This window comes from Rutidosis leptorrhynchoides, chromosome 9 (genome assembly GCF_046630445.1).
Source record: "Rutidosis leptorrhynchoides isolate AG116_Rl617_1_P2 chromosome 9, CSIRO_AGI_Rlap_v1, whole genome shotgun sequence".
NCBI classification, from domain to species: Eukaryota; Viridiplantae; Streptophyta; class Magnoliopsida; order Asterales; family Asteraceae; genus Rutidosis; species Rutidosis leptorrhynchoides.
Window position 1 is genome coordinate 321,479,172 of NC_092341.1, and position 72,089 is coordinate 321,551,260.

At 35.1% G+C, this 72,089-nt stretch overlaps 4 protein-coding genes and 1 long non-coding RNA gene across 8 annotated transcripts; all 5 read left to right on the forward strand.

Moving 5' to 3' along the window:
• The first annotated feature begins 893 nt into the window (after positions 1 to 893).
• On the forward strand, positions 894 to 3,526 carry LOC139866129 (uncharacterized). Of its 4 annotated transcripts, none has more exons than XR_011765271.1 (5): positions 894 to 1,176; positions 1,265 to 1,609; positions 1,681 to 1,787; positions 1,860 to 1,978; positions 2,633 to 3,526. It is a non-coding gene; the product is annotated as an uncharacterized lncRNA (long non-coding RNA). The 4 variants fall into 4 exon arrangements; XR_011765269.1 differs by having other exon boundaries at positions 1,265 to 1,554; positions 1,644 to 1,787; XR_011765268.1 differs by having other exon boundaries at positions 1,265 to 1,554; positions 1,644 to 1,978.
• Positions 3,527 to 5,667: 2,141 nt separating this feature from the next.
• On the forward strand, positions 5,668 to 7,883 carry LOC139866467 (uncharacterized). The gene is made up of 2 exons (XM_071854702.1): positions 5,668 to 5,916; positions 6,577 to 7,883. Exons 1-2 carry the CDS (start codon positions 5,710 to 5,712, stop codon positions 7,726 to 7,728), a joined length of 1,359 nt encoding a protein of 452 aa, XP_071710803.1. The 5' UTR covers positions 5,668 to 5,709; the 3' UTR covers positions 7,729 to 7,883.
• Positions 7,884 to 23,302: 15,419 nt separating this feature from the next.
• LOC139866886 (GDT1-like protein 3) lies at positions 23,303 to 28,514 on the forward strand. Its single transcript, XM_071855181.1, has 9 exons — positions 23,303 to 23,484; positions 23,559 to 23,630; positions 24,800 to 24,931; positions 25,996 to 26,094; positions 26,304 to 26,376; positions 26,533 to 26,621; positions 27,456 to 27,539; positions 27,980 to 28,039; positions 28,160 to 28,514. Exons 1-9 carry the CDS (start codon positions 23,407 to 23,409, stop codon positions 28,346 to 28,348), a joined length of 876 nt encoding a protein of 291 aa, XP_071711282.1. The 5' UTR covers positions 23,303 to 23,406; the 3' UTR covers positions 28,349 to 28,514.
• A 5,620-nt stretch (positions 28,515 to 34,134) lies between these two features.
• Positions 34,135 to 35,007, forward strand: LOC139867657 (uncharacterized). The gene is made up of 2 exons (XM_071856019.1): positions 34,135 to 34,387; positions 34,500 to 35,007. Exons 1-2 carry the CDS (start codon positions 34,325 to 34,327, stop codon positions 34,806 to 34,808), a joined length of 372 nt encoding a protein of 123 aa, XP_071712120.1. The 5' UTR covers positions 34,135 to 34,324; the 3' UTR covers positions 34,809 to 35,007.
• Positions 35,008 to 42,848: 7,841 nt separating this feature from the next.
• Positions 42,849 to 46,815, forward strand: LOC139866368 (flavin mononucleotide hydrolase 1, chloroplatic). Its single transcript, XM_071854599.1, has 7 exons — positions 42,849 to 43,158; positions 44,665 to 44,740; positions 45,062 to 45,113; positions 45,417 to 45,531; positions 45,693 to 45,763; positions 45,875 to 45,962; positions 46,523 to 46,815. Exons 1-7 carry the CDS (start codon positions 42,914 to 42,916, stop codon positions 46,662 to 46,664), a joined length of 789 nt encoding a protein of 262 aa, XP_071710700.1. The 5' UTR covers positions 42,849 to 42,913; the 3' UTR covers positions 46,665 to 46,815.
• The last annotated feature ends 25,274 nt before the right edge of the window (positions 46,816 to 72,089 follow it).

Here is a 72,089-nt window from a genome sequence, read left to right on the forward strand (position 1 = left end):
AAATTTGTTTTTTAACAACTTCTTCATCTTTTCCTACGTCTCGATTTTTGATTTCCCCGCTAAAGCTCGATTCTTTTTAACATTATCCCACCACAAAGAAGCATGCTTTCTCAACTTTATTGCGACTAACTTGACCTTCAAGTGCTCGGGAACGTCACGCAAGTCAAAGATGCGTTCCACCGTACTTAGCCAGTCAAGAAAATCATCTGGTTGCAAGACACCCGTAAACTCAGGAATCTCAATCTTTACTCCCAAGTTCCGTAGGGGATCATCACGATTACCCCTTTGGAATCCTCTCGGCGCATTGGCGAAAGGATTCGTATCAGACAGATCACTGGAGCGATCAGAATCACTCCCCACAAAGTCATGATCACGATTAAACTCTAGTTCAGCAATTCTTCTATTCAACCGATCAATTTCAGCATCCCTTGGATCATCTTCGTTGCCTCGATGGGCATTTCTACGAAGTGGTACTCGATGGTAACCTCCACGTTGCATTCTTTCGGTTGCAACCTGCGCTCGTGATACCAAATAATCACTTGTACAGTATAATAGAGAAACTAATGTGAACTTTTTATTTGATAAATATAATCCAGGAAAAAACTGATCATCAAACAACCCAAAGGAATGTTTAAATATTAGGAAAACAAGGTAACTTATTAAAGAAATAAATCCACCAGAATAGGAAAAGATTTCTTCCAGAATTTTCTGCCTCTTGATTTTCCTTTGCTGTCCTGGAAAGTCACATTCAATATTTAAGGTCCAACTGACCATCTTCCAGCTGGTAATGCTCTAAAAATTCTTGCAGGCCCAATACCTTCTTGGGCCGACGCTGGTAAACCTTGGCCCACCTTTGATCTGCACCTTTACTAGACGATCCTGCATCAGAGAATACCTGGCCGCGTTAATCATTTTAATTGAAAAGATTGAAAGTGTTAGTAGATTTAATAACCCAAGGGGCATGCCAAATTTTCTGATTAGGGAGTATTAGGTTTCCTTTTTTTTTGTTCATCTGATATGAAGAGTTTGACCAGTTTATGTGAGGTGATTCTGTAGCCACTTCCTTTGAATTCTCTTGATCATGATGATGATGATATTGATCATAGCCAAAGTATGAACCAATCAATCCAATTATTCGCTACTCTTTCTCCTTCTCAGTGTCCAATTCCTAATAAGGTATTATACAAATACTCCATAGTATTTATGATCAAGTTTTGATTATATCGTTTATGAAAGTGAGATTTATTAAACTAATAAAATTTAGATTCAGGTGGCTAATCTAATGGTGAAAAGGGGATTCTTTGAAGCTGTAATGGTGGTTAAATTGGTTTTGGAGTTACTTTTAAGCAGGCTTGGTAGTTACCCTTTTTGTTGCTGGTTCTCTTTGTTTTTCTAAAGAATTGCCATACATAAACAAATTCCAATAATTTCTTTGGATAAAAGGGAAAAAACTGAGCAGACATGGTTATAAAACATAGTTTATTAACACCAATCATGCTCAGATTTATGCTCCTCAAGACTCTCTGCATTTTGGGTTTCTAAGATCGTTTACTGGTAGGTTTGGTGGATCAATATTTGATGTTGAATAATAGTCATTTGAAAATCACGGGTTAGTATTTCTTATATTTTGTTTTGATTTTCAGGTTTAACGAATCTGATGAACGATTACCGTTCTTCTAGGTTTTAAAAATCGATTCTTTGATTTGGGGTAAAGATTAGGGTTTGAGCGATAAACCTTCAACAGTCGCCATCACTAATGTGGCTTATCGTTTTATTTTCTTCATCAGGTAACTTCATATTTGTTTGATTTTTTGTTGTGATATGGTGGTTTTTTGCTGTGAAATGGTGAATTTTTACAGGTTGTATGAAGGATTAATGACTGAATTTTTACTCATAATCTCTGAACTTCAATTTTTCCTGCCGTCGTTCTTCTTCAAGCCTTTCATCGGCAGAACCAGACACCATCGCCGTAAAACAGGTATAATTACCAATTATATTGTAGGGTTAGGTACTTTATTATTGTTACTGCTGTTAGGAACGTTATATTGTGATTAGGTTTATGAAAAACTGGAATTTTTTTAATAAGCTTTAGATTATTTAATTGAACTGGTTTATGAAAAAGTCGAATTTTTTCAATAAGCTTTAGAATATTCAATTGAACACTTACTATTGAAAGTTTGGCTGGTATCTTTGATTGAATTAATGGAAACTTTTATAGCTGGTCATACGACTTTGCTAATGGGTAGTCGTTATTCCATCAAGTATTACCAGTAATTTCGCGAAGCAAAAGAGAAGATATAGTTTGCTCCGCTCTTAATTCGTCCTACTTATGGCGTGAATTTCCTTCAGGTCATTGAAACCTTTGTTTATTTTTTTGCATGGCTTCGGAACAATGTTACTCATTATGGTGATATGAAGTGTATAATTTTCCATGTTACACAATTAAGGGGTTTTATTTTTCATGTTACACAGTTTTCGCACATTAAATTGAATTACTCCGTAAATGTTAGTACAATGCGTATCCTTTCACCAAATGGTAGTTGGGAATGGTGCAGGGAACCTACAGGGCGAGCTAATGTAGAATACCAACATTTTTTAGTTGAGATTACACTTTGTCACAATTTGTCTTCAGGAACAAGAGAAATGGATTTGGACTATAAGTCAAGGTGGACTTTTCAAGACCAAGATGTTAACGCTTTTATTTGATAATCAAGTTTTAAGTGATACTTCAATCAGGTCAGAAACACTTCTCAACAATCTTAATTTCAGAAAATAAGAATTTTTGCTTGGAGAGCAAAGCGTAATAGACTGGCGGTTCAAGCTGAACTTGCCAAATAGGACTGTATTTTAATTTAGTGAGATGCCTCATGTGTGATGATGATGATGTGAAAACGATATAACACTCTCTAACTTTTTGCTATTATGGATGTTTGGAATCGGTTATTCAAGTGGTAAGTTTTAGGTGGGAAAAACTTTGCCAAGCGGCCAAATGGATTGCTGGTTACTTCATGTGGAAGAACAAAAATGAAGTGGTATTTAGCAAGACCCGGTTGAGCGGTTCAACATTACTAAGTGAGATTTAAATTAAGAGTTATGAGTTAGTCAAGAATCGTTCGAAGAAAAATGAATTTTGAATGGCTCGGATGGTTAACAAATTGCATTTCATTCGACAGAGTGCAAATTGACAAAATGGGCATCGGGTACTGATCATATAACTGGGTTTCGAGAAACACTCACACGGGTTGTAATGAATTTGTAATTATCTGTGAGTATAGGTATAACTGTGCATATATGGAAAACTTAGATTCCATTATTATGGTTGCATTTTGTAGATGTTTGTAAATTTAGTTGTTATAATAATATATTTTTCTTGGCCTTTTAAAAACTTTAGTTGTATAATCCCGCGAATTCGCGGGGTTAGAAACCTTCAATCGTCGCCTCCTGTGGCTTATTATTTGTTTTTCTCCTTCAGGTAACTTCATCTTTGTTTTATTTTTTGCTATGATATGGTGGTTTTGTCTTTTAAGTAATGTTTGATGATTTTGTCGCAAAATTGTGGCTATACTTGCATGATATTATTTGGGTTGTATTTTTATTTGTGTGTGTGAGAGTTAGATTCAACTGAAGACGTTTAAGATTTTTTTGATCAGTTGTATATTCTGAGCAAGGTTTACAGTTTTCTACCACAAGTTACAACAATAAAATGATCAAAAATTTTAAATCCTTTCGTGTTTGTCAAGTATTCTTCATATTATGTATAATAATTTGTTTAATTTTTCATCGTCTATTGTTAAAATTTTATATTATTAGCTATATATATATATATATATATATATATATATATATATATATATATGGGGCAAGATCAATGGGGAAGTAACCAATTGGGGGGAAGCAAATTTTTTGTTTTTCCGTTTTTTTGGACTTTTTTTCCGGCATCAAGTTCACACGAAAATATGAATATTTAGAAAAGAAACTTCGTGATGAATGTTATTATTTAGGCGGAAAAACGATCGATAAAAATAACATTCAAGATAATATTGTTCTTGAAGAATGTGAACGTTTTTTCTTCTTCATGTTTTGTGAAGTAAAAATTAGCCCGATTTAGAGTTTAGGGTTTAGGGTTTGGTGTTTTAGGTTTATTCCATAAACCAAAAACACCAAACCCTAAATCCTAAACCCTAAACCCTAAACTCTAAACCGTGCGTGTTAAAAACTCAATCTAAATCCTAAATCAAAACCCTAAATCTCAATCCTAAACTCTAAATTTCTAAACCCTAATATCTAAACCCCATAAACCCTAATATCTAAACCCTAAAATCTAAAGCCTAATATCTAAAACCTCAACATACGCTCGAAAAACACGATAATTGTTATATATTACTTCTTCGAGCGTTTTTCCGCCAAAATAAAAACATTTATCACAAAGTGTCTCTATTAAATGTTTATATTTTCATCCAATCTATAATTTCGTGAACAAAGTTTTTTCAAAAAACGGGAAAAAAAAAAAATTTTGCTTCCCCCCGAATGGTTACTTCCCTCTTGATTCTACCAATATATATATATATATATATATATATATATATATATATATATATATATATATATATATATATATATATATATATATATATAGTGGTAGGATCAAGGGGGAAGTGACCAATCGGGGGGAAGCGGGGGGAAGAAAATTTTTTTTTTTTTCCGTTTTGAAAAAACTTTGTTCACGAACATTATAGATGAGATGAAAATATGAACATTTAGTAGAGACACTTTGTGATAAATGTTTTTATTTTGGCGGGAAAACGCTCGAAGAAGTAATATATAACAATTATCGTGTTTTTCGAGCGTATATTGAAGTTTTAGCTATTGGGGTTTAGATATTAGGGTTTAGATATTAGGGTTTATAGGGTTTCGATATTAGGGTTTAGAAATTTAGGGTTTAGGGTTTAGATTTAGGGTTTAGATTTAGGATTTAGATTGAGTTTTTAGCACGAACGGTCCATAAACCCAAAACACCAAACCCTAAACCCTAAACTCTAAATCGGGCTAAATTTTACTTCACAAAACATGAAAAAAAAACGTTCATATTCTTCACGAACAATATTATCTTGAATGTTATTTTTGTCGATCGTTTTCCCGCCTAAATAATAACATTCATCACGAAGTGTCTCTTCTAAATGTTCATATTTTCGTGTGATCTTGATGCCGGAAAAAAAATTCCAAAAAAACGAAAAAAAAAAAAATTTTGCTTCCCCCACTTCCCCCCGATTGGTTACTTCCCCATTGATCCTGGCCCTATATATTTATATATATATATATATATATATATATATATATATATATATATATATATATATATATATATATATATATATATATATATATATATATCTTTTGTGACAACTAACACTAATACTTCAATTTAATACATTCATTATAAACATTACTCTTGATTAAACATTCATAAAGCCCCGCAAATTCAGCTAGTATAGAATTAAGTTACAAAGTAAACAACGAAAGGGATTACCATTACCGAATAATAACCTCAGAACATTCAGTCCATTAATCTGTTAGTAAACAGGCCCAATGTTTTGTTTGTACCAAGGAGTGAGATCTACATACAGTAGTTTGTTAGAATCATGCCTTTTATCACTCTCCTCACATTCCACATACATCGCATCTGGACATAATTAATTTCTTAAAATTAAAATGCTCATTTCAGCGTGCATCAGGCATTCTCTTCGAATAACAACCACACCACTTTACAAACCCTCACGCTTTAATACTTACATTCCTTCAATTATTTTTAATTTTAATAATAATCTATCTGTATCTACACTTAGGGCATCTTCAATTTCAACTGTTTCTACTGCACACGAACAACCATCAGCTACTGTTATGGCTCAACCGTTACAGGTTTACTTTTAATTAACTTATCAAATTTATCACCAATTAGCTATTGCTATTGCTATTGATTATACGATGCTTGTATCTAGGTTCTTAATTTAGGGTTTTTTATTGAATCGTGTAGTTATTAGGTCTAATTGGGGATATGTGATAAGAATTTGTGGCATCGTTTACAATTCGATAATGGTTGTGCTAATTGCTTTTAATCTATTTTTGTTAGGGTTAAATGTATTTTTTTTTTATTCCAAAATATATATGCTGAAAAATTTCTTACTGTATCGACCAGTATTTTGGTCAAAGTGTCACCATATGAGGTGCCACATCATCAAAACGGATGACATTAAAGATGTCAAATACACACAATATCAGGTTTCAGAAATGTAATACGTATGAGTACAATATATATTTTTTGGCTTAAGTTAGATACACGTAGAAACAATTGTATGTTTTATATGTATTTGATAGCACCTTGTGTTTGTTTAGTCGTGCTAAGCTGGAGTGCCGGACATTGCGATTTCATTAGTTTTTAATTTTTTATATTGTTATTTGATGATTATATATATATGTGGATATGCATCTTGCCAAAATCAAAGGCAGAATTTATTTATTCAAGTATTAGAAACATTAAAAATTGACCGTCTTACCCCTAAACTGATTTTATCATTCCAGGTTGCAAAGCGCTTGGAGAAATTCAAAACTACAATCTTCACACAAATGAGTTCACTCGCTATAGAACACGGAGCAATAAACCTTGGTCAAGGTTTCCCGAATTTCGACGGGCCAGATTTTGTGAAAGAAGCCGCCATTCAAGCCATTAAAGATGGAAAAAATCAATACGCGCGTGGGTATGGGGTACCAGATCTCAACTCAGCCATTGCAGCCCGTTTCCATAAAGACACGGGTCTTACAGTTGACCCGGAAACCGAAATAACCGTCACATCTGGATGCACAGAAGCTATTGCCGCCACAATCTTAGGTTTAATTAATCCCGGTGACGAAGTAATTATTTTCGCCCCTTTTTATGACTCGTACGAAGCCACTTTATCAATGGCTGGTGCAAAAGTTACATCTATTACTCTTCGTCCTCCAAATTTTGCGGTCCCACTTGAAGAACTCAAAACCAAAATCTCAAAGAACACGCGTGCGATTTTAATGAACACGCCACATAACCCAACTGGGAAGATGTTTACCCGTGAAGAACTTGATCAAATAGCATCCTTATGCATCGAGAACGATGTTTTAGTCTTTAGTGATGAAGTTTATGACAAATTAGCGTTCGAAATGGATCATATTTCTGTAGCTTCTCTTCCCGGGATGTATGAGAGAACCGTTACTTTGAACTCGTTAGGAAAAACGTTTTCTTTAACGGGTTGGAAAATCGGGTGGGCCATTGCCCCTAAACACTTGATATGGGGAGTTAAACAAGCTCATTCGTATTTAACATTTGCTACCTCAACCCCAATGCAGCATGCAGCTGTAGCGGCTTTACGGGCCCCAGATTCTTACTACGAGGAGTTAAGGAAAAATTACAAGGCTAAAAAGGACATTTTGGTTGAGGGTTTGAAGGCTGTCGGGTTTACAGTTTACCCGTCAAGTGGGACCTACTTTGTGGTGGTGGATCATGCACTTTTTGGGCTTCCGGATGATGTTTCGTTTTGTGAGTATTTGATTAAGGAAGTTGGTGTTGTCGCGATTCCGACTAGCGTGTTTTATTTAGACCCGAGTGAGGGGAAGAACCTTGTGAGGTTTACGTTTTGTAAAGATGAGGAGACCCTTAGAAGTGCAGTTGCAAGAATGAAGGAACGGTTGGTACGTAAGTAATGCGATTATGCTTATGATGTACTGTCGTTTATGTATTCAAACAACTATTAGGGTTGCTTGGTAGGGATGGCTTCACAACTGCTACTCATTTCTGAGTTTGTGTTTGGTTACATTTGACATTTTATGAAATAAGAGGTGAAGATATCGCCTGGCTATATGGTGGTGGTATTTGGTATTTTTCGCCACGATTTGACGTTTTAGTCACTTAATATTAAGAACATGAAAAACTAAATCAATTAAACAGGTTTGGTTTTGGTTCAGAATAAAAGGGGAGTTTGTAAAAAAGAGAAAAAAAAAAATCTTACTATTATAGAAAAAAAAACTTGCTGGCATAGCCCAATAGTTCATCTCATGTCCTTGAGTTATGGGGTGTTTGATCTTTAGTGATGCCTATGATTTCTTTGAACCAATTGAACACTAATAGTGGTGATAAAGGCTTGATCACATGCCCATTTGGATTGTGGTTTGATGTCCCCTGATTAGCAGTTCGGGTTTCCGCCCGAACGTGTATGTGGGTGACAAATGAGAGTATGCAATTTCTGTTAAAAAAGAAAATGTATACATTCAAGGGTATGATATAAGCTTTCTAATCAATTTTTTTTTTCTTTGAAAAGCAACAAAATTTTATTAACATAACATAAATATATACGAACTACAAGTCTAGACATATCCACCACATATCTATACAATCATATAATCTATACTAACAACTCAAACGGACATATGGACAAGAGGGATCGACTTGAAAAACAAGAAGGGCAAGAGAGGGCCACAGTAACCCAAATCAAACCCATTTAACCCGAGTCTATATATACCCAAATGAGCAACTGATTAATAATATTGTGCATTAGGATAGCATTTACAGCCATACGCAATTAGAGAGTGCCGACACGATTATGAGATAAGACGAAAGGACCTGGATTGATTAACCATTACGACCAAACAAGATTTGCCTTTTTGCATCTCTTATAGATCCATTGAAAACTTTTGATTTGTATGTCGTTGAGGATATTTGAATCATCCCAGTTTGCTTTACGAAATATCTTATTGTTACGACTTTTCCAAAGGTATACACGCAAACGCATTTCGATGCATGCCAAATTCGCCCTACCCATCTGATTTTATATCTTGATATGAGAAAGCTTTCACAATGTTACCGAAAGTAGTATAGTTAAATCCCCATCAAAGAAAGAACATAATCCAAATTGTTTTCAAGAGTTTGCAGTTGATTAAATTGTGTTCGACCGATTCTAGCTCCTCATCACATAAACTGTAGCGATGTGCGTCTAGGTCCAGAGCACATTTATCAAGTTCGACCTTTGCCGGGAGCCTTTGAAGACGCGCACACCAGATACAAGGATTGCAAAGTTGTGAATCGATAACAAAGGTTGTTGTCGTCGTGCGAGTTTGTGTAGGTCAATCAGAGCAGCGAGAGACTTTGTGGTGAAAATTCTGGATGCATCAAGTTTCCAAGAGCATGTATCTAACCTGGTATTAAGCACACCACAAAAATTTAAGTTAGATAAGTCCTCGAGATCACCAAGAGCCCTACTGAAATGTCCCGTTCTTATTGATTAAAAACGTTCCATATTAATTGATTTCGTTGCGAGGTTTTGACCTCTATATGAGACGTTTTTCAAAGACTGCATTCATTTTAAAACAAACCATAACCTTTATTTCATCAATAAAGGTTTAAAAAGCTTTACGTAGATTATCAAATAATGATAATCTAAAATAGCCTGTTTACACACAACCATTACATAATGGTTTACAATACAAATATGTTACAACAAAATAAGTTTCTTGAATGCAGTTTTTACACAATATCATACAAGCATGGACTCCAAATCTAGTCCTTATTTAAGTATGCGACAGCGGAAGCTCTTAATAATCACCTGAGAATAAACATGCTTAAAACGTCAACAAAAATGTTGGTGAGTTATAGGTTTAACCTATATATATCAAATCGTAACAATAGACCACAAGATTTCATATTTCAATACACATCCCATACATAGAGATAAAAATCATTCATATGGTGAACACCTGGTAACCGACATTAACAAGATGCATATATATAAGAATATCCCCATCATTCCGGGACACCCTTCGGATATGATATAAATTTCGAAGTACTAAAGCATCCGGTACTTTGGATGGGGTTTGTTAGGCCCAATAGATCTATCTTTAGGATTCGCGTCAATTAGGGTGTCTGTTCCCTAATTCTTAGATTACCAGACTTAATAAAAAGGGGCATATTCGATTTCGATAATTCAACCATAGAATGTAGTTTCACGTACTTGTGTCTATTTTGTAAATCATTTATAAAACCTGCATGTATTCTCATCCCAAAAATATTAGATTTTAAAAGTGGGACTATAACTCACTTTCACAGATTTTTACTTCGTCGGGAAGTAAGACTTGGCCACTGGTTGATTCACGAACCTATAACAATATATACATATATATCAAAGTATGTTCAAAATATATTTACAACACTTTTAATATATTTTGATGTTTTAAGTTTATTAAGTCAGCTGTCCTCGTTAGTAACCTACAACTAGTTGTCCACAGTTAGATATACAGAAATAAATCGATAAATATTATCTTGAATCAATCCACGACCCAGTGTATACGTATCTCAGTATTGATCACAACTCAAACTATACATATTTTGGAATCAACCTCAACCCTGTATAGCTAACTCCAACATTCACATATAGAGTGTCTATGGTTGTTCCGAAATATATATAGATGTGTCGACATGATAGGTCGAAACATTGTATACGTGTCTATGGTATCTCAAGATTACATAATATACAATACAAGTTGATTAAGTTATGGTTGGAATATATTTGTTACCAATTTTCACGTAGCTAAAATGAGAAAAATTATCCAATCTTGTTTTACCCATAACTTCTTCATTTTAAATCCGTTTTGAGTGAATCAAATTGCTATGGTTTCATATTGAACTCTATTTTATGAATCTAAACAGAAAAAGTATAGGTTTATAGTCGGAAAAATAAGTTACAAGTCGTTTTTGTAAAGGTAGTCATTTCAGTCGAAAGAACGACGTCTAGATGACCATTTTAGAAAACATACTTCCACTTTGAGTTTAACCATAATTTTTGGATATAGTTTCATGTTCATAATAAAAATCATTTTCTCAGAATAACAACTTTTAAATCAAAGTTTATCATAGTTTTTAATTAACTAACCCAAAACAGCCCGCGGTGTTACTACGACGGCGTAAATCCGGTTTTACGGTGTTTTTCGTGTTTCCAGGTTTTAAATCATTAAGTTAGCATATCATATAGATATAGAACATGTGTTTAGTTAATTTTAAAAGTCAAGTTAGAAGGATTAACTTTTCTTTGCGAACAAGTTTAGAATTAACTAAACTATGTTCTAGTGATTACGAGTTTAAACCTTCGAATAAGATAGTTTTATATATATGAATCGAATGATGTTATGAACATCATTACTACCTCAAGTTTAGTAGGTAAACCTACTGGAAGTGACAAGAAATGATCTAGCTTCAAAGGATCTTGGATGGCTTGAAAGTTCTTGAAGTAGGATCATGACACAAAAACAAGTTTAAGTAAGATTTTTACTCGAATTAAGATAGTTTATAGTTATAGAAATTGAATCAAAGTTTGAATATGAATATTACCTTGAATAAGAAAGATAACCTACTGTATATAACAAAGGTTTCTTGATCTTATATGATTACTTGGAATGGATTAGAAAGCTTGGAAGTAAATTAGTAAACTTGAAGGGATTTTTGAAGTGTTCTTGAAGTGTTCTTCCTATGATGATTATAGCTTGATTCTTGAAGTGATTTTTGATGAAGATGATGATTAACTACTGGAAAAATACGTTCATAATAGTGTGTGTGTGTTGAGAGAGAATTAGAAAGAGAATTGGAAGTGAAATGGAGTGAATGATGAGTGGTAATTGGTGAGTGGTGAGTGGGGTTAAAAGGAGTTCTAGTTAGTTGACTAGCTCATGGTAGAAGTTAAAATTGATTAGTCATACATGACATAATCAAGAGTGGAATCCCATGCTAGTTCCTATTGGTATATACCCATAGTAAGTACGTTTTGAAGCTGTGTATAATACGGGTAAGAATACGACTAGAATTCTTGATGAAAGAAAAGAATGGGAAAGTAACTGTAACCATTTTCGTTAAGTATGAGTGTTTTGATATATGTCTTGAAGTCTTCCAAAAGTATTTTAATACATCTAAATACACTACATGTATATACATTTTAACTGAGTCGTTAAGTCATCGTTAGTCGTTACATGTAAGTGTTGTTTTGAAACCTTTAAGTTAACGATCTCAATTAATGTTGTTAACCCATTGTTTATTATATCTAATGAGATGTTAAATTATTATATTATCATGATATTATGATATATTAATATATCTTAATATGATATATATACATTTAAATGTCGTTACAACGATAATCGTTACATATATGTCTCGTTTCGAAATCCTTAAGTTAGTAGTCTTGTTTATATGTATATAACTTATTGTTAATATACTTATGGAGATACTTACTTATCATAATCTCATGTTAACCATATGTATATCCATATATATATCGTCATGTCGTTTTTACAAGTTTTAACGTTCGTGAATCGCCGGTCAACTTGGGTGGTCAATTGTCTATATGAAACATATTTCAATTAATCAAGTCTTAACAAGTTTGATTGCTTAACATGTTGGAAACATTTAATCATGTAAATATCAATCTCAATTAATATATATAAACATGGAAAAGTTTGGGTCACTACAGTACCTACCCGTTAAATAAATTTCGTCCCGAAATTTTAAGCTGTTGAAGGTGTTGACGAATCTTCTGGAAATAGATGCGGGTATTTCTTTTTCATCTGATATTCACGCTCTCAGGTGAACTCGGGTCCTCTACGAGCATTCCATCGAACCTTAACAATTGGTATCTTGTTTTGCTTAAGTCTTTTAACCTCACGATCCATTATTTCGACGGGTTCTTCGATGAATTGAAGTTTTTCGTTGATTTGGATTTCATCTAACGGAATAGTGAGATCTTCTTTAGCAAAACATTTCTTCAAATTCGAGACGTGGAAAGTGTTATGTACAGCCGCGAGTTGTTGAGGTAACTCGAGTCGGTAAGCTACTGGTCCGACACGATCAATAATCTTGAATGGTCCAATATACCTTGGATTTAATTTCCCTCGTTTACCAAATCGAACAACGCCTTTCCAAGGTGCAACTTTAAGCATGACCATCTCTCCAATTTCAAATTCTATATCTTTTCTTTTAATGTCAGCGTAGCTCTTTTGTCGACTTTGGGCGGTTTTCAACCGTTGTTGAATTTGGATGATCTTCTTGGTAGTTTCTTGTATAATCTCCGGACCCGTAATCTGTCTATCCCCCACTTCACTCCAACAAATCGGAGACCTGCACTTTCTACCATAAAGTGCTTCAAACGGCGCCATCTCAATGCTTGAATGGTAGCTGTTGTTGTAGGAAAATTCTGCTAACGGTAGATGTCGATCCCAACTGTTTCCGAAATCAATAACACATGCTCGTAGCATGTCTTCAAGCGTTTGTATCGTCCTTTAGCTCTGCCCATCAGTTTGTGGATGATAGGAAGTATTCATGTCTAGACGAGTTCCTAATGCTTGCTGTAATGTCTGCCAGAATCTTGAAATAAATCTGCCATCCCTATCAGAGATAATAGAGATTGGTCTTCCATGTCTGGAGACGACTTCCTTCAAATACAGTCGTGCTAACTTCTCCATCTTGTCATCTTCTCTTATTGGTAGGAAGTGTGCGGATTTGGTGAGACGATCAACTATTACCCAAATAGTATCAAAACCACTTGCAGTCCTTGGCAATTTAGTGATGAAATCCATGGTAATGTTTTCCCATTTCCATTCCGGGATTTCGGGTTGTTGAAGTAGACCTGATGGTTTCTGATGCTCAGCTTTGACCTTAGAACACGTCAAACATTCTCCTACGTATTTAGCAACATCGGCTTTCATACCCGGCCACCAAAAATGTTTCTTGAGATCCTTGTACATCTTCCCCGTTCCAGGATGTATTGAGTATCTGGTTTTATGAGCTTCTCTAAGTAACATTTCTCTCATATCTCCAAATTTTGGTACCCAAATCCTTTCAGCCCTATACCGGGTTCCGTCTTCCCGAATATTAAGATGCTTCTCCGATCCTTTGGGTATTTCATCCTTTAAATCTCCCTCTTTTAAAACTCCTTGTTGTGCCTCCTTTATTTGAGTAGTAATGTTATTATGAATCATTATATTCATAGATTTTACTCGAATGGGTTCTCTGTCCTTCCTGCTCACGGCATCGGCTACCACATTTGCCTTCCCCGGGTGGTAACGAATCTCAAAGTCGTAATCATTCAATAATTCAATCCACCTACGCTGCCTCATATCCAGTTGTTTCTGATTAAATATGTGTTGAAGACTTTTGTGGTTGGTATATATAATACTTTTGACCCCATATAAGTAGTGCCTCCAAGTCTTTAATGCAAAAACAACCGCGCCTAATTCCAAATCATGTGTCGTATAATTTTGTTCGTGAATCTTCAATTGTCTAGACGCATAAGCAATCACCTTCATTCGTTGCATTAATACACAACCGAGACCTTGCTTTGATGCATCACAATAAATCACAAAATTATCATTCCCTTCAGGCAATGACAATATAGGTGCCGTAGTTAGCTTTTTCTTCAATAACTGAAACGCTTTCTCTTGTTCATCATTCCATTCAAATTTCTTCCCTTTATGCGTTAATGCAGTCAAGGGTTTTGCTATTCTGGAAAAGTCTTGGATGAACCTTCTGTAGTAACCAGCTAGTCCTAAAAACTGGCGTATGTGTTTCGGAGTTTTCGGGGTTTCCCACTTTTCAACAGTTTCTATCTTTGCCGGATCCACCTTAATACCTTCTTTGTTCACTATGTGACCGAGGAATTGAACTTCTTCCAACCAAAATGCACACTTTGAAAACTTAGCGTACAATTCTTCCTTCCTCAATACTTCTAACACCTTTCTCAAATGTTCACCGTGTTCTTGGTCATTCTTTGAGTAAATAAGTATGTCATCAATGAAAACAATGACAAACTTGTCAAGGTATGGTCCACACACTCGGTTCATAAGGTCCATGAACACAGCTGGTGCATTAGTTAAACCAAACGGCATGACCATAAACTCGTAATGACCGTAACGTGTTCTGAAAGCAGTCTTTGGAATATCATCTTCTTTTACCCGCATTTGATGATAACAGAACGTAAGTCAATCTTTGAATAAACAGACGAGCCTTGTAGTTGATCAAATAAGTCGTCGATTCTCGGTAGTGGGTAGCGGTTCTTGATGGTAAGTTTGTTCAACTCTCGGTAGTCGATACACAACCTGAATGTACCATCTTTCTTCTTGACAAACAAAACAGGAGCTCCCCACGGTGATGTGCTTGGTCGAATGAAACCACGCTCTAAAAGTTCTTTTAATTGGCTTTGCAGTTCTTTCATCTCGCTGGGTGCGAGTTTGTAAGGAGCACGAGCTATTGGTGCAGCTCCTGGTATAAGATCTATTTGAAATTCAACGGATCGATGTGGGGGTAATCCCGGTAATTCTTTCGGAAATACATCGGGAAATTCTTTTGCAATGGGAACATCATTGATGCTCTTTTCTTCAGTTTGTACTTTTTCGACGTGTGCTAGAACAGCATAGCAACCTTTTCTTATTAGTTTTTGTGCCTTCAAATTACTAATAAGATGTAGCTTCGTGTTGCCCTTTTCTCCGTACACCATTAAGGGTTTTCCTTTTTCTCGTATAATGCGAATTGCATTTTTGTAACAAACGATCTCTGCTTTCACTTCTTTCAACCAGTCCATACCGATTATCACATCAAAACTCCCTAACTCTACAGGTATCAAATCAATCTTAAATGTTTCGCTAACCAGTTTAATTTCTCGATTCCGACATATATTATCTGCTGAAATTAATTTACCATTTGCTAATTCGAGTAAAAATTTACTATCCAAAGGCGTCAATGGACAACTTAATTTAGCACAAAAATCTCTACTCATATAGCTTCTATCCGCACCCGAATCAAATAAAACGTAAGCAGATTTATTGTCAATAAGAAACGTACCCGTAACAAGCTCCGGGTCTTCCTGTGCCTCTGCCGCATTAATATTGAAAACTCTTCCGCGGCCTTGTCCATTCGTGTTCTCCTGGTTCGGGCAATTGCTAATGATGTGGCCCGGTTTTCCACATTTATAACAAACTACATTGGCATAACTTGCTCCGACACTACTTCCTCCGCCATTACTCGTTCCGACACCATTTGTTCCTTTCGTTCTATTAACCCCTGGTCCGTAGACCTCACACTTCGTAGCGCTATGACCATTTCTTTTACACTTGTTGCAAAATTTGGTGCAGAACCCCGAGTGATACTTTTCACACCTTTGGCATAGCTGCTTCTGATTGTTGTTTTTGTTGCGGTTATTATTGTTGTTAGGATGATTGTTGTAGTTGCTGTTGTTGTTGTTGTTGTTGTTGTTGTTGTTGTTGTTGTTGTTGTTGTTGTTGTTGTTGTTGTTGTTGTTGTTGTTGTTGTTGTTGTTGTTGTTGTTGTTGGGCCGTTTGTTGTAGTTGCGATTGATGTTGCGATTGTTGGGATAATTGTTGCGATTATTGTTGTAATTGCTGTTGTTGTTGTATTGGTGATTCTTATCACTGTTTTCCTCCCACTTTCTTTTGACTTGCTTCACACTGGCCTCTTCAGCAGTCTGTTCTTTAATTCTTTCTTCAATCTGGTTCACTAGTTTGTGAGCCATTCTACATGCCTGTTGTATGGAGGCGGGCTCGTGTGAACTTATATCTTCTTGGATTCTTTCCGGTAATCCTTTCACAAACGCGTCGATCTTCTCTTCCTCATCTTCGAATGCTCCCGGACACAATATGCACAATTCTGTGAATCGTCTTTCGTATGTGGTAATATCAAATCCTTGGGTTCGTAACCCTCTAAGTTCTGTCTTGAGCTTATTGACCTCGGTTCTGGGACGGTACTTCTCGTTCATCAAGTGCTTGAATACTGACCACGGTAGTGCGTACGCATCGTCTTGTCCCACTTGCTCTAGATAGGTATTCCACCATGTTAACGCAGAACCTGTGAAGGTATGCGTAGCGTACTTCACTTTGTCCTCTTCAGTACACTTACTTATGGCAAACACCGATTCGACCTTCTCGGTCCACCGTTTCAATCCGATCGGTCCTTCGGTTCCATCAAATTCCAAAGGTTTGCAGGCAGTGAATTCTTTGTAGGTGCATCCTACACAATTTCCTGTACTGCTAGATCCAAGGTTATTGTTGGTATGTAGCACAGCCTGTACTGCGGCTATGTTTGAAGCTAGAAAAGTACGGAATTCCTCTTCATTCATATTCACGGTGTGTCGAGTAGTCGGTGCCATTTCCTTCAAAATAGTCAAATGGAATAAGTTAATCATACAGAATATTAAGAGTAGTTAATAGTATTTCGTAGCATAATATGAACTCATTTATAAAAGCTTTTTCTTCATATTAGCGTTTTATAAGTTTAAATTCGGGTAGTACCTACCCGTTAAGTTCATACTTAGTAGCTAATATACAATTCAACTACTACAATTCTATATGAAAAACTGATTATAATAATATTTTGCGTTCAAACTTTTACACAATATTTTACAAACTTACAATACCGCTTATTTTACATATAGCATGAAATATAGCACACAATAAATTTGATACAAGATGGTTGTGAAGATAATTCTAGCTAGTACACAAGTCGTTCAGCAAAGGCAATAAAGACACGTAATTCATACGTCCAGAAACAAGTCATGCATTCTGGTTTTACTAGGATTACTTCCCATCCTTGGTCTTGTGGAACATAACCGTTATGGCCGTTGATAAGACAGCGTGTTGTAACGTCGTCAAAGGGACGAGGGTTACGTAATGTCCAACAGTCCCGTAACAATCTAAAAACCTCATTTCTTACCCCAATTACTGACTCCGTCACTTGTGGGAACGTTTTGTTTAATAGTTGTAGCCCGATGTTCTTGTTCTCACTTTGGTGAGAAGCGAACATTACTAATCCGTAAGCATAACATGCTTCTTTATGTTGCATGTTAGCCGCTTTTTCTAAATCACGAAGTCCAATATTCGGATATATTGAGTCAAAATAATTTCTTAACCCATTGCGTAAAATAGCATTTGGGTTCCCCGCAATATATGCGTCAAAGTAAACACATCGTAACTTATGGATTTCCCAATGTGATATCCCCCATCTTTCGAACGAAAGCCTTTTATAAACCAAGGCATTCTTGGAACGTTCTTCGAATGTCTTACAAACTGATCTCGCCTTAAATAGTTGTGCCGAAGAATTCTGACCGACTCTAGACAAGATTTCATCAATCATGTCTCCGGGTAGGTCTCTTAAAATATTGGGTTGTCTATCCATTTTGTGTTTTTATACTGTAAAATAGACAAGAGTTAGATTCATAAAAAAAATACTTATTAATACAAGCAATTTTTACATATATCATAAAGCACAAGCACACTATATTACTTATATTACACCACACGAATACAACTATCTTATTCCGACTCGCTTGTTTCTTCTTCTTCGGTTTTGGTTCGTTTTGCCAAGTTTCTAGGGATATATGATGTTCCCCTAATACGAGCCGTCGTTATCCACATTGGTTTAGAAAAACCAGGTGGTTTAGAGGTTCCCGGGTCATTGTTACAACTTAAGGACTTCGGGGGTTGACGATACATATAAAGTTCATCGGGGTTGGAATTAGATTTCTCTATTTTTATGCCCTTTCCCTTAATATTTTCTTTTGCCTTTTTAAATTCAGTTGGGGTAATTTCTATAACATCATCGGAATTCTCGTCGGAATCCGATTCATCGGAGAATTGGTAATCCTCCCAATATTTTGCTTCCTTGGCGAAAACACCATTGACCATAATTAACCTTGGTCGGTTGGTTGAGGATTTTCTTTTACTTAACCGTTTTATTATTTCCCCCACCGGTTCTATTTCTTCATCCGGTTCCGATTCTTCTTCCGGTTCCGATTCTTCTTCCGGTTCCGACTCTTCTTCCGGTTCCTCTTCGGGAACTTGTGAATCAGTCCACGAATCATTCCAATTTACATTTGACTCTTCATTATTATTAGGTGAGTCAATGGGACTTGTTCTAGAGGTAGACATCTATCACATAATATCAAACGCGTTAAGAGATTAATATATCACATAATATTCACATGTTAAAAATATATAGTTTCCAACAAAATTTGTTAAGCAATCATTTTTCAAGTAAACACGGTCGAAGTCCAGACTCACTAATGCATCATAACAAACTAGATAAGACACACTAATGCAAAATTCTGGTTCTCTAAGACCAACGCTCGGATACCAACTGAAATGGACTCCAAATCTCGTCTTTATTTAAGTATGCGACAGCGGAAGCTCTTAATAATCACCTGAGAATAAACATGCTTAAAACGTCAACAAAAATGTTGGTGAGTTATAGGTTTAACCTATATATATCAAATCGTAACAATAGACCACAAGATTTCATATTTCAATACACATCCCATACATAGAGATAAAAATCATTCATACGGTGAACACCTGGCAACCGACATTAACAAGATGCATATATATAAGAATATCCCCATCATTCCGGGACACCCTTCGGATATGATATAAATTTCGAAGTACTAAAGCATCCGGTACTTTGGATGGGGTTTGTTAGGCCCAATAGATCTATCTTTAGGATTCGCGTCAATTAGGGTGTCTGTTCCCTAATTCTTAGATTACCAGACTTAATAGCATATTCGATTTCAATAATTCAACCATAGAATGTAGTTTCACGTACTTGTGTCTATTTTGTAAATCATTTATAAAACCTGCATGTATTCTCATCCCAAAAATATTAGATTTTAAAAGTGGGACTATAACTCACTTTCACAGATTTTTTACTTCGCCGGGAAGTAAGACTTGGCCACTGGTTGATTCACGAACCTATAACAATATATACATATATATCAAAGTATGTTCAAAATATATTTACAACACTTTTAATATATTTTGATGTTTTAAGTTTATTAAGTCAGCTGTCCTCGTTAGTAACCTACAACTAGTTGTCCACAGTTAGATATACATAAATAAATCGATAAATATTATCTTGAATCAATCCACGACCCAGTGTATACGTATCTCAGTATTGATCACAACTCAAACTATACATATTTTGGAATCAACCTCAACCCTGTATAGCTAACTCCAACATTCACATATAGAGTGTCTATGGTTGTTCCGAAATATATATAGATGTGTCGACATGATAGGTCAAAACATTGTATACGTGTCTATGGTATCTCAAGATTACATAATATACAATACAAGTTGATTAAGTTATGGTTGGAATATATTTGTTACCAATTTTCACGTAGCTAAAATGAGAAAAATTATCCAATCTTGTTTTACCCATAACTTCTTCATTTTAAATCCGTTTTGAGTGAATCAAATTGCTATGGTTTCATATTGAACTCTATTTTATGAATCTAAACAGAAAAAGTATAGGTTTATAGTCGGAAAAATAAGTTACAAGTCGTTTTTGTAAAGGTAGTCATTTCAGTCGAAAGAACGACGTCTAGATGACCATTTTAGAAAACATACTTCCACTTTGAGTTTAACCATAATTTTTGGATATAGTTTCATGTTCATAATAAAAATCATTTTCTCAGAATAACAACTTTTAAATCAAAGTTTATCATAGTTTTTGATTAACTAACCCAAAACAGCCCGCGGTGTTACTACGACGGCGTAAATCCGGTTTTACGGTGTTTTTCGTGTTTTCAGGTTTTAAATCATTAAGTTAGCATATCATATAGATATAGAACATGTGTTTAGTTAATTTTAAAAGTCAAGTTAGAAGAATTAACTTTTGTTTGCGAACAAGTTTAGAATTAACTAAACTATGTTCTAGTGATTACGAGTTTAAACCTTCGAATAAGATAGTTTTATATATATGAATCGAATGATGTTATGAACATAATTACTACCTCAAGTTTAGTAGGTAAACCTACTGGAAGTGACAAGAAATGATCTAGCTTCAAAGGATCTTGGATGGCTTGAAAGTTCTTGAAGTAGGATCATGACACAAAAACAAGTTCAAGTAAGATTTTTACTCGAATTAAGATAGTTTATAGTTATAGAAATTGAATCAAAGTTTGAATATGAATATTACCTTGAATAAGAAAGATAACCTACTGTATATAACAAAGGTTTCTTGATCTTAGATGATTACTTGGAATGGATTAGAAAGCTTGGAAGTAAATTAGTAAACTTGAAGGGATTTTTGAAGTGTTCTTGAAGTGTTCTTCCTATGATGATTATAGCTTGATTCTTGAAGCGATTTTTGATGAAGATGATGATTAACTACTGGAAAAATACGTTCATAATAGTGTGTGTGTGTTGAGAGAGAATTAGAAAGAGAATTGGAAGTGAAATGGAGTGAGTGATGAGTGGTAATTGGTGAGTGGTGAGTGGGGTTAAAAGGAGTTCTAGTTAGTTGACTAGCTCATGGTAGAAGTTAAAATTGATTAGTCATACATGACATAATCAAGAGTGGAATCCCATGCTAGTTCCTATTGGTATATACCCATAGTAAGTACGTTTTGAAGCTGTGTATAATACGGGTAAGAATACGACTAGAATTCTTGATGAAAGAAAAGAATGGGAAAGTAACTGTAATCATTTTCGTTAAGTATGAGTGTTTTGATATATGTCTTGAAGTCTTCCAAAAGTATTTTAATACATCTAAATACACTACATGTATATACATTTTAACTGAGTCGTTAAGTCATCGTTAGTCGTTACATGTAAGTGTTGTTTTGAAACCTTTAAGTTAACGATCTCAATTAATGTTGTTAACCCATTGTTTATTATATCTAATGAGATGTTAAATTATTATATTATCATGATATTATGATATATTAATATATATTAATATGATATATATACATTTAAATGTCGTTACAACGATAATCGTTACATATATGTCTCGTTTCGAAATCCTTAAGTTAGTAGTCTTGTTTATATGTATATAACTTATTGTTAATATACTTATGGAGATACTTACTTATCATAATCTCATGTTAACCATATGTATATCCATATATATATATCGTCATGTCGTTTTTACAAGTTTTAACGTTCGTGAATCGCCGGTCAACTTGGGTGGTCAATTGTCTATATGAAACATATTTCAATTAATCAAGTCTTAACAAGTTTGATTGCTTAACATGTTGGAAACATTTAATCATGTAAATATCAATCTCAATTAATATATATAAACATGGAAAAGTTCGGGTCACTACACCTACCACACGAAGGCCTTAACCAAGATAAATCAAGTGAGCTTTGACCATCCACAGTCTTGATCTTAGAATGGACTGAGCAATTTTTATCACTTTCTAAAGCATAGAGTCGCTTAAATTTTCTTTTAGGACCGTTTCATCAATCCATATATCACACCAGAATTTTGTTTCATTTCCATTGCCCACACATTTCACGAATGAGTTTGAAAAATCAATGGCAAGCGAATCTGTGAACAAAGCAGTCTTAAGGATCCCAAACCAAGTGGTGTTCGATCTACTGTACCTGTCATGAATAGAAGAAGAAAACCCCCTCCCGCCCATAAATACTAGCAATCACTTTAACTCATAAAGTGTTAGTGTCAGATTTAAAGCTTCATAACCATTTATCAAGCAAAACAAGGTTTTTAGCATATAAAGAACCAATATCGAGACCGTGTAATTCATAAGGTAGCAAAGTATGGTCCCATTTAATCCAATGTAACTTTTTACCCGACCCATTACCGCCTAGGATTAATGAACAGCGAAGAGATTCAAGATTTTTAATAATACCTACTGGCGCCCGAAAACGAGAGAAGAAATAGAGAGGAATTATGCCGATCACCGATTTTATAAGTGTTACTCGTCCACCAAATGATAGAGATCGTGCTTTCCATTCCGGTAGTCGTTTTATGATTTTGTCGATGACTGGTTGCCAAAATGAAACGTTTTTCATTTTTACACCCACGAGGAGACCAAGATAAGTAAAAGGAAATTCCTCCATCGAACAACCACATTTAAGAGCTATGAGATTTATCTCTTGATTTGAAACCCCTACACCAAGAATACTACTTTTATGAAAATTTACCTTGAGTCCCGAACTTTCAAACCAATTTTGAACATCTAAAAGATCAATTGGAGAACTAGAACTTACGTTGAGGATTACTTATAATTATTCCTTGTTTACTATAATAACATAGTTTTCCTTTTTAATCTACTTTTAAACTTACAACTTAAGTTGAGGATTACTTATAATTATATCTTGTAGACGTTAAGTTACTAACACCACCGAAAACCACTTTAAAATTTGTTAAACACCACGGACTCTTAAAATCAAAAGAATAATTGTTTGAAAAAATCAATTAATTGCGGTCGATGTGGGACTAATCATTCATTTTTTTATAAAGTAAACAACTACATGTTTTATATATTTTGACTACAAGATCTAAATCGATTATGTTTTACTGATCTCTCTCAAATCATGAATCTACGTGTAGATTTTAGTATTCTTATTCTATGCTTCTTCGTTTTCCTCTTTGCATCTCGCGTTTATGCACAGGTACACTTATCATTCTTATATACATGTATTTATTATTGATTGAATATTTGAATTTATTTATTGTTCAATTGTAGGATGTTGCCGGTGATAATAATGATAATGAAGAGTCAACGGGATCTATTATAGATCTAGGCCGGCGAAGTAAAGTTAGTATACAAAACCCTAACTAGTTTATTTACGTAATGTATTCTGTATTAGTATTAATTGTTAATTATTAATGTTAAGTACTGATATTACAGTATTAAGTGTAAATTTAAAGTAAGAAGGTGTAATTATTAGGTTAATTTAGATTGAATTAAGTCTGAATGCTTGATAATATTTGATGACTTTAATGTATAATTGTTTTGGGATTGTGGTGGTATAATAACTGTGAATTCAAGCTGGTTTATTAACAAATAGTCATAGTTTTGTGAACTGGCTTGATACTGATGGAACTCTGATACATTGGAAACGAGTATGTATCTGTTATACCTTTAAACATGAAATGCAGCTTATATTTTAGCTATAAGAGATGTCCTTATAATCTTAGGTGATGACATTTTGGATATAAGCACATCATTAGGTATGCGTTTTGAGATGCAAAGTTAAGAAGTGACAGACATTGGATACTGCCAACCATCTTGGAAGGAATGATTTTGGGGTCGCCTATTACTTAAATAGCGTTCTGTTTATTTTGTTGATGTGGTTGATTCGTTTACGTGTGCAAAACATTATTGTGTTATATTCTCCTCTTAAATGTCACACACCACCTACACCTCGGTATACTGGTTTAGGAGCTTCAGGATGTTGCATACTTGTAAATCTGTAGCTTAGATAGGGGGATCTGCTCACTAGTACTCCCCTTGATCACAGTAGGCAATATTTGTACACCTTAACCTATTATCTTATTGTGAAAGGGTAACTCGTTCAAAATGAAACACCTCTCAGTATATGATAATATCACTATAGAGAAGGTGACAAAAAACTGGTTTTTGTCTTCTTCATGGCACTCAGTATATGATAATATCACTATAGAGAAGGTGACAAAAAACTGGTTTTTGTCTTCTTCATGGCACCTCGGAGTGTTTTCGTAATGATGGGCTGTATGTAATTATATTTGGTGAGTTATTTTTGTTCTCTGTTTTAAGTAGAGCATAACACTATTTAAATCATTAAATTGATGATCTTAGCCTATTTTAATTCGATTGTCATATCTTACTTTTAATGTTGACTTAATTTTAATATTTAGTTATATGCTAGTCTATGTTGCACATTGAGTAATATGCTAATTCAACTTACTTGATACTTCTTTATGGGTACTTTATCCTTTGAACAGGTAGTTGTGGATACACTTAAGAAGAATGTTTTAGGTGACAATATTGACCCAAAGGCTGTACTCAATCTGGATTCTGGTCTTGGAGTTGTTGATGCATTCTTTGCTAGTTTGTCCATGATCCTTGTCAGTGAGGTGTGTGCTTTTCAACCATGTATTTCACAGCCAAGATTTACTACTTCTGATAAATGTTGGAGATTATCATTGTACAAGACACACATATACTCAAGGTTGCAAAATACATGAGACGGGGTCGAGATGGTCGGGTCCTAAAAAGTTCGAGACGGGGGTCGAGACGGACGTTGACCAAAGTTGACTTTTAAATATATAAGTATATAAATGTATATATGTGTACATATTTTAAAGCCAAAAACTTTAATTGACTAATTTGGACCCATAATTGCTATCACCGTTAATATAATACATAAAAATTCAAACTAAAATATGACAAATTTGACTGATTTTACCGACTTTCTGGCTTTTCCGAATTTTGAGAGACTTTGACCTGATTTTTTTCAACTTTGACCCTAATTTTGACCGTTGACGGTCATATTAGACGGTTTTCTTCGAGACGGGACGGGCTAGTCACCAAACCATCGCAACGGGCGTCGCAATGGCTCGAGACGGGGTGTTTTGCAGCAGTGCATATACTACATGCTCTGTCAAAATTTATTCATTATTATGAAAATTTAAATGATAATTTTGTTCTTTCTACACCCGTTTCTCCCAAGAGAGTTCAACCCAAAACCAAATATTAATGGACCAGAGTGATACTTTTGACATGGATGTTTCGATTGGTTTGCTTATAAGAGGATCAAGTTGGGTATCCAGTATCTCTAATGTGTCAAGCGGGTTCAATAATTGGAGGCTTACTGGATCAGTTGATTATTTTATTCAAGTAAATAGATTATCTTTCAAATGATTCGTCTTTGTAATCATGTACACCAACAAACTTTCAAAAGTTCAAATTATTTTTTTATGAATAAGTGTTGTGGATAGCATAACCCACCTCTTTGTGCCGATGTCTCTTGGTTGTTAACAGCTGGAGGGATATACTAACCCTGCACTACTCACTATTGCCAATTCATCTACTGTAGATTTACGACTTGTGTGATATACGTTTTGTAATTAATCATTCTTATTTTATGAATGGTTCTTCAAGAAACTTAATCTAATGCTCTGTTTAATTATTTATATAGATTGGAGATGAGACTTTTATTATAGCTGCTCTTATGGCAATGAGACATCCAAAGTCAATTGTTTTGTCTGGTGCACTCAGTGCATTGTTTATAATGACGGTATGTAGTCACTTCGTGTTTTTGATTGTATATCTTGATACTCTTCCTGAAAATTATGTTTCTTCCTGAGTGTTAACTAAAATAATGAAAAAGCAGTTACATTGAGCCTGATGCAAGCTGCTTTTGTGTCGCCTTTTCAATGCATCACGCGTTATGATCTTTTTAGATATATATTAACCTTGTTGACATATAGTTTGGTTTAAATGCAGATACTTTCTACGGGACTTGGTAGAATTGTTCCGAATTTAATATCCAGAAAGCATACAAACAGTGCTGCAACAGGCACATATTTAACCTTCTCTGCTTAATAAATGATTATTAGACAATACTTGTCAATAGCACATGTGTCTGTATGACTCTCACATTAGAGCCTTGTTGTAATTTGTTAAACTGAATATTGACAGACATCTAAATCCAAATTGTTGGTGTATAATACAGTTCTGTATGCCTTCTTCGGGTTGCGATTGCTCTATATTGCTTGGCGATCATCAGATTCAAAAGCTTCTCAGAAGAAAGAAATAGAAGAGGTATAAAAATCGCTAATCGGAGATTAATTGGGCGGAACCTTATAAAGATTAATCTTGAAAATTGGGGATTAATCGGATTTGGACTTTTTATACATCTAAATAATAAATTTAAAAGTATATTTTTTGATATTGGAAGAAAACCATAAACATAAACTATAACATAATTATCTAGAAAGATCCACATAATCACTCAATTGTCCAACTTTGACCAACTTTGACTTTGACCAACTTTGACTTTGACCGGTTTTAACCCACTAAATCCGATTTTGACCCATTGACCGGCGCTGACCGATTAATTAGAAGGATTTTGGAAATTCGAATCAGACTGCTTCTAAAAAGGATTAATCGGGATTTTTACAGCAGTGGATGTTATAATGCTACTTTTCAAATTTAATTGTAGCTATAAAAAGTAGTCCGAGTATCATATACAAAGTTTGCAACTTTCACAGTTTCGTGGTGCATTGGGAAATGGCTGTTTTTGGTGGTCTTTTTGAGTTTTTTCTTAAGCTCTGCTAAATGATTTTAATAATGAAATTATTTTTAAATTGCTAACATCTAGCTGAAATCATAAAATAATAACTGTGATCTTTTTGTTCTTGTCACGGTAAGGTTTGACTGGGACAATTGGTAGAAAACCATGTCTAAATTTCTTGTAAAAACAATTCGTTGAAATGTCAATTGCAGTTTAAATAATAATGTATTCCAGTATCATGCCCTTCTAACTTTACTGTGGTATTTAGTCAACTTTGATTGTTCATGTAAGTTGTTGGTGCCTCCATATATACTTAAATGTGCTTTCCTGTCAACTTGAAACAATCGATAAAATATATGCAGGTAGAAGAAAAACTTGAGTCTGGACAAGGGAAAACAGCTGCACGCCAATTCTTTTCTCGATTCTGTACTCCGATATTCTTGGAGGTATGTTTAATGCAATGGTTCATTATTATCGTTATTATATATGTACTTATTGTTAGACCTCTTTATTTAAGATGCACATAAACCATTAAAGTTAAGGTTTGTGAAGGTCAACTGCTGGAACTTTAATTGGAAAATGAAGCTCTTTGGTATAATAAAACTAATTAATAACGTTACAAACGCACATGACACATGTTTTGAAAAGATAGTTTATTGTTGAGGACATTAAACTGACTTCTTATTTTAGTTTTGAAACAGTAGGCAACGAATATTAAATTAATGCACCTGTTTGTGAATAAAAATTGATCATGATCTGATGAGGTTAAAGAGCTAAATTAAAAGGCTAGCTAAAAACACCCTTGACATGTTTGTAGTTTTGCCTTATTATCCATATGATTGCTGATTGGTTCACTGATGGTTCTATGATTTTGCTATTATCGCAGTCATTTATATTGACATTTTTAGCTGAGTGGGGAGATCGAAGCCAGATAGCTACCATTGCTGTACGATTTTCTTTCTTATAATCTTATATATGATATGATATATTCTTAATTCTTATCAATTTATTCGTTTGTGGCATACAAATTATTAACATTTTATTTTGTTTTTCTTTAAAATTGCAGTTAGCAACACATAAAAATGCAGTCGGGGTTGCTGTCGGGGCAACAATAGGTCACACTATTTGTACATCTGTAGCAGTAATTGGGGGAAGCCTGTTAGCGTCCAAAATCTCACAACGAACCGTTGCAACAGTTGGGGGTTTGCTATTTCTCGGTTTTTCTGTATCATCATACTTCTACCCTCCTCTATAACAGATCGAAGATTTAAACTCTTTAGGTACAATTTTTTTTTTTTTTTTTATCGTTTTATTATAATATGTTCTATAAATATAAATATAAACTATATATATATACTCTCATAGCTCATTAATATTAATTAACATTTGACCATCAAAACAATGGTGACCATCAGGTTCGCTTCTAGAATAGAATTAAGTTATCTGTTCATCTTGAAACTTGGTTTAGAGTCATAACTCATAATAAAGTTTTCCCTGTTCAGTTTATACAGAGAGTGCGAATATTTGTACTAATATGTTCGCGGTCTAATTGGATTGTTGATAGTTTTGACCCATTCTTTGGCCACCTTAAAATATGCTAGTGATGTTTGAACCCTTTACCTCGTGCATGAATATTAGAAAAGTTGTTTTGAGACAAAACAATTGGCCGGAGGTCCGCTCGGAAGCAATCTCTCTATCCGTCGAATAGAGAGAGAGATGACTTTTTCTACTTTTTAGTGTGTTTTCACTCTGGGTGGAGAAATGACTTGTCTTTATTCTTCGGATAGGGGAAGGATTGTCTACATCTCACCTCCCTTATATACTACTTATGTGGTATTGAGTTTTGTTGTTGTTGTGAGACAAAACAAGATGTCGACCATTTGGTTTTGGGTTCTGTTAGTAGTTTAGTTTCTACCTTGTTCCCGAAGAGAGTTTGATAAACAACTGTATTTTTCTACCTTGTTCCCAAAGAGAGTTTGATAAACAACTGTATTTTAACTTACATGTGTGATAAAAGTGACCCAATGCTTTATGTATATTTTTTTAAGTCATTATAACAAAAGTTTAGAGGCTGTCACCCTTATTTATGAGCTTTGACATTATAGCATCCACCCATCCTAATAATAACTACAGTATGATTTTATGACCATAAAGTGTGCAACTACTCGAGTCTTGAGATCAACATAATTTTTTCAGAAAGGCAAGCAAATATATATTAAAATGAAGTTGTGATGTGGTCCAGTGCTGGCCTGCCTCCTTTAGGGGGAGGTCAGGAGTTCGACCCCCGTTGGCTACATATTAAAATCACAATTTTATCTTTGCCATGAAGTATCCACCCATGACACCTTTCCCATATCGTTTTGGGGGTAAAGGGGAGGGGGTTTTACTTGACCATGCCCTTGGATCGGTTTCAAGGTTTCCTCCCGGGCAGCGATAGGAGCGGGGTTATTACCGTTGCATCGGCATAATCGAAACGGGAGATGATCTCAACGGGTGGTTTAGTTCCCCTCGGGTGATCCCAATCGCTGTTAAAAAAAAAGCAAATATATATTAAAATAAAAAAGACTAGCAAGTTAGTTACATCAAGCAATAATATTTACAAGATATGAAGAGGTGGTGTCTCTTCTGGAAAAAGTATATACATTTGGAACATAATCTGGTTTTTGCATATCAACAATCATAAAATTGTAGTAGTGAATCAACAGAAGGGTTTTTACTTTTGAATGACAAAACATGGATTAGATTATAGAGGGTGTTTGAAATGCGTTTTCAAAACAGATTTTGTGTTTTAAAACGGCATTTTGAAAAAGTAGGTTTAAAACTGGTTTTTAAAATCTGTCTTATTTACCGTATAATCATTTTTTTACCCCAACACTTTTATTGATTGTCTAATATATATATATATATATATATATATATATATATATATATATATATATATATATATATATATATGTATATGTAGGGGCAGGATCAATGGGTAAGTAAACAATCGGGGGGAAGCGGGGGGAAGCAAAATATTTTTTTTTTTTTTCGTTTTTTTTGATTTTTTTTTCCGGCATCAAGATCACACGAAATATGAACATTTAGAAGAGAGACTTCGTGATGAATGTTATTATTTAGGCAGGAAAACGATCGACAAAAATAACATTCAAGATAATATTGTTCGTAAAGAATATGAACGTTTTTTTTCATGTTTTGTGAAGTAAAATTTAGCCCAGTTTAGGGTTTAGGGTTTGGTGTTTTTTGTTTATTCCATAAACCCAAAACACTAAACCCTAAACTCTAAACCGTTCGTGTTAAAAACTCAATCTAAATCCTAAATCTAAACCCTAAATCTAAACCCTAAATCTAAACCCTAATATCTAAACCCTATAAACCCTAATATCTAAACCCTAATATCTAAACCCCAATAGCTAAAATCTCAAAATACGCTCGAAAAACACGATAATTGTTATATATTACTTTTTCGAGCGTTTTTCCGCCAAAATAAAAACATTTATCACAAAGTGTCTCTACTATATTATATATAGTATATAAATCTCTAAAATGATGATGTCATCATTAAACTAATTACCCTTTAATTTTTATTATGATGATGTCATAATTATATATTAATTTAATTAAAAAAATAATACGAAATCTTTTATAAAAGAAAATACTAATCTCTCCTAAATTGTAATGTTAATTTTCTAAAAAAATTTAAAAGGCATTTATTAATAATAATAATAATAATTATAATTATTGAAAATATAAATACTCAACTTTGAGCGAATTTTATTATTATTATTTACTTTTAATATAATTGTTATTATTATTATTATATTATTAATATTCAAATATGAATTTTTTTACGAAATTAATTACGTTACATATGTATGCGAAAATACATGTCTCTATATATTTGTAAAAACGACAAGTTTCTTAGTCAAACGGGGTCATTAAAATAAATGACTTTAGCATTTACATTCACTTAATACCTAAAACATGCCATTAAATTGTTTCGTTTAAACAAACTCGTAATTTTACGGGTCATTTTACCAGTTTGTATTTACAAAACAAAATAATCCATACATAACTTAATACAAAACACCCCCTTTCGCCAAAGGATCAAGAAATGGATTAGTTGGTGTCTTTGTGATGGAAAACAACGACAGTGTAGCATACCCGTTCGATGAATATGCATATAGATTATTATATTTTGTTATTGCTAAATGAAATATACGTAGTATTGTTTTAGAAGAGTAAAGTCCAAGCAAAACATTAACAAAACAAGTACTAAATAGTACCCATAATATTATTTAGTTGCACTCATATCTCTTTAATACAACATTAGATCTTTAGTTTTGGTATGATAACTAGTAAAATGGGTCAGCGCGATGCTGCGGGACCTTTCGGGTTGCGTATTCATAGTTAATGGAGCGTTATGTATTTACAGAAGCAAAAACGTTTTGCTACGGGTGTTTTTAAATACACGTAGTTAGTATCTAATGTACCTAATGGCCTATGCGTTTTTAACGGCAGGAAGATCGTGTAAAAAAGGGAAACATAATTATCAATATGATGTAGTTAGTTTGGGGAGTTTGTTATAGGTGTGTGTATGTATTGAATATATTCCGAGGTATTTAGCGTTTTTTATAGAAGTGTCCGTTTCGCGTATAGTTAGTCTCGTTGTGTTCGTTAGATTTTTTTGAGTTGGACGGTGAGTTCGGAAAAAATTAACGCGAGGCGAGCGGAAAGATATGTCCCGTTGAGTATTGAATATAGTCCGAGGTATTTAGCATTTTTTTAGAAGTGTCCGTTTCGCATATAGTTAGTCCCGTTGTGTTCGTTAGATTTTTTGAGTTGAACAGTGGATTCGAAAAAACTTAACGTAAGGCGAGCGGAAAGATATGGCCCGTTGAAAATATGGGTGAAGTTTGGTTAAGATTTTTTATTAAAATATTGGTTTTACACTTTGTACCCCTGGTTTGAGGATTGGGGGTAAGTTGGCACATTTTTTAGGGGGTGATTTGTTTTTTTCCCCTTTTTTTTCCTCTTGTCGTTTTGGGCAAATTTTGGGTGGGGGTGGGGTAAAATGACCAAAAACTTGGTTGTGATTAGTATATATGGATAATAATTACTCCGTAATACATTTCTTTCATCACTTTTACAAAATATATTATGTAGAACTAAAAGGGAAATTGACAAACATATACTTTTTACAAATTGTTTAAACAATTTACACTTTTTACAAAATAATTGGCAATATACACCATTAAGTCAAACAACTATTTAGTTGACTACCTCATAGATTGGTCGATCATAGGAATTTGGCTTGTAGTTGACCAAAAAACAGCAAGGGCTACCAACTACTCTTTGATGTTGGGTAGACTATGTAGTCGACCATCATAATGAAGTAGTCGACCAACTACTCTTTGATGTTTGGTAGACTACGCAGTCGACCATCATAATGAAGTGGTTGACCAAATTCCCTTTAATGTTTGGTAGACTATGTAGTAAACTAACGTAATGAAGTGGTCGACCAACTACTCTTTGATGTTTGGTAGCTATGTTGTCGACCATCATAGTGAAGTGGTCTACCAAATTCCCTTTAATGTTTGATAGACTATGTAGTAGTCAAACTTAATGAAGTGGTCGACTAACTCTCATTTAATGTTTGGTCGACTACATTCAAAAAAGTTGTAGTCGACCACCCTATACATGTGGTCTACCAAAATGATGTTCGACCCAATGATGTATATATTGCTAATTTTTTTGAAAAAAGTATATATTGTTTAAACACTTTGAAAAAGTGTATATTTGTCAATTTCCCTAAAAATCAGATGATACTATTTTTTATATTACGAAATATGTACTTTTACTTTTTGATAAACATAATAATTTAAGATCAATTAGGCTTTTCATTCGTAAATTATGTGAAAGATGCCGAGATAAATTATAGAATTTGTTTCAACGCAAGATTTAAACAGATACAAGGATAATAAGACTCCTTAAAGACCAGACAATTGATCTTTAATGATTAACCACTCTTAAATTTGAAAACAAAGTCTCAAATGTTGCTGAGAAAGTTTGAATTTTCACGGTAGCCGGCTTCAAATATTTGAGCGACGGTACAAAAGAAGAACGAAACGAAATGAGAAGCCACAGGCAGAAAGAAGTCACGTCAATCAGGCGCCCAGCTCCACTGTAGAGGCTTCGCCTGAAATCTTAGTTAAAAATTAAGATTGAAGATTGAATTGACTGAGACATGATTTATATAAGGCTTGAACACATCAAGATTGCATAATATATTGTTACTAATTAACTTAAAATGTAAGATTGCATTCTAGAACACATATACCTGAGTGTTACTAGATTAAAACGGCGATTAGTTGGGCCTCGTATGCATGTGCGTTGAATAGATAAATCAAAGTTACTTCATATATTATTATCTCATATTTTAGTTTTTGAGTATCTATTTAGACCGTACCAAATTATTCGTATCTAAAAATAGATGATTGTCACATCGTTCGCCTCTGCAACACGAGGCTGGTACATCACTCGTTATTAACAAAAGAACCTCAAATTACCTTTCAATTTGACTAAAAACCATATTTTTGACTGAATAATACTACTCGACTCATCTAATTTCAAGTTTGACTATATGACTCGACGAGTTGTAGGTAGTAAGTTCAAGTTCGGATTGAAGGTGTTTATAAATGGCTCAAACTCAAGATGAATACACAATAGCATGTTACACTTGGTAAGACAATAACTCGAAATCGGCTCCATCTATATTTCAAAATCTACTTTTTAGCTTGAATTTTGACTCCGAATTTAGGCTCAAATTCAATAAAAACTCGACTCAATCATGGTCAAAGCTAAATCGAATTCCATGTTACTTTTATTCACTTCGAGTTAGTAAATTAAACCTCTACTCGTATAGAATACAAATATTACAAATAACATAACATTATACAAAATCTGAATCAAATAATCTTATCTAAAATCATTTGACATTATTGAGTTCACCCACACCACCATTTATTACAAGGAAACAAACACATTTACATTCACACCTCCGCATACTCATTGATCGTATCTTACAAATTTTTCACCAAGATCAAAGAAACTCATTTCCCAAATTTCTAACAAAATTTTATCAATTCCACTTAATAAACCCATAAAAAAGAACTCATTAATTTAATTTTCTCACCTTCAACAGATCACACTAAAATTCTTTAAAAATATGTTCTTTTATTGGGTACTTTTTTCTCTCCTTATTCTTCTCGCCGGAGTTCAATTTTCCGATGTAAGTCTTCCAAGCACATTACTTTATTCATTTCCCATAAGTTATTTTTTGTGGGTGTCTTTAACCAACCAAAAAGGTTAAATTTTGGGTTGATTTTTATAAATTTTTTTAGGAAAGTGAATTGACGGCGGCGTTGACGGTGGCGGACAACATTACGGCGGCGGAGACGACGATGGTCCCGTGGATAGATCCCGGAAAAAGTGAAATGATGGGGTTGGTGTTGAATGACAGCCGCCGGAAACTTGGCAGTTTTCAGATTTGTTCATTGTGTACTTGCTGCTCCGCCGGCGGCGGCGGTGGTAAAGGGTATTGTTTACCATCTCCTTGTTGTTATGCTATCAATTGCAATATCCCAAATAGACCTTTTGGGTTCTGTTCATTCACTCCAAAGACTTGTAATTGCATGAGATGTCATCTTTAATTTAGACCCTAATTTTTATAGTATGATTTTAAGAGGGTGTTTTGATTGAATTATTAATGTTAATGTGATCAAGTAATTACTTTGTATGGTATTAGGATTAGGATTTTACTATCAGTTACTATTGTTATAATGGGAATGGGAATCTAAGCTTGTATTTAGTCTTTTGAATGATTAAACAAAATGTTGTGAAATCTACTAAAAATTGATGTTTATCCAATGTAGCAAACATATGGTCTTAGTTTGGACTCTATGAAATATGGTCTTAGTTTGACTTTATGAAATGAGTCTCATGTTTTCATTTTTGTAGATCGGTCGGTCTCTCAGCCGTCAGGTAGAGAAACGACTATTTTTATTCAAGAACAGACTAACTGTCTACATTTCACCTTCTCATACTTCACAATCATGTGATTGAGCTATGGCCAATTTTTGTAAGGTAGTTGTTTTTTTGAGCTATGACTAATAAAAAGAGCCTGTATAATCCTGTCGATTAGTTGATATCAACTTCTATCGATTAGTTGATATCAACGCTCAGTGAATAATAGAATGATGTTGTTTCGATTGATGTTTTTTCTTGTTTGGATTAAAATGAACACTTGGAGAGTAATTCTATTTGCATTGTCTCTTTGTTTCTATATTGTATATGCTTTGGTCTAAAATGGCAATATATAATGTGTTTGTACCTACATACATTAATGGGTTGGTCCAAGTACAAGCAATGTATATGGGCTGTGTTGTATCTTTCTTTTTTGTTATTAAAACTTAGGGTAATGCATGTGGGTTGCCTTTAAAATTTTCTATTATTAATATCGATATATTGAATAGGTTTGGTGAGAGTTATTGTTGGTAGTGCTTGAGCGTTGCCTTTGGTTTAACTAATGTAAAGGAAACTTTGGTTTATGAGACAGTGACTCAAAAATTAAAACAGAGTGATTTCGTTTAGGGGTTTGAGTATGACAGTAGAATTTTGATCACTTGAACAGAAAAAAACTTTATACGTTTATTGTTTAATAGACTTGTGATAACTAAAACTTTGGAAATTACCCAAACCCATGTAAGATGTGAGTTAATGAATGTAAAGGAAACTTTGGTTTATGAGATAGTGACTCAAAAATTTAATTAAATTAAAACGAAATGATTTGGTTTAGGGGTTTGAAAATGACAGTAGACTTGTGATTACCTGAACAGAAAACACTTTATACGTTTAGTGTTTAACAGTCTTGTGATGGTTAATACTATGGAAATTACCCATGGCAATGTAAGATGTGAGTTGCATTTCTTCAAAGTCAAAATTATGTTAGTAATACAAATTTGACTGGCTAGTCGTATGACACCTAGCCAATCAAGTTCGTGGCGTTTTGGCCGTTAATTGATTCTTATTGCAATGTCTAACGAGTTTCAAGTGCCCGATTGTGCTCTTTGCTCTAGATAGGGTAATCAAACTTCCAGAAATTTGAAATACTAAGCGCAGTTTTAGTATGAATAAGTTGTGTTTGAAATACTAAGCGCACTTAGAGCTTAAGTTAAATTTCAGACAGCTTTAAAACCCATGGAAATTTGATTCTACCGTTTTCATGGCGTCTCACACTTTTTTTTAAACCTACTTATTGGCCGGAGGTCCATTCGAAAGCAATCTCTCTATCCATAAAACATTGAGAGGGAGGACTTTGTCTACTCTTGCGGTGTTTCATTCTGGATGGAGAAATGACTTCTCTTTATTCTAAGATAGGAAAAAGATTGTCGATATCTTACCTCCCTGATACCTCACTTAGGTGGGATTGAGTTTTGTTGTTTTTGTTCTATATAAACATCTTGTTTTTAATCTCACATGTGCTATTAAATTCTAGGGGACTTATAGTAATTAATTAATTATAGATCACATTACCACTATTGAATACTGAGGAGTCTTTTTAGCATCACATTATCACTTGCAAAACACACTTTTAACATGTGTATCACTTTGATCAAGCATGCTTAGTTTTGTAACTAGAAATGGTAAAACCAACCATCTTGTGGCCTCCCATTGACTGGTCACATGAGATAAGAAAATTGTGAAATTCATGGTTAAAGGGACATGGATGGGGCTGAGGCTCATAACCTCCGCTTTATGTTGCATGTCCACCAATCACTAAGCTATGATCGCAGACTACTACCGTAACTAGCATAAACGATATGAAAGATAGGTATGTACTTAATACTTGAGCTCACTACCTCTCAAACCTACCAAAATTAAGTCTAATTCATGTGTTCTGTTTATTTCTAGTTGTTAGCATGGGTCTCTAACCCCATAAACATTAATGTGTCAAAAAATTGAAGTTGAGCAGGACCAAGAGTAACTAAGCCCACCTACCTTATGCAACCATATTACATACTCTCATTTATTTAATTTGATTTGGGGTTGAATTTTTAACTTTTTGACCCAAGTTAACATTTCCAAACATGTTTTCACTTACTCCGTTTAAGAACACGATAACGTCATTTTACTGATGAAAAAATCACATTGTGTTACTTGTATGTTTACGATAAAGAAGATTCGGATAAGGGAACGAATGGAAAATCGTCAAAGCTGACTTCTTTGCTGTCAAAACGAAGGGCCTAATGCCTTTATCTAAACTTTTAGATATTTTCAGACGTATAAGAATGGTATAATAGCCAAATATCACTTGGACCATAAATTGGATTTGCTTTTGCCCCTTTCTGGTGCCTTATAAAATCGGTCAGCATGCATTGGGATTGATCTTGACATCAATTGCAACCCATGTGAGTTTTGATTGAGACAGCACAAAAAAGTGCAGGTGTCCACAAGTTTATCTATAATTTGTTTTGCATGTTGTGTGGACTATGGTGGTTCCAAGTTCACTAGGGTAAATAAAGGTGTTACTTGATTCCCAAGGTTATCTTTTTGTTCAAACTGGTCCTGGTTAGGGTCTGATCAAGTTAACAGAAATACTTTCATAAGTTGTGGGTTTAAGTTCGGAGTTAAGACAAATGTAAGGAAATATGTGTTTGCGGATGTTGTGTGTGAGTATTTGTCGTTCGAAAATTTTTCTGAGTTATTTTGAACCAAGTTAAGCATTACAAAATAAATCAAAAACAAACAAGAAGAATATAATCTACTTATTTAAAAAATAACATATCCTGCCAGGTCTTATTTTCTCCAATTGTTGTGTTTAACTGAAAGTGCATGATTAGTTTAAGATTGGGACCTTGTAACATTTAGTGACACTGAACTATTGATGAGGGCATGCTTCCATCTTTCTTCACTTATTATTCAGAAACCTTTAACACACTGATTAAAGATAAATGCACACTAAATGCAGCTTTTAATTACCATAACTCCATTTTTAAAATCAATGCATTTAATTTAACATACAAATTAAAGTTCATGAAGAAAAATAAAAGCTTGAACCAATCAACCCCTTTGGCTATTGAAGGGCTAAAATGTAATAAAAATAAGGTCCATGATGGAAGTTAAGTGTTCAACTGTTCAAGTCAAATAAAGCTCCAAAAGATAGACATCTACATATGGAGATCAAAGTTGAGTAGAATTCCCACAAGATAAGAATTGGACAAACGAGGCATAGATATCGACACTGTCTTGTGCCCACTTTGTAACTCTCACATTGAAACTGTGGAACGCGTACCGATTCATTGCACGGCAACATCAAACGTCTGGACTCTTCCCTTAAAATGGTGGAACGTGCATAATTTCTCCATATCCAATCTAAATGATGTTTTCGAGGATAGCCAAAATTTTACCGGTAAACAAATATGACAAGCAACAATGCGGGTATGCTGTTATATGATTTTAAAATATAGAAACTTAAATATATTTAAAAACAAAGAATGGATCTCATCCTCGATCTTAGCCGATATACAACTCCAAAGGTTCACATGGATCTCATAACGCCTAAAAAAGGCTTTATTTGAATGGCATTAATGGTTGATCAACTCCAGTTATTACATTTCATCACCAAATCTTCGTTTTGGAATCAGTTAATATTCTGCGTATATATCCCTCTCATGTCTAAATCTGTTATCATTTGTAACGGTGTAATTGCTACTTTATATGTAAATAGATATCATATAGCCCACATCGTATGGATCAAATGGGCCAAATAGCCCATTGATGTAATCTTGTAAATATCATTATCAATATAAATGTTTTCTTGCTTTTTTAAAAGAAAAGAAAAAGCTCCAAAATAATAAAGAGGGTCTATTTCATTAATGACATTGTGTTGTTCGATGATGCCTATTATGATGATCATTTCATCACTTTTTTGAAAGTCTATTAGGCCACTCCTTATCATAATTAAACTATTTATCCTCGTAACATTCCACATCAGCTTCACATCAACACTAATATCTTATAATTAACTCATAACTAAAACTCTCTATCATGGCTAAAACAATACTCCTCTTAATATACAACGTACAAGCAATAAAGCATGAAGTCCAACAATAAAAAGTCACTGGGACCCACAATTCCCATAACTAACCTAAACACTTCCATTAAATCCATGGTGAGTGCGGGTAACTGTCATAACCCGTCCTTAACCATAAGAACGAGTTAGATAACGTATGATTTCATTGCGAGGTATTGACCTCTATATGCGACATTTTTAAAAGAACAACTGCATTTATTTTACATTACAAACCATAACTCTTATTTTAATACAAGCTTTAGACAATAAAAAGATGATTATCGTTTAGCGATAATCTTAGACTTACAAACTTTACATGTGATGATAACAATACGATTTCTAGCATATTTTACATTACAAATCCTCCGATATGCAGTTTTATTTTTGACACAAATATGCATACTCAAGATCTTGTTTAAATTCAACATGTTGCAGCGGAAGCTTCTAATTATCACCTGAGAATAGACATGTTTAAAACGTCAACATAAAGTTGGTGAGATATAGGTTTAATGCCGGCAGCAATATATATATATAGACCACAAGATTTCATATATAAACGTTTTAATAAAAATATTCTAAGTGGTTGAGCACTTGGTAACCATACTTAACATTTAATCACGTCGCATATTCCCTTTATTATGAAATCTTACTACACCGTACCAAGTGTAGTCACGAAACGAAGTACTGTGCAACCGTTGAATACTGGTCGTCCAGTCCGGTTGGGGTTGTCAGGCCCGATAGATCTATCAACAGGATTCGCGTTTACAATACCGCTGTAAATAACAGTTACCAAGCTACAGGGAAGTATGCCAGTGGTACAACTCAACGTAGAATATATTTTTCAGTTACTTGTGTCCATATCGTAAAACATAAAATACATGTATTCTCATCCCGAAATATTTAGAGTTTAAAAGTGGAACTATATACTCACTTTCGCCTTGAAGATATATATAATTTGACTTGGTCTCCGGTTAATATCACGAACCTATCCATATATAATATATCAATACCTTTTCTTTTTAAACAATCGTCACATATATATACTTATAATACTTTTAATACTTTTAATAATTCCTTAGTCCGTAGTTAGCAGTCCGATGTTAGTAATTCAATTTTAATGGTTCATTTTTAGGTGTTTAATAAACCCCCAATGAAATAAATAAAAACCCCCATCGTATATGTATTGGTCGAGATTAATCTTGACCCACGGTACCGGTGTTGTCAAATGACGTGTTGCGTACATAAAGTACCGGTGTTGTCAAATGACGTGTTGCGTACAAACATGGGATCTTATGATTAATCTTCTCGTAATGTTTACGGGTGATCCTGAACCATATAAAATTAAATTATGAGTACATATATATAAAATATCATGTTATTTTAAAAAGATGTGATTTATTTAATTTTCTCCAATTATTTTCGTAGCTAAACTAGTCTTAGATATCCGATCTCGTTTTGGTCATAGTTTCTTCGTTACAACTCCGTTTTCGTTGATTCAACTTGCCACTTCCTTGGATCGAGTCCCTCTTTAAGACTATGAACTGTAAATACCTTAGTTTGTATTCGAAATCACAGGTCATAGGTCAAACTTTAGTGAAACTTATGAAGTTAATCATTTTCCATCATGTAAACAACCTTAAATGATTATTTTTCTAAAAATACTTATACTTTGAGTTAAATCATGAAATTTTTATGTGTTATCATATTCATAGTAAAAATCATTTTTCCAGAAAATAAACCTCCAATTCAAAGTTTAAGATGGTTTTTAATTATCCAACCCAAAACAGCCCCCGGTTGCACTCCGACGTCGTAAATTCAGTTTTTAAGGTGTTCTTTGAAAAACCAAGTTATACCTTGTTAAATTAGCATATATTTATGATATAATACAGGTCTTGAAGTATTTTAAAAGTTAAGTGAGAAGGATCTATTTAGTTTGCAAACAAGTTTGAAAACATTCAAACTATGTTCTTGTTGTTAAAATTTTATACCACAAAATAAGATAGCTATATATATATGAATCGAATAAGGTTATGAACAAAGTTACTGCCTCAAGTTACTTGGACAAGATTGCTGTAAAAGAGGAGTAAGAACCTAGAACCAAAAGGGTGATGGAAGTGGATGAAAGATTGGAAGTAAGTTTGTGTTCTTGGAAGGATTTCTTGAAGTGTTTTTGTATGGTTTTCTTATGGTGTTTAAGTAAGGTTTTTATGGCTAGATCTTTAAGGTTTCTTGCTGGATTGTTATGGAGTTCAAAGGTTAAGAAAGAGTGTGTGTTTAGCTTAAGAAATTTGAAGTTAAAATGAATGAAAATGATGATACATATATACTACATAAAAACGTGTTTCATAAGGATACATGGACAAAATTTTAGTTTGTATTTTTGTAATTAGTCTTACAATCATTCAAAAGCAATTACCTTATACCTAGGGTAGTAACAAGGGCTGGTTAGGTGGTGATTTGATGTGTATATACCAATAGTAAATATGTATAGAAGCTAGGTATGATACGAGTACAAATACTCTAGGTATACGTATAGAAATTTTGTGAAAAATGGAATGAGGATTCAAATATAGCTATCTTTTGTGAATACACTTATATGATTTTATGTATTTAAGTCTTTAAAAGTGATTAAATACATTACTTATACGATATATGTATAAACATTATATGTTATAAGTATTTATGTCAAATAACGTTACGTATGGTTATCGTTTTGAAAACTTAAGTTAGTAGTTTCAAAATATACTTATAACTTATTGTTATTAATACAAAATGAGATATTAAAACATCCTTAGATCATGTTAAATATGTATATATACATATATATACACAAACGTATAATTATCATATGTTATATAGTTCGTGATATCATCGGTCAAACTAGACGGTCAAACGTTGTGTAAAACTCATTTCAAAAACATAAGTCTCAACAATTTGGATTGCTTATCATGTTGGTAAGGTTTAATTTATGTAAATATTAATCTTATAAGTATAGAACGATCGAAAAAAGTGCGGGTCATTACAGTAACTAACGCGAGTAACTAAGCCGTGCCTATGGTTCATTACGGGTAACTACGGGTAATGAGCGGGTAATGACGGATAATGGAACCATAGGGAGTGGCCTTAGATTTGTACATTAACAAGTTGTATTATACCTACAATTAATGCACAAATTTGATTGATTTGTCATAAACATTGATTAATATGTCACTGACCTTAATCAAATATTAAAGATGTTTGGGGTGTTTGAATCAACTTATTACAAGAACTTATATGGAATATAATCATAAGTTAATAAGATAAGATAGTTGAAGGGCTTGAAGAAGCTTTTCTAACGACCAAGTTATATCAGAATTAATTAACAAATTAGCAAGAAGATAGCAAATACTGTAATATATCAAAACCATGACTTTTAACTTGTGATTTGTGAACACTTTAATAAAACATCCAAAACACCATCGATCGCAAAATAACTAATTTGAGTATTAATTAATTAACTAATTTCATAGAGAGGGTATATTGGTAATTGCAACAGAAGTATTTACTAATTAATTTCATCTTAACAAAAAAAATGCCACCACACCTTTCTTTGCAGCATTCCCTAATCCTAATCTTTTGACGTTTGACTCAAAAACCAGAAGAATAAAAATAAAATAAAAATAAAAATAAAAACGAAAACAATCAATGGCAGCAGCTTTTATACTACCACCACTGAAACCCTATCATCAAGCAATCACAACCTTCCCATTTATCTTCAAATCATCTCGAAATTCATCATCAACAACAAAAATGGCTCTTCACGTCACATCAGCCGCCGCTGCCGGCGGTGGTTCCGCCGTCATTGACCGAAAGCTTCCAGTTTTGCTATTCGATATAATGGACACAATTGTTCGCGATCCATTTTACCATGATATCCCTGAATTTTTTGGGTAATTATTCCTTTCAGATTCAGAATCAGTGAATTATGATCCAGTTTTACATGAACTCTAATTTGATTAGCTGAATTAACTGTCACTATTTCTAAATTTAATTTGCCTTATATGTATCATGTATGTATTGATTCCCTAAATTTGAAGAGTTTTTCGATTAGTGTAAGCAGAATTTTCATCTAATCGGAGGCATAGATTGTTAGGATGCATTTGATAAAACTCAATGATTTAGTGCTGAATGGTTCCTAATCTGAATGATTTAAAGGTTCTAAATGAAATTGATTCTGAATGACAATAACGTGTTTGATATTCATTTTGGACGAATAATGTGAATGATGTAAAATTACCTTATTAACCTTTCACATGAATAAAAGTTACAAAATAGTTGTTTGAAATGTGTTCTTGATAAAATTTAAAAAGAAAATTATATAAAATTTTGGTGCTCAATGGTTAAGAGACAATCCCAGCTCTGAATGGTTCAACACTAAATGCTTAACCATTCAGCACCATCTGTCATTCAGAGGTCATAACCAAACGCGCTGAATGTTGAATGGTTTAACATTTAGCGCTGAACCATTCAATCAAGAGGTAAACAAACGCACCCTTAGTTACTTTGTAGGCTTTTTAGATATTGAACTAAAGTAGATAATTTAGGGTATCTTTGGCTTTCCGTTTTGATAGTGGTTCTATAGATGATGCTTTTTGAAGGTGTGATTACAAGATACTTAATTGTTTTAACTACTTTTAAGAAAAATTAACTAGTTTTTTTACCAGTCCAATGCAGAAAGTGTTTTCATAGTTGTATAGGGTGGAAAAGTTAAGGGGGTGTTTGGTTACGAGGATACAAAATGGAAGGTATCTAAAGATAATGTTAGGAACATTGTGTAAAATTTTGAGGGTTCCACAAGGTAAATGGTTTATTAAGGTTGCAAAAGACGCGAGACAGGGTCGAGACGGTCGGGTCCTAAAAGGGTCGAGACGGTCGAGACGGGGTCGAGACGGAGGTCGAGACGGATGTTGACTAACGTTGACTTTTAAATAAAAATGTTATATATTATATATATATTGTACATTACATTATTTCAAACATAAGCATTTCACACATGTTTAAATACTTCAACATTTCAAACATAAAAAAAGAAACCCTAAGTAATAGCACAACGTTTAATTTTTTTTTTTATAAAAAAGAAAAAAAAACTTGAAAAAAATCAGAAAAACCCGTTTTTTCCCGTCTCGGACCGTGTTTGACCGTCTTTTGACCGTTTTTTGGCCGATTTCCGTTTTCTCAAACGTTTTATGTATAAACGGGACGGGGCACTCCAAAATCCGTCTACACCCCCGTCTACACCCCCGTTTTTTCCGTTTTTTACAACCGAGGGTTTATATGATGGTAAATAATTTGATAAACAAAAGTAATTTGTTGCCACTAATCTTAAAGTTAATTATGTTTGGTTTAATTGTCATGAAATCATGATGTTATTATTAAAGTTGAGATGTGTTATTCAGAATGTCGATGAAGGAACTATTAGACTGCAAACATCCGACAGCGTGGATTGAATTCGAGAAGGGTCACATTGATGAGGTATAGTTGTATATTTATTCTTATTCTTCTTAATAATATTGCATGTTTTGTTGTTTTGAAATACAGTTGCACTTTATACACCTAATTTTCTTGACTTTGTTCATACTTTGCGTTAAAATCCTGATTTATCTCAAGTAAGCATCATCAATATGTCATAGGCAGATAACATACACCATGTACATAATATTTGAATATATCACCTGTACAAAAGTTGCATTTTTTTTATTAATTTAAAATGCCTAGAATAGTGTTATTCAGTTATAGTTTTGCCTCCTTGGTTTATATTTATAAGTTTTTTTTTTTTTTTTTTTTTTTTTTCAGATGGAACTAGCACGGATATTTTTCAAAGATGGAAGGAATTTTGACTTGGAAGGTAGAACATATATATGTAACTAATATTAATATTTATATATATGTTATGTTCATGTTATCTAATAAAACAGTGTACCACATATCGTGTGTATTTTGACAAGTGTTGTATTTAAACATCTTGGGGTTGGCGAAATTAATTATTGTTTTTCAATCCTTATCAGGATCGGGATATAACTCATTTTTATATATTTGCGGATAATAACAAATTTATTACTATTGGTTGTTAACCATTGTTCTAAATAGGTTAAATGCTGTTTCTGCAGTTGTAATCATCTTTGTAATGACATCCGATTCTCTTTTTTAGGCCTTAAAAGTTGCATTTGGAAAGGATACTCGTATTTAGAAGGCATTGAAGAACTGCTTTCGACACTAAAGGATAATGGCTATGAAATGCATGCGTTTACAAATTATCCAATATGGTATGGCTGAACTGCAAGGTTTGTCACATATACTTATTTATAAATTATAATGATGCCATTTTTTATTCTTATGTTGAATGAGCGAATTTTGTTCAGTGATGTAATTGCTAATGAGTCTAATTAATGATTTCGTTGAGTTGAAAGTGATTATTGTTTTGTAGGTATAGAATGATTGAGGACAAACTGAAGCTTTCGTCTTACTTATCTTGGACATTTTGCTCATGTGTACTTGGTACGAATATAATATGTATCACCTACGAATGTTATATGTATATTTGGTGTATATTAATCTGTAGGTCACAAGTAGTACTTTTTTGTTTGGTATTTTCATCTCTAAATTTAGGAAAAAGAAAGCCAGATCCTCTTTTTTATCAAGACGTTGTGAAGCACCTAGATATTGAGCCACATAATTGTGTCTTTATCGATGACAGGTATACTATTATAGTCACTTATTTCACAATGTTAAATATCATGCATGTATGTGCTTATATTCACTTTTTACATCCCATGTTTCGTCAATGGTCTTTATGATTTTATCTATAGATAGTAATTTTGGCCCCTATTACTTAAATATATATCGATATCGACTTGGGCTATGCATAATCTCTAACGGGTCAAACGGGTACAATAAAAGGATAGCTAAAAAAGGACAGGGTGGAACCCACCATAAGTGAATTGTTGTTGCTCAACACTTTTTATATCACTTCATCAAAAATAATAAAGTTAATACTGGAAAAGTATAATTTGTTAATCCTATTTGACAAGGTAAGTATTTATTAAAAATCTATTGTAAAATTTTGGTCTAATACTTTTTCGAGTCGACCCAGCTGAACCTGTTACAACCCACACGATAAGAGTAAATCCCTATGTCGATTTATTACCAACTCATTCTAATATATTTGTATAACTTGTTAAGTACATGCAGAGTTAAACATCTAACATGCACCGATGGATGCACGTAATGAACGTTTTTGCGATTTATGTAAAACAGGTTGAAAAACATAGAGGCTGCAAGAGAAGCTGGCATTGTTGGTATTCAATTCAAGAATGCAGATGCATTGCAACATGATCTATCTCTTATGGGCGTCACATTTCAAAGCAGCAGCACAGATAGGCAAGAACACAAACTATGAACTCGTTTACGATATGGTACAGGCGTTTGTTAACATTTCAGCAGGTTCTTAATAAAATTAAAACTACGATTTATTTTGATGTATACAGTGACTGAAGCTTCCAACCTTAATTCATTCCGTAATATGAAACCGATAACATATTTTTTGTTCACCGGTTGCTCTTATTCATTTGGTAATATGAAACAGGTAACAGTTGTTGTTCACCGGTTGCTCTGTTACCTTCTGTATTATTATTTTTTTGGCGAAAAAAACGAATACCCATATAGAAACGAGGTTTTTATTCAAAGGAAAACGCCCTCAACTGGGAATGCAAATGGACACGGGAGAAATCGGGAACCTCGCACTTAGAAAGTAATCATTAAAGCTAAAACTATCTACAAACGAGTCTCCCTAATACCCCGAAAAAAAAAAAAACTTACAAACAACTAACCAATTATAAATCAATACATACACAACAATGCAATGAACTAAATTAACCGAAACATAACGGACCGCTATAATCAACCTCGAGGGCGCGCCCTTTTCAACTTTCCATTGACCGTCTCTTTCAAAGGGTTCTTTCCGGACCGATTCCCAGTCTTGTAAGATAACACACTAGAAGAGTCGTTACTCGCAACGTTTTTCCCAGGCCAACCGTGTCATCATAACATCGAATGCCATGAAAGCCTCCACCAACATATTTCATCTCCCGATTGTCGATAAACCGCCATCTTTTCCATCTTGAGGTCCCATAAACAAATTTTGTATTGCGTCCCCGTAATTCAAGTCGTTAGTGTTATCTCTAATCTTGTAATCCCCTGAAGTGGAAGCCTCGTTCGCCATCTTTCTTGACCTCGGGTTAAGTTCCCTATGTAATCGTTTTGAAACATCCTTATTCAAAACATAACATGCTTTACGAAAACCGACACACGAGGGATCCTCGCAATCACAATACCATATTTCATTACAACCGATCAAAACCGGTTTGGGCCTCTCAACATCCGATTCAACCTTTCTTTTTGTCAACAATTCTTCCTTCTTAAACTTCTTCACCTCCTTCAAACGAGCCAACCTTTCCGTAAAAGTGATGTTGTCCTCGTTTAACTCTAACGCCTCATTACAAGCTTCATCAACAACTTCCGGGCCTCGACTGGCCTAAAATCTGGCCCAACAGTAGGTAAAGAAGCAGTCGATGATCCATTAACTTCCTTATCAATAATAATAGGAGCAAGGTTGTAAAACTCGTTATTCGGGGATTAATCGGTCGGGAATTTGAAAGGAGTAATAAAAAATTCGGGGATTAATCGGGGGTTAATCGGTCGGGAATTTGAAAGGAGTAATCGAGAATTCAGGGATTAATCGGATTGTACTTTATACATTTAAATATTGAATTTTCGGGGATTAATTGGATTGTAATTTATACATTTAAATATTGAATTTCAAAAATGTAGCGACCCGACCAAATCATGTTTGACGGCGCCGTCTACTTAGGTCCCGTTACGTGGTCATAAGTCTTTAAGACAAAGTTTGACCAAAATATGTCGCCTTCATTTCAAAATAAAGATTGTTCCCAAAGTTTACAAGAATTGTTCAACCAATAGTTAAGTTACAACGTTATAATACGAATGAAATCTAGGCGACACGGTTTAAAGTAAAGTCAAAAGACGCTCCATGTAATGCACATATACCCGACATCCAATGCAAGTATCAAATAATGAGCGGAAGCATGTATCATGTATCGTTCAAGGACCTGAGAAAAACATAGAAATCTGTCAACGAAAACGTTGGTGAAATCATAGGTTTAAGTAAGTAAGTACAAGTGAACCACAAGATTTGCATCAATGAATTTATAGTAATACATTCCAAAAGTTTGTTTCACGAGCACCCAATTATCAAGACTTAACATTCCTTCCATTGTATACCCCATCACTTAGTGCTAGAACAAACACTGATTCTCGAAAATATATTTCATCCGTAGACGGTAGCGAACCGTCAAAGATGAGGGTTGTCAACCCATATGGCCATATAACATAAGTTCTCGCTTACACCCGGCAAGTGTAACTAATGATAATCGAATTGAGGATTTTTGTTCTAACTCGCTGTGGAATGTTTGTTTTCCTTGTACTTGTGTTCAAAGTATAAAAGTAAGTAGTACAAAATGTAACAAAGTATATGTTTCTCAGCCCACAATTTAAAAGTATAAAAAGTTGTTGTAAAGGTGGGACTATGATCTCACCTTGAGTGCACGAGTAGTAAAGTACTTCGACAAGTAAACGTGTGCAAAGAACAATGCTAGTCTTGACCTAAACAATAGGTTTGTATCAATAACGGTAAACACGATAGGTCAAAGATGTTCAATTAGTCCTATGGCTCGTTACGACTCGATTATGTAGCATGTGAATCAACTAGTCAAGTTTCATGCACGATACAAGTAACTAAGCATGTTAGAACGATCGTATAATTGTTTGGTTAAGTTTGACTAAAAGTCAAACTTGGTCAAAGTCAAAGTCAACGGGGTCGGATCGGGTGTCCGACAATTTTCTCATGATGAGAAATCATTTATGAGCAGAATGGCCAAGTTTCATGTTAATCGGAGTTACGGTTAAGCGGGAAACATTTTGTGAAAGGAAAAATAAAAACTAAAATGAGCTGGGCATATGCGCGGCGCGCAAAGGGTTGCGCGGCGCGCACCCAAGTGTAAATCCTGGTCAGAACTTAATCACGAAGGCAAACATCTGGGATTTCTAATTTTGCGCGGCGCGCGGGTATATGCGCGGCGCGCAATACCTGGGAAACATGCAGTTTGCAGAAAAAGACCAAGTCACGAACCAAAACTCAAATTAACCTATTTTATGAACCGAAAACATCCAAAATGCATACTATATATCGTCGGAAAGGTAATTTGACAAGGAAAACAACTAAACACGTTTCATCAAACAAAAACATCAATTTCAATAACCGATTTTCCGTCAAGTGATCATTAAGAATCCATTTTCAAAGTTTCAAGTTCATCAAATGCATTTTAAGTTTCGGGAATCCAATTCACACATGTGATATGCCGTTTTGAAGGTAATCAAACACACATTGCAACAAAACACTTAACAACAATATCTCATAGCATTTGACGCATCAAAAGTTCATGTAAAGCTCATCAAACCCTAATCCAAGTTCACAAAATCATTAATCATGTTCTTGGAGTTTCCTTAATCAACCTATACATCAAAACGAAGCTAATGATACTAGTAACACTTTTAAAACATGCACTTTAACAATCTAACAACATTTGATCATCCAAAATTCAAGAACAACACACCAAAATTCAAGTTCATGCTAGTTACACTAAAACAACGAGATCGAGCATATAAATCATATATTCATGTTAGACTTGAGCCATAGACACTAATTAACACTTTTATAAGTTAAAAACATCAAGAACACAAAATCTAGTGATTTTAGAAAGTTACCCAAATGAGATGAAGTTGGTACCAAAATGAAGAGGATGAAGAGAGGATCACGAATATGTAATTTATTTGGTTGCTAGCTCCCTAATCCGGATTTAGATGATGAATGAATGAATATGGTTTTTGGGTGTGTGTGTTCTTGCTAGAGAGAAAGAGAGAGATGGAGATGAAAATGAATGGGTGAAAGGGGTTTGACCCTTTGACCTAGTCAAGGGTTTGATCCCTTGTCAAGTTTAGTCCCTCAACTTTCGTTCGGGTGCGTGAATTACCTAAACGAGATAATTTAAAACGCTTATCAACGGGAGATGTTATAAACATATAACGGACTTTATATTAGTATAACGGAAAAGTAAATGGAAAAAGGCGGGATGTTACATTACCTACTCCTTAAAAGAAATTTCGTCCCGAAATTTAAGTAGGCATAGTAGTCGTTGTTTCTTCCTCGAGATCTTGCGTTTCTGAATTCACAAATAGATGAGGATACTTCCTTTGCATTTGGTCTTGTCTTTCCCAAGTAAACTCGGGTCCTCTTTTGGCATCCCAACGAACCTTGACAATCGGGATTCGGCTTTGTTTCAATGTCTTGACGGAGGTGTCCACAATTTCAACCGGTTCCTCCACAAAATGAAGTTTGTCATCCATAGTAAGTTCTTCGAGAGGGATGACGATATCGGGTTCGGCAAGACACTTTTTCAAGTTAGATACATGGAAGGTAGGATGAACGGAGTTCAATTGAGGCGGAAGATCTAAACGATAAGCAACGGTTCCAATACGCTCCAAGATTTCGAAAGGACCAATATACCGCGGATTTAGCTTCCCGCGTTTCCCAAAACGGATTACACCCTTCCAAGGTGCGACTTTTAACATTACTCGGTCACCGACTTGAAATTCAAGATCGTTGCGTCGTTTGTCGGTATAGCTCTTTTGACGACTTCGGGCCGTCCTAAGCCTATCTCGGATTTGAATGATTTTCTCGGTGGTTTCGTGAATGAGTTCGGGTCCGGTGATTTGCACGTCGCCTACCTCGGCCCAACAAAGAGGTGAACGACATTTGCGGCCATATAGCGCTTCAAAAGGTGCGGCTTTAATACTCGCGTGATAACTATTGTTGTAAGAGAACTCGGCGAGAGGTAAGTGCTTGTCCCAAGCTTTTCCGAAATCAACCACGCAAGCTCGTAACATGTCCTCTAAGGTTTGAATTGTACGTTCGCTTTGTCCATCGGTTTGAGGATGATATGCGGTGCTCATGTCTAAACGCGTTCCCAACGCTTCTTGCAATGTACGCCAAAATCTAGAAACGAAACGGCCATCTCGGTCGGAGATAATCGATAAAGGTATACCGTGTCGGGCTACGATCTCCTTAATGTAAAGTTGTGCAAGTTTCTCCATTTTGTTCGTTTCTTTCATGGCAAGGAAGTGTGCGGATTTGGTGAGACGGTCAACAATAACCCAAATGGTATCATAACCGCCCGTCTTTTTTGGTAGCTTGGTGATAAAATCCATCGTTATCCTTTCCCACTTCCATTGCGGGATCTCGGGTTGTTGAAGTAGTCCGGACGGTCTTTGGTGTTCGGCTTTGACTTTGGAACATGTCAAACACTTGGAAACATAAGTAGCTACGTCCCTTTTGATGTTCGGCCACCAATATAGTTGTTTAAGGTCGTGGTACATCTTATTGGCACCGGGGTGAATCGAGTATCGTGACTTATGGGCTTCATCTAAAATAAGGCTTCGTAGGTCCCCATAACTAGGCACCCAAATCCTTCCGGCGTAATATCGGAGTCCGGTCTCCCTAATTTCGAATCGAGAGACGAGAATGTTCAAGAGCTCGTGTGAAAGGTTTTCATCCTTGAGAGCCTCATCTTGGGCTACCCGAATTTGGCTATTAAGGTTTGTGTGGATGGAGATGTTTAAGGCTCGGACACGAAGAGGCACCACTCTTTCTTTTCGACTTAAGGCATCGGCTACTACATTTGCCTTCCCGGGATGGTAACGAAGCTCGCAATCGTAATCGTTTAAGGTTTCAATCCACCTTCGTTGTCTCATGTTTAGTTGCTTTTGATCTAAAATGTGTTGAAGGCTTTTGTGGTCGGTAAAGATAGTACTCTTGGTTCCATAAAGATAGTGTCTCCACATTTTAAGTGCAAAGACAACGGCTCCGAGTTCGAGATCATGTATCGTATAGTTTCGTTCATGAATTTTGAGTTGTCGAGAAGCATAAGCAATGACTTTCGTTCGTTGCATCAATACACACCCAAAACCATGTTTCGAGGCATCACAATATACAACAAAGTCATCATTGCCTTCGGGAAGTGACAAGATAGGAGCGGTGGTTAGCTTCGTTTTCAAGATTTGGAATGCGGACTCATGTTCGGTCGCCCAGATGAATTTCTTTCCCTTGTGAGTCAATGCGGTTAGAGGACGTGCAACCAAAGAGAAGTTTTCGATGAATCTACGATAGTACCCGGCGAGACCCAAAAATTGACGAATGTGAGTAGGAGTAGTAGGAGTCTCCCATTTGCTAATGGCTTCGATTTTCGTTGGATCGACTTTAATACCTTGGTCACTTACAACATGACCAAGAAATTGAACTTCCTTTAACCAAAATTCACACTTGGAGAATTTGGCATAGAGTTGTTCTTGTCTTAAAAGTTCAAGCACAAGTCGGAGATGTTGTTCGTGCTCTTCTTCATTTTTAGAATAGATCAATATATCATCGATGAACACAATAACGAATTTATCGAGATACGGTTTGCACACGCGGTTCATAAGATCCATGAACACCGCCGGTGCGTTAGTGAGACCAAATGGCATGACGAGGAATTCATAACTACCATAGCGAGTCCGGAAAGCGGTTTTGGAGACATCTTCCCCCTTAACCCTTAATTGATGATAACCCGAGCGGAGATCGATTTTCGAATATACACAAGACCCTTGTAGTTGATCAAAGAGGTCATCGATGCGAGGAAGAGGATATCGGTTCCTAACCGTCAATTTATTTAGTTCACGATAATCAATGCACATTCGTAGGGATCCGTCTTTCTTTTTAACAAACAAAATCGGAGCGCCCCAAGGTGAATGGCTAGGTTGGATAAAACCACGATCAAGTAGTTCTTGGATTTGACTTTGCAATTCTTGCATTTCAGATGGAGCGAGTCTATATGGTGCACGCGCTACGGGTGCGGCTCCCGGAATAAGATCGATTTGGAATTCAACCGGTCGATGAGGCGGAAGACCCGGCAATTCGTCGGGAAATACATCGGAATAGTCACTAACAATTGGCACATCATCGATGTGCTTCTCATCGGACTCGACTTTCTTAACGTGAGCAAGGATCGCAAAACAACCCTTACGGAGTAGTTTTCTAACTTTAATACACGAAACGAGGTTGAGTCCGGTGCAACTCTTATCGCCATAGACGGTCAAAGGTTCACCATTCTCGATAGGAATTCGGATTGCGTTAAGATCACAAAGAATGTGAGATTTTGTTTTGACTAACCAATTCATACCGATTATTACATCAAAGCTTCCTAGTTCCATGGGTATCAAGTCAATTTCAAATTCCTTACCCAAAATGTTCAAAGTACACCCCCGGTAATATGTGTCGGCACTTAAGAGTTTTCCGTCGGCCACTTCGATGGAATAAGTAGTATCTAAAGGGTGTGGTGGAGTGCAAAGGGTAGGAGCTAAAGTCTTGGACACAAAACATTTATCGGCACCCGAATCGAATAAGCAAGTAACATAAGAGTTGTTGAGAAGAAACGTACCCGTGACTAGTTCATTGTCATCTCGGGCTTCCTCGGTGTTGATGTTAAAGGCTCGGCCTCGGTTGTTGGGGTTGGCTTTCTTCTTTGGGCATGCATTTCTATAATGACCCGTTTGACCACATTCGTAACAAGTGCCCGTCTTTGGTGCATTGGGCCACTTTCGAGCAACGGGAGTGGCACTTTTACAATCGTTGGCCTTATGACCAACTCCTTGGCACCGGTGGCAAATTAACTTGCCACATTCACCAAAGTGATGTTTGTTGCATTTGTTGCAAAGAGGTAGGTTCCCGGCATAACCCCTCTTGCCGTCGTTGTTGAAGGGCTTTTTGGTGAAGGTGTTGTTGTTGTAGTTGGTTGATGGAGTGGCTTCCCATTTCCTTTTGTTGCCACCCGACTTGTCCTCGGCCTTAGGAGCCGGCACTACGATTTCGTCAACCGTTTCAATTAGTTGGCGAGCCATGTTCATAGCGGCTTGATGAGTAGTGGGTTTGGATGACATCACCCCTTGTTTGATGCTTTTTGGAAGACCGAGCATGTAGAGCTCAATCTTTTGAGATTCGGGGTTAACAAGATTAGGACACATCAAGGATAGTTCGGCGAAGCGTTGATTATAAGCTTTAAGATCGTTTCCGACCGCTTTCAAAGCTCTTAGTTCTTCCTCAAGCTTTCGGGTTTCTTCGCGCGGAAAATATTCAACAATCATCTTTTCCTTTAGATCGGCCCAAGAGAGGGCATGAGCTTCATCGGTACCCACCGATTGAACATAGGTGTTCCACCATGTTAGAGCAATTCCGGAGAAAGTGTGAGTGGAGTATTTGACCTTGTCTTGGTCCCGACAACCGCTTATGCTAAAGACGGCTTCCGTTTGCTCAAACCATCGGGTGAGCACGACCGGTCCCCCGGTTCCATCAAAAGTGTGAGGTTTGCACCCCATGAAAGCTTTATAGGAGCATCCCTCGTTTGAGTTTCCGGCTCCATTGTTGTTGTTGTTGTGGTTGTTGTGGTTGTTATTATTATTGTTGTTGGATGAGTGACCGGCCATGGCCGCATCTACGGCGGTAGCTATCATCCGTTCGAGAGCTTGTTCGGGAGTTTCATTGCGGCGTACACGACGAGGAGCCATTGTTCCTTCAAGACACAAGAATATCATTGATTAGTATTCTCAATAATACTAACCGTGATATAGAATAAGGATAAAGAGAAGTTTTTCCTCGACTCGCCTTAAATTCTTTATGTCATAATGTCGGAACGTTCATATGAGTCACCGTAATATAATCCCGGAAATTATATTACCCTGATTCGTATGTGCATTCGACATCATTTCATATAGTCAAGGTGGCGCGTCAATCAAATTAAACAACGTGAGATTAAGATGAACTAAGAGTAGATATGAGTAGAAGCGTTCGAGTATAAATGCACAAGTAGTCAAGTAATTCCTACTTCAAGTCTATATGCCGGTTGTAGTCTAGACTCACCAATGTACCCTATGACTCGAGGTTGACACCAATGAACTCTAAATCCCTACAACCAACGCTCTGATACCATCTGTAGCGACCCGACCAAATCATGATTGACGGCGCCGTCTACTTAGGTCCCGTTACGTGGTCATAAGTCTTTAAGACAAAGTTTGACCAAAATATGTCGCCTTCATTTCAAAATAAAGATTGTTCCCAAAGTTTACAAGAATTGTTCAACCAATAGTTAAGTTACAACGTTATAATATGAATGAAATCTAGGCGACACGGTTTAAAGTAAAGTCAAAAGACGCTCCATGTAATGCACATATACCCGACATCCAATGCAAGTATCAAATAATGAGCGGAAGCATGTATCATGTATCGTTTAAGGACCTGAGAAAAACATAGAAATCTGTCAACGAAAACGTTGGTGAAATCATAGGTTTAAGTAAGTAAGTACAAGTGAACCACAAGATTTGCATCAATGAATTTATAGTAATACATTCCAAAAGTTTGTTTCACGAGCACCCAATTATCAAGACTTAACATTCCTTCCATTGTATACCCCATCACTTAGTGCTAGAACAAACACTGATTCTCGAAAATATATTTCATCCGTAGACGGTAGCGAACCGTCAAAGATGAGGGTTGTCAACCCATATGGCCATATAACATAAGTTCTCGCTTACACCCGGCAAGTGTAACTAATGATAATCGAATTGAGGATTTTTGTTCTAACTCGCTGTGGAATGTTTGTTTTCCTTGTACTTGTGTTCAAAGTATAAAAGTAAGTAGTACAAAATGTAACAAAGTATATGTTTCTCAGCCCACAATTTAAAAGTATAAAAAGTTGTTGTAAAGGTGGGACTATGATCTCACCTTGAGTGCACGAGTAGTAAAGTACTTCGACAAGTAAACGTGTGCAAAGAACAATGCTAGTCTTGACCTAAACAATAGGTTTGTATCAATAACGGTAAACACGATAGGTCAAAGATGTTCAATTAGTCCTATGGCTCGTTACGACTCGATTATGTAGCATGTGAATCAACTAGTCAAGTTTCATGCACGATACAAGTAACTAAGCATGTTAGAACGATCGTATAATTGTTTGGTTAAGTTTGACTAAAAGTCAAACTTGGTCAAAGTCAAAGTCAACGGGGTCGGATCGGGTGTCCGACAATTTTCTCATGATGAGAAATCATTTATGAGCAGAATGGCCAAGTTTCATGTTAATCGGAGTTACGGTTAAGCGGGAAACATTTTGTGAAAGGAAAAATAAAAACTAAAATGAGCTGGGCATATGCGCGGCGCGCAAAGGGTTGCGCGGCGCGCACCCAAGTGTAAATCCTGGTCAGAACTTAATCACGAAGGCAAACATCTGGGATTTCTAATTTTGCGCGGCGCGCGGGTATATGCGCGGCGCGCAATACCTGGGAAACATGCAGTTTGCAGAAAAAGACCAAGTCACGAACCAAAACTCAAATTAACCTATTTTATGAACCGAAAACATCCAAAATGCATACTATATATCGTCGGAAAGGTAATTTGACAAGGAAAACAACTAAACACGTTTCATCAAACAAAAACATCAATTTCAATAACCGATTTTCCGTCAAGTGATCATTAAGAATCCATTTTCAAAGTTTCAAGTTCATCAAATGCATTTTAAGTTTCGGGAATCCAATTCACACATGTGATATGCCGTTTTGAAGGTAATCAAACACACATTGCAACAAAACACTTAACAACAATATCTCATAGCATTTGACGCATCAAAAGTTCATGTAAAGCTCATCAAACCCTAATCCAAGTTCACAAAATCATTAATCATGTTCTTGGAGTTTCCTTAATCAACCTATACATCAAAACGAAGCTAATGATACTAGTAACACTTTTAAAACATGCACTTTAACAATCTAACAACATTTGATCATCCAAAATTCAAGAACAACACACCAAAATTCAAGTTCATGCTAGTTACACTAAAACAACGAGATCGAGCATATAAATCATATATTCATGTTAGACTTGAGCCATAGACACTAATTAACACTTTTATAAGTTAAAAACATCAAGAACACAAAATCTAGTGATTTTAGAAAGTTACCCAAATGAGATGAAGTTGGTACCAAAATGAAGAGGATGAAGAGAGGATCACGAATATGTAATTTATTTGGTTGCTAGCTCCCTAATCCGGATTTAGATGATGAATGAATGAATATGGTTTTTGGGTGTGTGTGTTCTTGCTAGAGAGAAAGAGAGAGATGGAGATGAAAATGAATGGTTGAAAGGGGTTTGACCCTTTGACCTAGTCAAGGGTTTGATCCCTTGTCAAGTTTAGTCCCTCAACTTTCGTTCGGGTGCGTGAATTACCTAAACGAGATAATTTAAAACGCTTATCAACGGGAGATGTTATAAACATATAACGGACTTTATATTAGTATAACGGAAAAGTAAATGGAAAAAGGCGGGATGTTACAAAAAATTATATGTGTAAATATAGAAGAAAATCACAAACATAAATATAAATTTTAATATAATTGTCTAAAATTTTTCTTTTTGTTAAATAACTCTAAAGTTTTAGTTTAAATTGGTGTTAGAATGTTGACTAATTTTGACTTTGACCGACTTTGATTACCTAATTCTGTAAGTAACTAGAGGGGGGTGATAGTTACTTAGTCGATTTTTTAAATTTTCTTTGCGTTTTCTTGAACTTGAACTTGATAGTGTGTGATTTGAAATGTTTGTTCTCAAACAATATGTATACAATATATGAAAGTGTATATGTAAACAAAAAGATAAGGGAAGAGAGAACAAACACAACGATTTATAGTGGTTCGGGAAGATGTTAACTAATCTTCCTTAATCCACTCCCCAATTCTACGAATTGAGATTTTTCTTCACTATGATACTCCAAACTCGGTGGAGTGTCCGGATACAACACTAGTACTTCGATAAGCCGCACCTTGTGAACCCTTACGTCCCTTTGAAGACTTCACAATCACCTAAAGCTGTTACCACAAGATCCTAATGCACTATCCTAGTGAAAACACGACTACCTTCTAGATCCCTTTAAGAAGATAGCTTACAAGTAAACTTACAACTTAAGCTTACAAGTACTCTTGCTAGAATCACTCTAAAAGATTACAATGAATTATAAGAATGATATCAGTAAGTATAAGAAAATATGAGTGCAAGAGGTGAGTCTTTAAATGCTCCAAGCCTTGGCTTTTATAGGAAAGAGAAATCTGCCTGGAATATCATAAATTTGAAAAAGATTGCAGCCGTTGGTACAGGGCATCCACGGTCAGACCCATGGTCGACCGTGGTGCAGCCGTGTAGCAATTTTACCAAGTATAATTATTTATGTATATGTCTTTTGCTAGAGATAGTGTAGGCTTATGAACTCATGTCGTCTTACATATGATTAAGCACTTATCTCTTTTGTGTCATCATCAAAACAAAGTGATTAACTTTTGAATATTATGATTGGAATCTTAACTAACAAATTCGATTTTGACCCATTAATTGATGTTGGCCGATTAGTTAAACAGATTTTGAAAAATCGGAACGGATTGCTCTTAAAAATGATGAATCTGGGATTAATCGGGGAGTAATCGGATTTTTTACAACAGTGAACAAGAGGCTTTGTGATGACTATCCGGATCAATATTAACCACCTTCGTATCTATTATGGAACTGCTTGTAGTTTTATTTAACATAATCTCGTCCAATGAACCAAATTCAATACACGAAGATGAGACCTCAGAATGTAAATAACTAAGCCTGACAATGGGGAGACACGAGACCATGTGTAGCAACCGGTTTATCAGAAACACCAAAGTTATAACTGGGAGAGACGATACCAAGATAAGGTTATACATCAGATAGTACAACACCAAGTGATGTTGTTTTAACAGCAGCTCTACAGCCAAAATCAGGTTTTATACCAGATCGCGCAAGAGAAAACGATATGTAAAGTTGCTAACAAGTAACAACTCATGCATTTTCGGAAGATACTGACAGAAAATGATAAACGGGCCCTGGTTGAGCCTTTGACAGGTGGCATGGAAAAGTTTTGACATAAAGTAGTAACATTCAAATTGTCTATAGTTCTCTACACCCAAAATTATTCTGATGCTAAAGACGATCCAATTACTTTGAAATAGCAAAATGATGATGATTCGGAAACTATCAATTTTCAATCTCAGTGCTTAAACCATTATACTTTACTAAATCTTTAGAAACAAGATGCCAAGATGGTGTACAAATTATCAATATATGTAACATAATAATAATAGTGGTGATCATGTCTTTTGAGAAACCTACTCCTTTTTTCCCTTTGTATAAAGGCAATGTTGCAATGTGTTTTTGGCAGAAAAATTAATTCAAATCGTGAAATAATATTTATACCTCCCAAGAATTTTAAAATTAGAATAGTTTGTTATTTACTCCCTCCAATTCTATAGTCAATTATTTCATTTTGAGATATATCAAAAAAAAAAATTAATGGAAGACAGCATTTCATTAAAATCGAACAAATATACAAATCGCACAAGTTAAGGACCGAACATATTTACAATAGTTACATACTTCAACATTCTCTATACTTATCATAATCACCAGAATACAAATAATTTCAAACATAGATTATCTATTTCTATCCTGGATCCAGTAACATCCTTGGACTCTCCTTCAATTGATTAAAGTCAGAGCCAACTTTTGAGCTCATGTTAACAGTCCATAAGTGAGATAACACCCGTATTATGTAAGACGTCTTCATTTAGAATCAACCCCCTATTTTTCAGGGGAACGTGAATTATTTTATTTCTTCATTTCCAAATCAACCACGGTGTACCTGGTGTCAAGGCAGATTAAGTTTGTCCGGTTCTACTCCATATTTATAATTATGGAGCTGTTAACAATTAGATCACCAATAGGAGGAGTAGACTGGATGTTCCATCAATTATAAAAGCTTCGCCAAAGAGGTGTACGTACCTACTTTCATAAATAATTAAGATTAATGAGGTATTGGGGTGGGTGGGTGGGGTGGGGAGGTCTCAAGTAAAAATGTTCGTGGGATTTATTTACTGAAAGTCGAATTGCCCGGGGAAGTTTTTACCGACCCGTATTCAGGACCCAGGTCCGACCGCCTGCCCCTCGGGATGGTATAAGGTTCGGATCCCTGTAATGCGGTTCGGGTTTCCTGTCTGGTTATACATTTAAGAAAAAATATAGATAAAAATAAAGGATAGAACTGAAAATCTAATAAAAGTAGGGTGTGTTTGGACGAAAGTAGCTGTAGCTGGAGCTTATAGCTGGAGCTGAAGCTTATGAGCAGGAACTGGAGCTTATTTTTAAAGCTGGTAGCTGGAGCTTATTATTTTTTATAAATGTTTGGTAAACTAGCTGGAGCTTATTTTTCAGTTCATAAGCTCTACTTTTTTTTCATAAGCTACTACAAGTAGCTTATTTTTTCAGAGCTTATGATTTTCATAAGCTCTACTTTTTTTTTCTACCAAACGAAGCTTATGACTTGAAGCTTATTAAAATCATAAGCTCAAGCTCCCATAAGCTTCCATAAGCTCCAATAAGTTACGCGCTAAACACACCCGTAGTGTATATTTTTCAACCAGAAATATCAATTTCGTAATTCCATCTATGACATTTTAAGCTATTATGTTTATCTTTCTTTCATTTTTTTTTTTCCTTTATAAAATGTGAACCACATATTTCCTTGAACGTTACTTAAACGGAAAGAATTAAAAACCACATTGATATGTCGCATATTGCAAGCCGTATCTTGGATTTAGTATTAGAACATTTAATGCGGTTGAAGTTGTGTTGTGTTAAAATATAGTTGTATGGGGTAAATTGTACTAATGTGATAATGTTATAGGAAAAGAGATTGTCGTAGTAAGGTTGTGGAATATCATTGTGGAAGGTTGTGAGGAATATGAAATAAATGGATGCGTAGTTAAGTAAAAATAAACAAAAAAAAAAATAAATGAAAAAATTTCATGGTTGGTCCCTAAACTTTGTATCAAAAATCAGATTGGGACATAAAGTTTAAATCGATCATAGTTGGTCTCAACTTATTAACATACATCACAAATGGTCCCAGTACTTAACAACCGTTAGTCTAACCTAGTTAAGTAAAGCACCTGAAAAATAAATGATGGGTAGTTTGGTCCTTTTACCATTTTCAGATTTAAACCCTAAATTAATTCCTCATTATATAACCGACCAATTCAACCCAAAATCACAGGAGCTCGAGAACAAAAAGAAGGTAGTGAAGCTATATAAGTTACAATCCTACACAGGAGGGCCAGGTGGTTTTAAGGAATCGGTGAATTTGGATCATACGTCGACGTTTGACACATTAGCGATGGATCCGAAGATGAAAAGGCGATTATTGATGATTTAGGGTTGTTTTTAAAGATGCGAGATTTTTATAATAAAGTTGAGAAGGCATGGAAAAGAGGGTATTTGTTATAGGGTCCACCTCGGAGAGGGAAATCGAGTTTGATAGCTGCCATTTCGAATTACTTGAAGCTTGATATATATGGTTTACAGTTGATGAATGTTGGAGGCGATTCGTACTTAAAGAAATTGATGTTGAAAACATCGAATACATCGATCCTTGAGATTGAAGATATTGATTGTAGCATACAGTTGCCTGATCGGAAATAAATGTTCCGTCTAGATTTCCAGATATTAAACCCGTTCGTGATTCCCATGTTTGTTTTAATTATTGTATTGTTTTTTGCTTGGTTTGGTTATCCTCTATTTTGGTCGTCTGATAGTCAATTTTTGCAAGGACAATAAAAACATATTTGGGTTAGCTTGATTCAGCAGTTTGTTAGTAAAGTTTTTATATGTAAAGTTTACTAGAGGATATAAGTGGTAGGAAGGTATCTATTGGTTGATTCCTCTATTACCAATTTTTACATCGATGAATATGTTTCGGATAGGTATGCAAGGCTTATTATAATCATATTGTTGTGCATCTTAAGTGCGAAATGACAGTCTAAGATGTTTTGCAATTTCTTTACTTCTTTGTAACGTAGGACCTTCAATCGGTAAATTATCATAGGTTTGTGTCATTGTATTTCGTTGAATTGGTCGGTTTTATATTGAGGAATTAATTTAGGGTTTAAATCTGAAAAAGGTAAAAAGAACAAACTGCCCATCATGCGTTTTTCACATGCTTTAGTTAACTGGGTTAGACTAACGATTGTTAAGTCCTGGGATCATTCGTGATGTATGTTAATAAGTTGGGATCAACCATGATCGATTTAAACTTTATGTCTCAATCTGATTTTTGGTACAAAGTTTAGGGACCAATCATGAAATTTTTTTAAAATAAATTAAATGACACCAACCAATCACAAATGAAGAGGTTTGGTTGTTTTGACCGTTGATTCTTGCCAAGCGCAGTTGTATGATGCTCTCCACAATGCCTCATAACAGGCGTTGTGAGCGTTTTTGATCGTCCCCTATGATGCTCCACGCCCTTTGAGGCCCTATCTGGTCTTAGTAATTTAACGTGGTATTTATCAACTAGTATACAATGTATAAAAAGAAAATTAAAATTACAAAGGAATGAGTGGACATGGTCAATTAATGTAACAATTAACCGGTGTCATCGTGTGTATTTTGTGTTCGTATAAATTATATGATGAATGAATGATGAAATTTACGGTCTTGCTTCTATATACGAATCTTTAAGCCTCAAATTTTCTCAAATTCTATCAACCATTTTCAAACTATTTAAGTCAAAACTTACCTCTTATCTTTCATTTAAAAAAATTTTCTTTGTTTAGAAATAATATCATCTAAACTTGTCACAATTAAACATGATAAAAAATTAAAGGAAAACTCTCAATATATTGAATAATTGAATAATGAGACAAAGACCACTCATCAACAACTTATATGTCTGTTCACCTACTTTCGAATCTCCGACTTCAACTATGGGTTTTAATAGCATATCACATATCAAATATATCACATCACATTACATATTCACATATTCACATATTATTATATTATATTATATTATATTATATTATACTTATATACTAAACCTAAACCTCCTCCCAAATTTGGTTGCTTCAGTTTTAACAAAACTAGTTGTCGTTTTGAGTTTGCGTTCACACTACAAATGGTCCTCCAACTTTCGCACAAATTACACAACAACCCCTCAACTTTACACTTTTTCAGGGGTAAAAAACGTAAATTTATAATTTAATTAAAATAAAAAAACCTTACTCCACCCGAATTTATAACGGGTCCTATCTTCTCGCTCGGTGCGAGTTAAATTTTTCCGACGCCACCGTTCAACTCGAAAAAATCTCACGAACCCAACGGGACTAACTATATGCAAAACGGACATCGTTAAAAAAACACTAAATAACGGGCCCTATATTCACGCTCGGTGCGAGTTAAATTTTTCCGAGACCACCGTTCAACTCGAAATAATTTTACGAACACAACGCGACTAACTATACGCGAAACGGACATCGTTAAAAAAAATAAATATTTCGGGTTATATTACATACATATATATACATATACAACACGACTAACTATACGCGAAACGGACATCGTATATCCAAATTGGACCGCGCGTCGAATACAACCGCAGCAACGCGCGGTCGGATTTTTTCTAGTTCACATTTACATTTACATTTACATATATACTATTATATTAGGGCCGTATATGAGTCGAGCTACTCGAGCTCGACGCGTTAAAAACTATATTCGAGCCGAGCTTAAACGAGCTCGAACCCGAGCTTGAGCTCGAACAAGCTCGCGAGTCTAAATGAGCTTTAAATTATGACAACAACAAGAAAATACAATCTCACATAAGTGGGGTACGAGCGATGTAAGATGTAGACAATACTTTCTCTATCCTAGAAATAAAGAGAAGTCATTTATCTACCCAGAATAAAACACCCTAACCTCATGTCGAGTCATGATGAGGCGATATAGGATCAAAATCGACTTTCATTTCATTTAACTCATCAAAGCAAGGAATGTAGAGAAAGCCATCTCAAATTATATACAACAAAAATCAATCTCCAAACATTTCTATACTAGTTAATTTATTTAGATATACACAACAATCATTAAAATATATGATTAGACATTTAGAAAATTGAAGAAGCGATACTTCTAATATGTAGCATTCATCCTCATACTTTAAAAGTTCTTCAAATATAGTTTACGATTAGAGAAGTAATATTGCTCTGAACTTTAAATTTGACATATAAAAAATTTCTAATGAGAATTTGGTCCACCAAGAATGAAGGAGGAGTTGTTTTTTGATTCAATTAGGAATTTTTCGTTTAATTGACTTAAGAGTAGAAGCAAATGTAATCCGTAATGGGTTCAATGGCTTGTTAATCCGTTGTAATTTTGTTGTATGAACTTTTCTCCTAGTTCCTTACTAGGGGGAGTATTGTTTCTATAAATAAAATTTTTGCCGCTGTTAAAAAAAATAAAATATAAAAGAACTTTGGGGATGACCTTTAAGATGGAGAACAAGACAGAAAGGGACAACATTTGCTTCTTAATTGTCTGAAGTAATAAAATGGTTAGTAGCTTAACTATATCGAATTGACCTTTAACTAAGAGGTTGTGGATTTGATGGACGAAGGTGGAGTTAGGTGTGCGTTTCTTGCATTTCCTCAATCCATGATTAAACAAGTTTAATTCTTCTAATCATTGTTTAACATTTTTAGGCCGTGTAATTGGAATCTTCTCCATTTTTCTTACTTTATTAAATATTAAAGATCTGGATCACCGATTCTAACAAACCAATTGGAAGTAAGCCTAAAGAAACCATGAGATGAGGAGGTCGAATTATATCAATGGTTTCAGAGGATTTAGATGGCAAAAATACATAAAAGGTTTTGGAGGAATGAGGATTTAGATGCCATAGATACATAAACCTATAATAAATTAGTTTTTTTTTTTCAAATGTTTGTCTCTTTCTGTTTCTAATATTTAGATGGATGACAAGAAGATTGAGGGGCGGGGGAAGAGAGCAGAAGTCTTGAGCTGCTGCCATTTGAAAAATTTTGTAGGCCAATCTGATTAGCACATCAAGTGTTTGATTAATTGCTTAAATGACTAAAGGAAAAAAAAATAAAAATTCAAGCTATCCTTATCTTCTCTTAGGTTTTAAATAAGTCTTTTTATTGAATGATTAAAATGGGGTCGTACCAGTTTTTTTTTAATTCAAACGTTACACTTGAAACTAAGTTTGATTATCACATATTGTCCTTCCTCTTTTTGGAAGTGTACTAAGAATGGTATTTTAATTTGGTATGAAGTTTTAAATTTGGTTTGAGTTTTTGATTGAACGTATGATAATGGGGGAGGAGAGTAAAATTTGATAGAGATAGGTCGATGAAGAATATGTGTGTGAGAGAGAGTGTGAGGAGAGAGAGTGTGAGGAGAGAGAACACATGGCAAAAGAGCTTCATGGCTGGGCACGATTCAACTCGAAATCAATTCAATGGGACGCTACGGGCAGATTCAAGAAGACTAGTTAGAAATCCATGGACATCGTTTATGTTCTTCAACTATCCTGAGAGTTGGAACATGGCGAAGTTGTGGAGTACCTTCAAAACATTAGGCAATCTAAAAGACATTTATATGGTAAACAAGAGACTAAAAAACGGGCAAAGATTCGCATTCGCTAGATTCGGTGATGTTAAGAATGAAGATACACTGCTTTCGTCACTGGAAAAAATATCTTTTGATGGCAATCCAATTAAGGTCTACAAGGCTTTTGATAGGAAATGTGCGAATGGTTCTAGGTTTGATGTGGGTAACAAGGCTCACCAGCCACAACATCCACAGAATGTGTTTCATGGAGGTTTTAGGGATGATAGAAAGTTCTGTGATGTAGCAAGAAACACTAGAGAAGATCTCAGGAACACTCTGAACAAGAATAAAGACGATTTGAGAGAAAAGCTAAACATCACAAAGATTAACGACTCAAAGTTGGATTCCAGCAAAAAAGAAAACAAAGGGGAAAAACTAAATGATGTTAGGATGGTAGATGTTCACGAGTTTGATTGTAACAAATCTTGGTTCGATAACTCAATCGTGGCGGAGTTAAATAATATTGGCATTCTCAACCAGTTTGAATCTTTGTGTAAAGCTGAAGGGCTTGAAGATTTTAGTTTAAAGTACCTTGGTGGTTTTGATCTATTGGTGTGCTTCAAAAATACAAGAACAGTCGATAACATACTTAATAGGAAAGATCATTCCATCCATAAATGGTGCAGAAAGGTTGAGAAACTAAACATGAAGTATTGGTCTTTTGGAAAATTAGTGTGGATTGAGATGAAGGGTGTTCCCGTTACTTGCTGGAACGAAAAGGTCTTTACCGAAATTGCAGGCAAATGGGGTAGAGTCATCGAGTTAGAGAACTGCAACATCACTTATGAGAATCAAAACCTCATTACAGGTTTTGCTCTCATCCATAAAATGGACGCTGGTCATGTCGATGGTACTGCAAAAATTACCATTGATGATTGTATGGTTATGAATGTTACTGTCAAAGAAAGTCCTAATCGTTTCATACTTCTGGAACCTGAGTTAAATCATACAAGAATGGAGGAGAATAAAGATGATATTGAAGGGTCTGATGATGATAACCAGGTTCTCGATGTGGATGATAACCATGATTCGGATGAAGAAGATTTTATTGATGATACGTTCGATGTTTCAGATGATGATTTCACGGTAAGGGATGGCGACTGTAATCACGATACAGATCATGTTAATTCCGGTCAACATAGTCCGATCAATATTTCCGATCAAGTGAAAGAAAAAAATGAAAAGAAAATTGAAAATGAAGAGTGTGGGACACCTTTCCAAGAAAACAATGATAATGTTCCATCAAAAGAAGTCAAAAGCAAGAAATTGTCTGACTTTGGGGAATGTGAAGATGATAACATTCAAAATTCCACTAATAACGTCCATTTTGATTCTAGAAATCATACTCCACTTAATGCTACTGTTGATGGGCCAGAGGGTTTGGGTGACCTAGTTCCAATTATTCATGAATCTACTGGGCCTAATGATAACTTCACTCCTTTTGGGCCCGTTCAAGATGTTATGAATACTTATAGCCCACTAAGGACTGGGAGCCTAAATCTTGATAAGAAAAATGATAAGTTGGGACAACAGAAGGATGGGCCAAATAAGACGGAAGTTCAGAAGGAAAAAGTTTCTGTTAATCACACTAACAAGAAAATTCCAAAAACTACTCGTTCTAAGGCACCAAAAACCGTTCCAATTAATCCAAAAAAGAAAAGTAATGACGTGAACAGGTCGACCAAAAAAGATGGTTGCAGGGGTAGGTTGCACAATTGGAAAGCTTCATCTAGAATTCTGAATACTATTCGTTCCACAGGTTCCTCTTGTGCAAAGAGTGTGGGATCGGGTCAGTTGAATTCTAATGCATCAAGCAGAAACAATGAGTCATTCTCATCTTACTCAGAATCCAATGGTGGAGTGCAGGAATTCAGCCGTAAACTTGGACTCAAATGGGTGGAAAAATCCACTCAGTAAGTCTTCTGATCCTTTCACCTTTCGTTCTCTTATTATTTTTTTATGAAGATGATTTCTCTTAATATTCGTGGATTTGGAGATGGGAAAGTCAATAAATTCGTTTGGGTTAGAAATATTTGTAGAATTGAGAAGCCTAATATCCTTTTTTTGCAAGAAACTAAACTAAACACAATCGATTTGGGTAGAATTCGGGTTCTTTGGGGTAATGATAATTGCAATTTCGTCCAAAAAGCAAAAGTCGGGAAATCGGGTGGTCAGATTATTATTTGGGACATCGATTGTTTTGATGCTACTGATTCTTTCGTTTTTGATTTTTGCCTTGTTGTCCGAGGTACCTGGAAAAGTAATAATAAAGTGATCAATTTGGTGAATGTCTATGGACCTCATGATGATCGTAATAAAGAAAAACTATGGGATCTTCTTTACTCATTTATTTCGAGAAAACCTAATGAAGCATGGATCATTGGTGGTGATTTTAATGAAGTAAGGTCGGAGGAGGAAAGATTCAATAGTAATTTTATCGAAAGTAGAGCGACACGTTTCAACGATTTTATTGATAAATCGAAATTAATTGACATTCCTCTAGGTGGTCGCTTATTTACTCGAATAAGTGATGACGGGCTAAAATTTAGCAAACTAGATCGATTTCTTGTTAATGATAATTTCCATGATCTTTGGAAATGCTTGTCGATGGTGGCCCTTGAACGCAAACATTCGGATCATTGTCCAATTCTCATTAAGCATGATGATAAAAATTTCGGCCCTAAACCAATCAAGGTATTCGATGAGTGGCTTGACATAGAGGGTATGGATCAAGTTATTAAAGAATCATGGGGTGAAGATAGCGGTGGTGGTTCTAGAATGGATTGTTGCCTGCGTAATAAGCTCAAAAAAACGAAGGCCGAAATACAAAATAAAAGTCAGCATGCATTTGGAAATATTGATGGTTAAATTGAATTATTGAAGGCTATTGCAAACAATCAGGAATTAAAGGCTGAATCGGGAGGCATTTCAGAAGTCGAGAGAAATGAATGGATGACAGCTAGAAAAGAATGGCTAAAAAGAGATAAAATAAAATGCAACATGTTGAAACAAAAATCAAAAGCAAAATGGGTTCGAGAAGGTGATGATAACACGAAATATTTCCATTCTCTTATTAGAAGAAGAAACAATGTAAACAACATTCGTGGGTTAACAATCAATGGTGTTTGGAGTGAAGATCCACAAGAAATTAAAGAAGCCGCATATCAGCACTTTAAAAACATTTTTGAAGAACGATCGGGTTCAAGACCAAGTTTGGCCGATTTATCTTACCCTACACTAACAGATTCGGAAGCAATGAGTCTCGAAGATCCAATCTCTGAACAAGAAGTTTTTGATGCAATCAATGATTGTGGGAGTTGTAAAGCTCCCGGTCCCGATGGTTTTAATCTAAGATTCTATAAGAAACATTGGGATACTATTAAAGAAGATGTTATGAATGCCATAACCTGGTTTTGGAATGTTGGGGAATTCTCGAGGGGTTGTAACGCATCTTTTGTCACTCTTATTCCTAAAAAATGCGATCCTATTAATCTTGGCGACTACCGTCCTATAAGTTTAATTGGTAGCTTTTACAAAATTGTTACAAAAGTTCTTTCTAATAGACTTCGAAAAGTAATTCCAAAATTAATCGGATCGGAACAAAGTGCGTTTCTAAAGGAAAGGTTTATTCTTGACGGTGTTCTAACGGCGAATGAATCACTTGAATTTTTGAAGGCTAACCGAAAGAAAAGTATCATTTTCAAAGTTGATTTCGAAAAAGCTTTTGATAGCTTAAATTGGGATTTTCTTATGGAAGTTATGGCTTGTATGGGGTTCGGTGAAAAATGGAGGAAGTGGATTTTTTCTTGTTTAAAATCGGCATCGATCTCAATTCTCATCAACGGGTCTCCAACCCGCGAATTCACAATGGGGAGAGGGGTTAGGCAAGGTGATCCATTGTCTCCTTTTCTCTTTATCCTAGCAGCGGAGGGTCTCAACATACTCACAAAATCCGCAATTACTAATGGTCTTTTTAAGGGGGCTGAAATTGGTCGTCACAAAATTTTAATATCACACTTGCAATACGCAGACGATACTATGTTCTTCGGTGAATGGTCCAAAACGAATGCTCGCAATCTAATAAATATTCTAAAGTGTTTTGAGTTGGCATCCGGATTAAAAGTGAACTATCTGAAAAGTTGTTTATATGGAGTTAATGTTAATTCAAGTGAAGTTGAGGAACTAGCTATTCATATGGGATGCCAAGCCGGAAAATTGCCATTCATATATCTCGGTCTCCCTATAGGCTCAAATATGAAAAAACTGAACGATTGGGCACCGGTTATTGCAAAGATAAAAAGTAAACTTTCGGATTGGAAGATGAAGACGATGTCTTTCGGTGGAAGACTAGTCCTTATTAAATCGGTCCTTAATAGCCTCCCGTTGTACTACTTTTCGTTGTTTCGTGCTCGGCCATGTGTCCTCAATTTGCTCGAGAGAGTGAGACGTATTTTCTTTTGGGGCAGGGATTTTTCGGGTTCTAAAATGTCTTGGGTTAAATGGGAAAACACTATTTTACAATATCGGGAGGGGGGTTTAAATATTGGGTCTTTAAAAAATAAAAATATTGCACTTTTGGGAAAATGGTGGTGGAGGTTTAAAACCGAAACTAATTGTCTTTGGACAACCATTATTCGAAGTAGTTATGGAATTGACGGTGGTCTTCGGGCGGAGGGTGGGCTTGCTCATCCTTCTTCCGTTGGCATTTGGAATAACATTATTCGTGTAGGTAATCATATTGAAGATTTGCAAATCCCTTTCAAAGCTTCCTTCAAGAAATCTCTCGGTGATGGCAACTCAACAAAGTTTTGGATGGATACTTGGTGCGGGTCAATACCTTTCAAAGACATGTTCAATCGAATTTACAGACTAGATTCAAACAATGAAGCTACAATAAAAGATAGGATCGTCATGGAGGAAAACACCGTTCGTTTTAACTGGAATTGGATTCGGGAGCCATCAGGTCGCACTCTCGGCGAATTTGAGGAGCTACGCAACATTTTATCATCAGTCTCGTTTGATTTCAGCAAACCAGAAACATGGAGGTGGGATCTAGCGAGTAACGGACTGTTTTCAGTTAAAAAGCTCACAGATATTATCACTTCTGCTTCAGTTCATTCGTTAACAACATCCTCGCAGGTTTCGGAAACATTAAGGAACAATATAGTACCAAAAAAAGTCGAAATTTTCGTGTGGAGACTTCTCAAAAAAAGGATCCCGGTAAGGGTTGAACTAGACAAGCGTGGCGTCGATCTTCATAGTACTCGTTGCCCCATTTGTGATGATCAACTTGAATCGGTGGATCATTTTCTTTTTTCGTGCAACTTCTCTTTCGATGTATGGTCGCGGATTTTTCAATGGTGGGGAGTAAATCTTTCGACAAATCACAATTCGGGTCAAATCCTTCGCGGTACGCTCTCATCTGCCATGTCATCTCTTGGGTCGAAAATATGGCAAGCGGTTGAATGGATTTGTGTATACTATCTTTGGAAAAATCGTAACATGAAGGTTTTTAAGAACAAACACTCGATTTCTCCGGTTATTGTTAGCGAAATTCAAGTGATGACTTTCGATTGGATCTCCGGAAAGCTTAAAGGAAAAAAAGATCGATTGGCAAACGTGGCTTACAAATCCTAAGAATTACCTTAATATTTAATGTTCTCGTGACTTTGTTTAGTACTATTGTTTCATATTTTTTAGGTTAGCATTCTCGGCTTCCTAATCTCTCGTTGTGCTTTGGGTCGAATGGCACTCTTTGCTGTAACTGTTTCGTGTGATTTATATACCAATTTGCTTTTCAAAAAAAAAAAAAAATGATAATGGGGGCATTCTTATCAGATTCGTATAATCTAACAGTAACACATTCATATATAGAAGTATCGATTCTTGATTATGATTTAGCATTATTGATTTAGCATTATTGAACGTATGATAATGGGGGCATGCTTATGCTATACTCACATTATGGATTTTTTTATGTTAATGAGTATTGAACATTGGCAATCAAAATGATATAATGTTACTAGGGACATCCCCTGGGCTTTATTAACAGCAATTAATGTGTGGAATGAAAAAAAGGTG

Excerpts from the sequence above, each read along its gene's own strand:
- LOC139866467 (XM_071854702.1), top strand. The coding sequence starts at position 5,710 with ATGCTCATTTCAGCGTGCATCAGGCATTCTCTTCGAATAACAACCACA. Across the intron at positions 5,917-6,576 it reads TTATGGCTCAACCGTTACAG|GTTGCAAAGCGCTTGGAGAA; the intron begins GTTTACTTTTAA and ends TTATCATTCCAG.
- LOC139866886 (XM_071855181.1), top strand. The coding sequence starts at position 23,407 with ATGAATCTACGTGTAGATTTTAGTATTCTTATTCTATGCTTCTTCGTT. Across the intron at positions 26,622-27,455 it reads AGAAGAAAGAAATAGAAGAG|GTAGAAGAAAAACTTGAGTC; the intron begins GTATAAAAATCG and ends AAATATATGCAG. Across the intron at positions 27,540-27,979 it reads GTACTCCGATATTCTTGGAG|TCATTTATATTGACATTTTT; the intron begins GTATGTTTAATG and ends CTATTATCGCAG.
- LOC139867657 (XM_071856019.1), top strand. The coding sequence starts at position 34,325 with ATGTTCTTTTATTGGGTACTTTTTTCTCTCCTTATTCTTCTCGCCGGA. Across the intron at positions 34,388-34,499 it reads CCGGAGTTCAATTTTCCGAT|GAAAGTGAATTGACGGCGGC; the intron begins GTAAGTCTTCCA and ends AAATTTTTTTAG.
- LOC139866368 (XM_071854599.1), top strand. The coding sequence starts at position 42,914 with ATGGCAGCAGCTTTTATACTACCACCACTGAAACCCTATCATCAAGCA. Across the intron at positions 44,741-45,061 it reads AGAAGGGTCACATTGATGAG|ATGGAACTAGCACGGATATT; the intron begins GTATAGTTGTAT and ends TTTTTTTTTCAG. Across the intron at positions 45,114-45,416 it reads AAGGAATTTTGACTTGGAAG|GCCTTAAAAGTTGCATTTGG; the intron begins GTAGAACATATA and ends TCTCTTTTTTAG.